Source organism: Amblyraja radiata, chromosome 17, assembly GCF_010909765.2.
Source record: "Amblyraja radiata isolate CabotCenter1 chromosome 17, sAmbRad1.1.pri, whole genome shotgun sequence".
Classification (NCBI taxonomy): Eukaryota; Metazoa; Chordata; class Chondrichthyes; order Rajiformes; family Rajidae; genus Amblyraja; species Amblyraja radiata.
In genome coordinates, this window is record NC_045972.1 from 46910916 (window position 1) to 46983004 (window position 72089).

The 72089-nt window shown below is 43.7% G+C and overlaps 3 protein-coding genes across 8 annotated transcripts in view; 2 read left to right on the forward strand and 1 right to left on the reverse strand.

Annotated features, from left to right (window-relative positions):
- The window catches only part of siah1 (siah E3 ubiquitin protein ligase 1), a 23010-nt gene extending 18302 nt beyond the window's left edge, over positions 1-4708 (forward strand). For 4 of the 5 annotated variants that reach the window (XM_033036394.1, XM_033036393.1, XM_033036392.1 and 1 more), the window contains one exon: positions 979-4708. In XM_033036394.1, coding sequence (XP_032892285.1) covers positions 981-1829 — 849 coding nt within the window. In that variant the 5' untranslated portion in view covers positions 979-980 and the 3' untranslated portion in view covers positions 1830-4708. The remainder of the gene's footprint in view (positions 1-978) is intronic. The other variant, XM_033036396.1, reaches the window with a different exon arrangement.
- A 3689-nt stretch (positions 4709-8397) lies between these two features.
- lonp2 (lon peptidase 2, peroxisomal) lies at positions 8398-42500 on the reverse strand. Of its 2 annotated transcripts, XM_033036391.1 has the most exons (16): positions 42284-42499; positions 42131-42150; positions 38153-38378; positions 36630-36761; positions 35652-35774; positions 34060-34238; positions 32446-32540; positions 24230-24488; positions 22797-22938; positions 20810-20960; positions 19874-20000; positions 19040-19170; positions 13035-13174; positions 10770-10977; positions 9275-9465; positions 8398-9098 (listed from the first exon to the last, which is right to left on the reverse strand). In XM_033036391.1, exons 1-16 carry the CDS (start codon positions 42479-42481, stop codon positions 8877-8879), a joined length of 2544 nt encoding a protein of 847 aa, XP_032892282.1. In that variant the 5' UTR covers positions 42482-42499; the 3' UTR covers positions 8398-8876. The 2 variants fall into 2 exon arrangements, with proteins under 2 accessions (XP_032892282.1, XP_032892281.1); XM_033036390.1 differs by lacking the exon at positions 42131-42150 and having other exon boundaries at positions 42243-42500.
- Positions 42501-67231: 24731 nt separating this feature from the next.
- The window catches only part of LOC116982924 (multidrug resistance-associated protein 9-like), a 119608-nt gene continuing 114750 nt past the window's right edge, over positions 67232-72089 (forward strand). The window contains exon 1 of the mRNA XM_033036480.1: positions 67232-67346. The gene's annotated coding sequence lies outside the window, so the exon portion shown is untranslated. The remainder of the gene's footprint in view (positions 67347-72089) is intronic.

Here is a 72089-nt window from a genome sequence, read left to right on the forward strand (position 1 = left end):
GGGAAAGAAACTGCTCCTGAGTCTGGTGCGTACTTTCAAGCTTCTATAACTTCTGCCAGGCAGGAGGAGTGATCAGGCTCAGATAAGTCTTTGATTATGTTGTCTGCTTTTTGAGGCAGCATGAAGTGTGAAAGGGGTAGAGTGGGGAGGTCTGGTCTGTGTGATGGACTGGACTACAACTACAACTCTGCAATTTCTTGCAGTCTTGGGTAGAGCTGTTCCCAAACCAAGCTCTATTGCAACCTGACGGTATGCTCTATGGTGCTTCTGTAGAAGTTTGTAAGAGTCAGTAAAATGTTCTGAGTCTCCTTGATCTCAGGAAGTAGAGATATTGCTGGACCCCCTTGGCTGTTCCATTAATGTGGTTGGTGATATTAATGCCAAGGAATTTAAAGCTCAACCATTTACATTTTAGCACCATTTGGGGCATTTGATCCACCTTGCTTGTTGAGTTGAAAACTAGATCCTTTGTCTTGCTGACACTGAGTTAGGTTATTGTCTTCACACCTACTAAGTTCTCTCTCCTTGCTCTACTCCGCTTTGTCATTGTTCGTGATCCTGCCCACCACAGTGATGTCATCTGCAAACTTGTAGACTGGGTTAGAGCCATATTTGGCCGTACAGTCATGAGTGTGTAGGGAGTATATTGGGAGACTGAGTGTATCTGTATAGACATGTGTGGTTGCATGAGGGCCTGTGTGATGGAGATGGATTTGACATTAACTATCCCACTAGTCCCATTGTCCCACTAGTGCAGAAAAATGTGTATTATGAGAAAACATCTTTGAATGGGAGAATATCAAAATGACCACTTGTAATTTTCTGTTGTTAGCTCAGTAATGTTTCTAACTGTCAGGATGCAGAAAATTTGCCCAATATTTTGACATAGAAAATGAAGAGGTCAATTACTGGCAGAAAGTTGACATTCGTTATGGTTAAATGACGCTATCTAACTTTTTTTTTCTTTACCTTTTCCAGAAATGAGTCGTCAGACTGCCACAGCACTCCCTACAGGTACATCAAAGTGCACTCCTGCCCAGAGAGTCCCTGCATTGACGGGAACCACAGCTTCCAATAGTGATTTGGCAAGTCTATTTGAGTGTCCGGTTTGCTTTGACTATGTGCTGCCACCAATTCTTCAGTGCCAGAGCGGCCACCTTGTCTGCAGCAACTGTCGTCCGAAGCTTACATGCTGCCCCACTTGCAGGGGCCCATTGGGCTCCATTCGTAACCTGGCGATGGAAAAAGTGGCTAACTCTGTACTGTTCCCCTGTAAGTATGCCTCTTCAGGTTGTGAGATAACACTACCGCACACAGAGAAAGCAGACCACGAGGAACTCTGTGAGTTCAGGCCATACTCGTGTCCTTGCCCTGGAGCCTCGTGTAAATGGCAAGGCTCTCTGGATGCTGTAATGCCACACCTGATGCATCAACACAAGTCGATCACAACCTTGCAGGGTGAGGACATAGTTTTCCTGGCCACAGACATAAACCTTCCAGGGGCAGTAGATTGGGTCATGATGCAGTCCTGTTTTGGCTTTCATTTTATGTTGGTCTTGGAAAAACAAGAAAAATACGATGGCCACCAGCAGTTTTTTGCCATAGTACAGCTAATTGGAACACGCAAACAAGCTGAAAACTTTGCATATAGACTTGAACTGAATGGCCACAGACGGCGATTGACTTGGGAAGCAACTCCTCGATCAATTCATGAAGGCATTGCCACAGCCATTATGAATAGTGACTGTCTGGTTTTTGACACTAGCATTGCACAGCTTTTTGCAGAAAATGGTAACTTGGGAATCAATGTAACGATCTCAATGTGTTGAAACCATGACATTTCATAAATTCTCTTTCCAGGGGCCGGAAATGGGGCAGTAAATGCTGTACATTGAGCTAAATATTGGAGGAACTGTGCAACATTTTGCTGCTGAGCATTTATCAGACTGGCTTCATGGATTCTGTTTGGAGTCACAATTCTAACGTAGAACTGGCTTGCAGCAAAGTTAACACTAATTATAAATGCAGTAAACCACTGAAGAGACATTTTTTTGTAGAAAATAGTGCTAGGAGCCTTAAGAAAATGGGCATAAACACTTGCAAGTGCTACAATCCTGTTTGTTTTGACTGTACTCAGCTAAAAGTGTTGAAATTGTTCTGATTGTCTTTACCGACAAGCCATGTTGTGCAGTTTAAGTTGCTGCTTTTCTCATTTGTTTCTACATAGAATTGCTGCTGTTTTGTGTAAATTTTGTGTATGGATATTTTTTATGAACTTACTAGTTTTTCATCAATAAATTTCCCTTCCTTTTTTGTACTAAGCCCTTTGGAGCTATTTAAGTTCATCTAATATCTATTCAGTTTACAAGGTAGAATCCCATAATCTGTCCCAACCGTGAGTCTTGACTATCAGGCTCTTGACTTTCAACATAGTTTGTGGCAAGTATTTTTAAATCCCTTAAGCTTTTGAGTTGTGATATCTATTGTCATTGTACAATGGTTAACAGAACTGACATTAATACATTTTGGTTATTTAGAATCGAGGTGCATTTGTATCTGAAATTGGAAGTGTTTTAAACTTCCCAATGTTTATCCAAACCTACAAGACACTTGGCCTCTTGCTCTTTTTTTCTGCCTGTTGCTTATCTTTTACTCCATTTTCCTCAGTGGTGCTACTTTGCTATTCCTCTTCGTTTTTGTGTGTGTGTGTGTGTGTGTGTGTGTGTGTGTGTGTGTGTGGGGTGGGGGTGGGGGAGGGTGGGAAATAACTAATCGTGGTAAAATGGAATAAAAGGTTCAGACATCCTTTTTGCTGTGGTGAAAGTATGCTGGTGTTATTGCATGAATGTAAACTTCAGTACCTTTTCCCTCTTTGGAAGAGAAGACTATTAGTTTAGACAAACCTGCTTTAAAACATTTTATTTGTAGTTACATGTGAATAGCTGATTTCAAAATTGCCAAGCCCGTCTACTCTACCTAAGTTTTCTGTAGTTTAGTGTTTTGCTGAAATGCAAAAAGTTGCACACTTTTTAATTTTATACTGTGTAAATTAATACTTTCATTTAGTCCTGTTTGATTTAATTTTGTGATCATGTTTTAATGACATGCAGCTGCTTCCCTGAATGTTTCAACAAACACTGTAATTTTACTGTAAGTCAAGGTTCAGTTGTGGTCATAATTATGTGCAGAGCTTTTCCGATTCTCTGTTGTCCGAATTAGTGTTCTTTCAAATGGCTTCCAATCAGAACTATTCAGGTACATACTGTACAAGATCTGTGTGTGCCCTCTTTTTTGACTCTTTAAATTTCTCTCTCCTCACCCCATTGAAAAAGCAGAGTTTAAGTACTTGGGCAACTTGAAAAAGAAATCAAATGTCTGCATTTTTGTAACGTAACTTTTTTCTCCTCCCCTCCCATGTCCAATGCATTTAGTGAAATTATACATAAATACTCATATTCTCATTTTTGTTTAAATATGCTTGTCATAGATATTATCCAGAAGTCTGACCATAACTAAACATGATCCAGTCATTAACGCAGATGATGTTTTGCCTCTCTGACAGTATTACACCACAAGGTAATATAGTATGAGTTGCTATAATACCCAATTAGTATACATTTAACTGCTTTTATGCAATTAAGAGCTGATTGTTTAGATCATTAAACCAGTTTGTGTAAGTATAAAGACAGGAATTTGTTTCTTTTCCCCCGAACATTTTGTTTTAAGGAAGGCCACCTTCGCCCAATTTCAATTATTTAGACAGAGTTACATTGCCAAAACTGCATGATGCACATTGTTAACAGTATTTAATGTTTAAAACTAAATTAATAAAGATGGAACTCTGCAGTTGAAGTCTGCAGCGTCTGGTCTATGTGGAGTAACTGGATTACTTTAAATACACTGCACCTGGCTAAATTCTGTAACCATTGAAATTTTAAATTTGTTCTATTTTCAAAGATGCAACAAACAATGTCCTCTGAATTTTAAATATCAAACTATAGTGGGAATGGATTTATACACTTGTGTAGCAAGCTTTACTTAGATACAATTGGCATCTATTATTGCATTAATTTCATGTGAACCTTTTTGAATCATTTGTGAAAACACTAAATATTGATCCAGAACCTCTTAATAATACAATGCAAGAAGAATAAATATTACTATCAGATCCTAAATGGCAGCTTATCTTTGATTAAACTGTTGTAACTTTGTAATTAAACTTGCTCAATTAATTTCTTCAGATTAGAATATAATGAACTAGTTGAGTTTGGCTGCAATACTACTTAAATAGTAGAATTTTTACTAATATTTCCACTTAGGGAAGAAACCTTCCCCCCAAATGAGTGAAGTATGTTAGCGCTATCTCAATAGTAATTCAGTCATACAAATCCTTAATTTTGTTCTAAGGTTTATGGAATTGAGCCACCTATTGTGCAATGTACTGCCTCTTGAAGTTACTGGTGAACTTGCTCTCTCCTGCAAACATTATTTGCAAGCAACATTTTATCTAAAACCACTTGTCTTACACACACTAAGTTTATCTTTAATACTAGGTGGCCCATTTACTTTAACCATGCTATTGTACAGTAAATGCTGTGTAAGAGTTTCGGTTAAATCTTTTTAATACTGTTCTGCCTGAAACTTGATTTATTGTGTGTTTATGCTTATTTGCATTTTAAGCTCCAATAAAAGTTGATTCTCACCTGTTTTTAAATGGTCAGCTTCTTCTGGCAATTAGGAGAATGGTGCCTAACTTTTAAAAATGCCAGGAATTTGTTTGAGTTCTCAGGTTATTTGGGTCTTGAGCTTTTGCGCAAAGAGTAAAGAGAAAAATTGAACGCTCAACTGTTCAAAAGCAAACTTGTTGCAGAATAGCATCACTCTGTTGTCTATGGATTTGATGTCATTCCCCACTTATTAAAAAAAAATACAGCTGCCAGCAGTCTAACATTGAATTTTGTGTGGGTTTTTGTAGCAGGGTTTTGCACTTCGAAATGCAAAGGTACCTTGGACAGTTTATTTTCAGAATGAGAGTGGGATTTTTTTGGTGAATATTTTAAAGAAAATGTTCAATTTCACCTTAATTGTGAAAGATGAAACACACTCCTGTGCAAATAAGGTGGCACTCTACTCTAAAAAAGTTTTGACATTGGTCAATAACAAATGAGGTACATCTTTTCTAACCAGAAAGAAGTGGGACCACATTCAATTCAGCACACCTACTGCCTCTTTGCTGTTCAACAAATCACAATGATGTCAGCTTTTAAAGATGCACTCTCCATGGCACGCAGATCACAACAGTATTATGAAAGTTGCATGGAGAAGAGATGGAGTGTCCCAAGGTATGTAGAAATGTTCATGATTTAGACGCATGCCAGGAGCTTGAGGCTCGTTAGGAGCAAGAATCAACATTGGAATAAATTCCAGGAGATTGCTAGACATGTCAAATATACACCTTTTCATACTAACTTGGCCAAAGATGTGCACATTCTTGCCCTGTGTCTACAATCTACCCAACACAGGTCACACAATGACTTGCCTACATTAGTTACCTAATTTGAGAAATAGAGACCATTGACGAAACTCGAAATGATCCCCTTTCCAAAGTGCCATCTACCTCAACATGCCAGTTGTGTTCTTCAACATTTTCATTGTAGATTAGCCCTTTTGCAATTCATTAAAAATAGATCTATTTTCTCTCCTCCTCTCCCCCCCCCCCCCCCCCCCCCCCCCCCACCCCACAGTGGTGAATCTAAGAGTTTCTGCAGGGTCACTTGGGATATGTGCTGATTTGAAGCAAAATGAAGTAGTCTTCCAGCAGCAGTCAGAATGCAACCACAAATTTAGTACTAAACCATCGCTCCCGAATAATGATTGATCAAAATGGAGCCGTATTAGTGTGATTAAGGTGAAAAACAAACATAATGGGTTAAGGTCAACACATTCTTTGACTTCACTTTATACTGTAATTTTTAACACACAAATAACTTTTGTTTTCATTTAGGACAATTTTTTCAAATTGCAGTGCTGACGCAGCTGCTTGGCCATTCTGCATAGCCAGTGACGCTTCACTTTCACACTTAGAAAGAGAATGGTATGCATTTTGGGTCTATGGTGCAGTTCTTAGCTTCTGAGGGATGTTCTTTAAACAAAAGGGATTGCTTTACGATGGTGCGGCATGAATGCAAAATAAGTACAACTGAAGCTATTCCTAGTGTTTAATATGGGGGAAGAATGACAATGATCTCTGATATTAACTTGGAATTCTCCACCTTGTTTGTGCTCTTAAAGGTTTCCATGACATTGTGTGAAGTTGGGGGGGGTAGGGGGAGGTGGGAAAGAACCTTCTATGAGAATCGTACCAAGACAACAGTGTAATGAAACATCCTCTTAGCAGAGATGAAAGCTGCACAAGCACATCAAATGCTGTTTGGCTACGATTCCTTCATCAGAATAGCAGTATGAATATGGTCATTCAGTTAAGGTTTCATCTGCGGTTTACCATTGTGTATCGTGATTATTTGTTTCAGTGGCTTATTGTGAAGCTCGAGTTCAATGAGGGTGTTTTCATTGCTGAAGGTGGGTGGACTTAATTGGCTTGAAGTTACCCCTTCAGTGCATCTCAATAACTCTTGCATGTTGATCTCATGAGTACATTGTGACAACCATTACTCTAAGCCATGGAGTAAATATTTACCATTGATGTTGAGCAGCCAGCAAAAAGTCTTTTAACCATTAATACGAGTGAAGGATCTCCAAGGAAAGTGTTTTTTGTGCAGTTTAGTGTTTTAAGTAAGATGTTATTCATCAGTATATACAGAAATATTGAAGTAATTTAAATGGAGCAAAGATTACTTACTGGATGTGCCATCTGCAGTGTAAGGAATTTGCAAAACAACATTTGAGGGAATTGATTCCGCATCTGTGAGCTCTCAACTGTTTAATAGTGTACTGCAGCGGTAGACAGGGTTGCTTGTTTTTATGCAGAGATGCATGTTCTGTAAGCATGTTCATGCGAGGTGAATCTCTAATCTCACTACATGGGAATTGCATGCTGTTTGTCGGCTGAACTCCTGGTGATGTTATGATGGACATCTCTCTCTTGATGCAGGGTTTACAGAAACAGTATGTGTTTAGTCCAATTTAAAAGCTATCCCAAGATTCTTTATATGTATCTTAAAAACAGAGTAACCAGGGAGAAGGTAGGACAATAGAGAATAAGCAGGGAATTTATGCTTTGAGTCAGAGGATGTCGTTGATGTACTAAACAAGTACTTTGTATCTGTATTCACCAAGGAGGACAGTGAGATCAATGTGGGGAAGACTAATGTGCTATGGTAGTTTGCGATCAAGAGGTGCATTGAGGTGGATATATGCCTGGTGGCATCCATTCCAGGTTATTGAAAGAAACCTGGAGATTGTAGGTGCCTTTACAAAGATGTTTGCATCCACCCGAACCACAGGCGATGTCCAGGAGGACTGGAGAGTAACTAATGTTTTTTGTTTAAAATGGAATGTAGAGTTAATCCAGGAAATTATAGACTGGTGAGCCTCGTATCAGTGGTGGGGAAGCTATTGGATTCTTAGGAATAGGATTTACTTGCATTTAGAAGGATAAGGGCATCAGTCTGAAGAAGGGTCTTGGCCCAAAACGTCTCCTATTCCTTCGCTCCATAGATGCTGCCTCACCCGCTGAGTTTCTGTCTACCTTTGCTACTTAGGGGCAGTCGGTGTGGCTGTCCACAGGAGGTCATGTCTTGCGTATTCGAGTTATTTGAGGAGGTGATCGATGAGAGTAGGCCTGTGGATGTTAAGGCATTTAATTACGTATCTCATGGGAGGCTGTGCCATAAGATTATGTATGGCATCCACGGTAACTTAATTGTTTGGATTCAGACCCAGCTTATTCATAGACGGTAGTGGTGGAAGGGTGTTATTCTGGTTAGAGCTCTGTGACCAGTGGAATTCTGCTAGGATCTGTGTTGAGACCTCCGTCTATATTACGAGGGTATTAACATAGAAAATAGGTGCAGGAGTAGGTCATTCGGCCCTTCGAGCCTGCACCGCCATTCAATATGATCATGGCTGATCATCCAACTCAGTATCCTGTGCCTGTAAGATGTTGGCACAAACTTGGATTGTTTTCTCTGGAATGTTGGAGTTTAAGGGGAGACCTGTCAGATGTGTAGTTTTTATGGAGGGTAACATATTTCCACACATTTAGCTTTGTAATCATGCAATTATGATATGGTTAATCTTGTCAGTCACTGCAAATGTAATCTCTCGATTCCTTAAAAGTGAAGATGAGTTTGCTGAGCAGGAATTTAAATTAATCTGTAGTGAAATAGATTAAAATGATGGTTAAAGGTGCAAAGAAATGTTACGAGAGAAACAACGCAAGGATATGATTTTATATAAATGTTATAGCAATCAACAGTGCATAAATTGGCTTAGTACTTATCTGTTGATTCAATACTACATTTTCTGGAAACATCAGTGTAACTGAACACAACTCAATATCTTAATTGTACCATTTCCATTGCATCAGACATGTCGCAATATAACAGGAATACTGTTTAAACCCTAATTTCCCCAAAATTATAATGTACAATTTAACTTCATCCATTTTATATTCTTTATCTCTAGACCACAAGTCCTAGGTAACCACCAGAATAATGTGCATGTGCTTGAAACCAACCTTTTTTCTTCCCCTGCTCAAGGTAAGTGTTTGGCCTTTACACAGCATCTTCCTTTGACTGGGATCTATGAGGGAGGAAAACTACCAGTAGGATAGTATTAATCAAGCACAATTTCTTGAATTATCAGTTGGATTAATGTTAAACCATCAACAGATGCTATTTTAAGTGGCAGTGATCTTAGAGTTTACTGTCTAAAATACCATGCCGTGACTCAGCTGGGAATCCTCCTTCAAATGCAGCATTAAGCACTTCATCTAAACAAAAAGCAGTCACAAAATCCAGATCTTCTCTCATGTTGGCAGGAATCTCCTCTAGGTCCTTCTCATTTCTCTTTGGTAGTATGACTCTCTTCAGACCAGCTCGATGTGCAGCTAAAACTTTATCCTTTATTCCACCCACCTATTATAAACCAGAAATTAAAATTATTCAGTGGGATTATTTACAAGATAATCTAGTTCTTCGAAAGATTAAACTGACGAAATAAACTTTCAATCTTAACTGAAGAATAATTTTCCTCCTTAAAGAACGCCAACATACTTTTATGTTTTAACTACTCCGGAACCCCTCGTACTTACTGGGAGAACAAGGCCTCGGAGCGTTATTTCGCCTGTCATAGCAACATCAGAACGTACTAAATGGCCACTGAACAGAGAGGCAAGGCAGGTTACTATAGTAACTCCAGCAGATGGTCCATCTTTTGTGACGGCTCCAGCTGGAAAGTGCAGATGTATATCTGTGTTGTCGAGGAGGTCAAAGCTTCCAGCAGCTAAATGTCGATACAAGAGAAGGTTGTTACTGTCTAGATTAGAGACAATGTTCCCATAAAATCAAATACACTTGTGTACAGTAAGGAATCATAGTTGTTATACAGCTATTTAGTTGCGATAGCAATGCTACTGCCCCAAAAGATACTCTTGCTCACAAATTTTACTTCAACAGCTGAACAGATCTAGGACAAAGGACATTTATTGTCACATACACCAATTGGTGCAGTGAAATTTGAGTTGCCAGGCAGCACACAAATAATATAAACACAACATTATAGAATTTAACATTAAACATAAACATCCCCCCACAGCGGAATCAACGTTTCCCACTGAGGGAAGGCAACAAAGTTCAGTCCACTTTCTCTGTTCACCCGTGTTCAGGGCCTATTAAGGCCTCCGCAGTCGCCGCTACGGCAGCCCGATTTTTCTTGCCCTCTCACCAGATGATGGTGCTCCGGCGTCAGACGAACACTCTCAGCAGCTTGGAGTTCCGAAACGACCGCTTCCTACCGGAGACCGCGGTTCCCGAAGTCCACAGGCCACGCTGGGCGGAGCTCCAACGCTGGCGCCCTCGGCGAAAGATCCCAGGCTCCGCGGTGTTAAAGTCAGCGGCGCCTGACATTACAGCACAAAACCTTCTGGTCTGGATGCACTCTCAGCCATTTCAGTAGCAGTGTGGTGCTTTTTTGGGGGAGCTTGGAGGCTTTGGTGGAGAACTAACGTTGATTTAGTTGGCAGGAAGGGTTGGGTTCAGAGGTTATCTAGGGATTGGGGTGGTGAAGTACAGAGGAGGTGGATTGTAAGGTGGTAGGATTGACAGAAACACGCTGGATGTAAACGAGTTGGAATAGAGGAGCAAACCAAGAGAATGAAGACAAGTGGTCAGATGGGGTATAGGGAACGGGGAAGAGATATTGCTGATGAGATAATTAATTGGGAGGATCAGACAGGACTAAACACGCTTGCTATGGGATCAAAGTGCAAATAGCTGTGGAAGTGAAGGCAAAGGAATGAATAAAAATCTGCATCTCTTCTGGCACAATAAAAAAAAAAAAAAACCCCCGACTTTGAAAATATGTATGACCATTCTTCCAGGCTAATGGGGATTTGTTACCAGAAACATTAAATTTTGATTTTTCCCAGTCTGCTGCTAGATTTTGAATGGCAAATGTTACTACTCAACTTGAAGCTCAAAAGCTAATTGTATTTTATTGACTCACAGTGCATCTTATAAAACTGAAGATCAATACAGTTGCTGAAATCATATATACAGCTGTTCTCAGTAGAAAATTTATTAACATACCGTTTGTCAAATGGTATTTTTTAGCATTGCTGCGTAACCAACTTATTGCGAGATGAGCCGATTCCTTCATAACATCTCCTAACTGCCCTGTTAAAGTAAGCTGTCCCTCTCCTTCCATTCGACTCGCTTCCACAAACATAATCTCACCACCCAATGGTGTCCAAGCCAAGCCTATTGCTACCCCGGGCTGGCTCAGCCGCTGAGATACCTGTGTAGCAAAAGAAACATATTTATCAGGAAACTAATGCTTTTATAGTGTGTTAGATACCCTGTATTTGTAGTTATGCGAGTTCAAAGTCTTGGGCCTATTATCCTAACTGTCCTATTCAAGTTATGGTAAGGATACTACATTTGGGTAGGAATTGAGAAAACAGCTGGCAATTCTGCTGTAAAACTCATTCAATATGCCCACAACATCTGTCCTGACTAAGTCAAGATCAAAACACTAACTTTCTCTTCCCACTGATGCTGCCTGACCAGCCAAGTTTTTCACTGTTTCATTCAATGACTTTTCAACAGAATTGGGGGGGGGGGGGGGGGACCTGAAGATGCGAGTATGAAGAAAAATGAAGGAAATAATCAAAGGGAAAGTTCTTTGTGCCCGGATGAAAGGCAGAAGATACTAAATAATAAAACGATGATGAACACTAGGACAAAGGAACACTTCTGGGTTTCATGAAAACTGAACTGGAAGTGACTCCAGCCTTGGTCTCTTTGAATCTACACGTGGTTTCTTGCTCTCTGATCAAATTAAAATTCACTCCCCACACATTAGGAGGAGCAACTTAGAGGACAATTAATCTTGACAGACACATCCTTGGAATGTGAGGACCCGGAGGAAACTCGGAGCACCCGGAGGAAACTCGGAGCACCCGGAGGAAACTCGGAGCACCCGGAGGAAACTCACGCAGACATGGATAATTAAAAGTAGAGAAAATGATCAAATGTTTGGATGGATGGTATAGTTTACCTAATCTGGAACATATTGCCACAGGTGGTGGATGCAGATATGATAGTGATGTTTAAGCAGCTTTTAAATAGGCAAATGGATTTGCAGGCAGATGAGGTCCGTTCAGCTACACACTATGTTCAGCACAAATATTGTGGGCCCAAGTGCCTGTTCCCGTGCTGTATTGTTCTACAGATTACTAAAATTGTGCAAAAATTACTTGCCATCAGCTATTCAAGAATAACTCCAAATTAGTAGCTGTTCCCTCTGCTTTAATGCATCATTTCTAATAGTTTTAGCTGGTGGTTAAACTAATCATAAAATACTAGAAAGCTTATTGCATAATGTGGAGGGGGGGAGGGATTGATAGTTAACAGCACAGCTAGAGGACATGCTAGAGGCAGGAAACATGTTCCCGAGGTTGGAGTCCAGAACCAGGGGCCACAATTTAAGAATAAGGGGTAGGCCATTTAGAACGGAGATGAGGAAAAACATTTTTACCCAGAGGGTTGTGAATCTGTGGAATTCTCTGCCTCAGAAGGCAGTGGAGGCCAATTCTCTGGATGCTTTCAAGACAGTTAGATAAAGCTCTTAAAGATAGTGGAGTCAGGGGAATATGGTGAGAAGGCAGGAACGTGGTACTGATTGTGGCTGATCAGCCATGATCATATTGAATGGCAGTGCTGGCTCGAAGGGCCTACTCCTGCAAAATGGTCAACCAGTCAAGCTGAAGTCATGACACGGCTATTCACTACTCCCCAATTAACATTCATGGGTTTTTCTCGGACACCCATACATAAATATCACAGCTGCCTAGGAGATATTTCAATCAACTGGCTCTATAACAATTCTCAAATGGTAAAGTAAAAAATGTAAGTCTATTGAAAAATTCATTCCTCATCAATTTATAATTTCACAAAGTTCTGACGACTTTGGTAATCTAATCACGTTACCAAGATTTATCGGAGTGCATTAAACAAGATTTAAAACCAGAATGGTATCACTGGAAATGCAGATCTATATTTATTCCCCGTCAAACATGGCAATTTCTCAGAGCTATTTTGACTAGCATTGTGCTTGCATGCACCATAATGCTTCAGGAAAAAAGTTTATTTAAAATTTAAATATGTTTAAGCTTTTGTAACCAATATGTGCATTTAGTTGATATCAAAACGGATAAATACTGCAAAACAAACATAAGTATCATGCACCCACCAGTTCACTGGTTATCACAAATATTCTGTTGACATTTTCAGGTAATTGCAATAAAGAGATTGTCCTCGCATGCCAAAATAAAATTACAAATACCATCCTACCTCCATTTCATAAATGGGTGGTCCCAGAATGTCTTTCAATGCATGTCTATCAATCACAATTGGCATCTCAGGTGGCAAGGCAAGATCAGTTACATCATCAATGGATTCTTCTTTGGTTTCCTCAGGGACACTTTCTTTAACTTTAAAATAAGGGGAAAAAAAACATTAGTTGAACCATAAAGGTGTTTCTTAGTACACAGAAGTGGATATATATCAAATAGGGGAAAAAAATTCGGAGGATTGAAAGGGTACGAATTAAGTTTGGAACATCTGAACATTTAAGTGAAAGTTTAGTAAATAAGGCATTGCTGAAGATTGATACACTTACCAGGGGTGATTTTTTTTTTAAAGGCAGTCGCATTCATGTTCCTTATTAGGAAACTGTCTGATTTTAAACCAATTTAAATGTTAAATGGAGAGCAAATACGCTGCTATATTGATTCCGAGCTGCACGGCCAGAAATGCTATGCTGGAAATTTAAGTTCAGGTTCAAGTGAGTTTATTGTCATGTGTCCCTGATAGGACAATGAAATTCTTGATTTGCTTCAACACAACAGAACATAGTAGGCAAATTCTCAGAGCTATTTTGACTGTAGCATTGGACCTGCAGGCACCATAATTTAAATTTTGAGTCTACAATTTCAGCTGGCTACTCACGACTCCTACAGTATTATTTCTAGCCTGTGTAGTTTTCCCTGGATCTTTGTCAACATTTTGCTTTCAATCAAATATAAACAATAAAAGTTGTCAACACAAGTGATCTTTTATTTCATTGTTCTTTATGCACTTTTTAAATTGGGTTTGCCAATATGACAACACATAATTGCATTTTGACAGATTTGATAAAATCCAAAAGAAATGCCAACAAATTCCAACTAAATCTGACTTTCTTTTCTTGTGTGGTTTACTATGGTAATTAACTGAGACTGAGAGATTTCTTTCAGTCCATGATACATTCCCCTGAACTGCGCGGTTTGATGGGGGCATTGCAGAAGCCCTCTGCTATGGGTGTGGAGTTCCATCCTGGGATGCCAGGTAACGACTGCAAATTTTCCTTCCCAAAGGACATGAGTAAATAAGATGGGATTTAAAATAATAAATCATCGTTTCATATTCAACATTGCCAATTAACTTACTGTTAGATTTATTTAATTAGCCAACCTTGAACTCGCCATCTGCCATGATGGGATTCAGAACCATGTCTGTATCATTAGCCCAGGTGTCTGGATTACATAAACATTATTTGACAGTATCTCATATCATCCTTCCTAGGAAAGGAACATTAACCTCAAACCCTTTGAATTTAGGAATGATACACTTTCAGAATTATGACCTAGTTTAGGACACCCACACAAATGGAAGCATATTCCGTCCTTCTCCGATTGAACCTTTTACTCTGTAGAGCCCTGGGATCTGTTTTTCTCCCCCAAGACTATTATCAGGTCACCTCAGTTTTTGCATTACTGTATTTATTTTTTTTAACTTCTTTTGGTAATTTGGACTCTTAAACTTTGTGTAGTGCTTCCATGTTTGTTTAAACTATTGATTTTTAGTTCATATTCCTTTAGTGGATGGTAACTATAAACGTCACTTACAGCTACATACAAATTAAAAATAAACTAATTGTTTTTCTCAGGAGATCTTTGATTCGTTCTATCTAACATATGATTAGATTAAGCTAATCCTTAAGACTCAAAACATTTCTCAAATAGGTTAAGACTCAGCAAATTTTGATGTTTAATGATTTTGCTAAGTTGCAGCTGAGTGATACAATTAGATTTGTAGTTCTTGTTACCAGCTGGATGGTGGGTTGCCAATCAGTTCTGTTTCATGGTCCTCATTACTTTGCACCACCCTTGTTATATATTGCTGAAACACGCTGGTCGGCCCAGCCATACTAATCCCATTTACCAGCACGGTGTATATAACAAGAAGCTGACTTGAACACTTATACCAACCCTGGGTCTCTAAGTCAGTGTCTGTCTGTGTTATTCCTGTGCATGGAGTGGAGGGCAGTTGATGTGGTTGAACATAGGTCAGGTAATAGAATAGTACTCGAAGCACAATCAGGCCACTTAGTGCGGGTGAAAGGACTATCAGTGTGAATTTAGAAGAATCAATAACTACTTTCAGAGCATAAGAAATAAAAGCAAGAGTGGCCTATTCAGCTCCGAGTGCATGTTTGTGCCTCCAGTGGCCGACCTTTCGCTGTGGGAACACTACTGTACCAAACCCATCTTCCTCAATTCTCCATAGTGTTTAAAAGGCTATTGATCTTGGACAAATACATTCAAGAACTGAATCACCACAGCCTTCTTGGGTAAATAATTCCAATCATTCACTACCCTCTGGGTGAAGAAACTTCCCATCTCACTTCTGAATGACTGGCCCTTATTTTGAGATTAAGAATGCTTTTTTTATTTTTACGACCAAAGTGGATGATCTGCAATTTCTTTATGCTGCAGTGTCAGACATGTGTTAATGCGTGCTAATTAATATCCAGTTGTTTCCAAATGTTGCATGCCGATGTTTCTAATTTGCCTGCATTTTGCCCATACCCTCCTAAACTTCTGCTATCCATGTACTTGTTTAAATGTCTTTTCAATGCTGTAATTGTATCTCCCTCAATCACTTCCATACACTTGCCACCTTGTGTGAAAAAAATTGCTCTCGTCCCCTTTAAATGTTTTCCCTCATCTTAAATCTATGCCCTTTGGTTTTAGATTTCCCTACCCTGAAAAAAATGAAACTTACAAATTCAGTTCTGATGAAGAATCTTCAGTGTAAAACATTGGACAGATTCTGAACTGCAGAATGTTTCCAGTTTGTTTGTTTTCTTCTAACCTGAAGGACATTTTTAATTGCTTGAATTGAGTTTAGTTATTGATTACCTTATTTTTTTTTATAGCCTTTTAGGACGTTATAACCAGTAAGTGTGAATGAAGGTCGGTTACATATGTTAGGCACAACTTTATTTATTAATTGATGTACCACCCAAGAGATCAAGGTGGCAGCTGCAAACTTGCTTTATAAAATTATTCCTAAATACTAAACCCTTCAGAGATTTGTCAAAAATGAATGTTAAATTGAAACAAAATAGTTATTATTTTAACTTTCTTTGAAAACAGCTGTTGTCCTCCCTTTTCAAAAACCCATTTAAAATGCTAACAAGATTTGAAATGTCTTCCCTGAAGTCTGTAACTAAAGCCTTGGGCTGAAGATCTGCTCTTACGGAAACAGGATCATCTGCCATTATATCGTACATAAAACTAGCACTGAAGTGGAGTGACCAGAAATCCAGCAATAATCTCACAAAGCAGGAAGTTCCCTGGGGAAATGCTGGCAGTTACAAATAGAACTAAAATCCAGGCCAATACAGTAAAACTCCAATAATCAGCACTTTCACAAACAGTCTGGAGGTTTATCTAACTATTGGATATTATTCCCTTCAATGCCATAACATAGTTTTAATTCACTTTTATTTTGAAAAAAGGTATTGCACAGCAGTATAATTTTTTTTTTAGTGAACTGGTCAAGTTTAAAGGAATACACGGAACATTACTCATTGAGACAAATGCCAAACCATTAGGATTTCTGAGCAATCAAATGGCAGATTACTAGATTGATGGTATTGGAAAACCAGTGTAAACATTCATCTCCAATACAAGAGCCTAATTGAAAGCTAATACTAATTCTGTACTTGACATTTGGTTAAAATCTTGAGCAGCGGTATAACAGGAGTGTTCATTTTTCAAGTGCATGCACAGACATGTTGAAAGCTGGGCACAGTTGGCCAAGTGAACAATTACTGAACCAATGTGGGCCAGTGGAGTCAATCTTTTCAGAGAACCTCCGTTGTGGGAAGAATTTTTTTATTACAAAGTGTCAGAAAACAAGTTGTATTACGGAAAGTAAAAATTTCAAATCATAATGTGCATCCACTGTTCATATATTGGTGACAATCGCTAAAGGCTACCACACATTCAAATATTGTTAACTATTGCCTGATCTCCCAGCCTATTTCATTACGGTCCTTGCACTTTAAATACGCTGTAATAGTGCAGCACTACATTCTGCACTCTGGTTATTTATTTAGTTTAGTTTTAGAGATATAGTGTGGAAACAGCTGAGTCCACGCCGACCAGTGATCCCCTTACACTTGTTCTATCACACGCACTAGGGACAATACAAAAAACACTTAACCTACAAACCTGAAGGTAGACAAAAATGCTGTGGCACCCGGTTCTGGATAAGGCAGCATCTATGGAGCGAAGGAAATAGACAACGTTTCGGGTAGATTGGCTATATTTAAGAGGGAGTTAGATGTGGCCCTTGTGGCTAAAGGGATCAGGGGGTATGGAGAGAAGGCAGTTACAGGATACTGAGTTGGATGATCAGCCATGATCATATTGAATGGCGGTGCAGGCTTGAAGGGCCGAATGGCCTACTCCTGCACCTATTTTCTATGTTTCTATGAACCCCTTCTTCAGACTTTTCCTTCGCTCCATAGATGCTGCCTCACTCGCTGAGTTTCTCCAGCATTTTTGTCTACCTTTGATTTTCCAGCATCTGCAATTCCTTCTTAAACTTACAAACCTGCACGTCTTTGGAGTGTGGGAGGAAACCAAATCTGTAGTCGGGATCAAACGCGGGTCTCTGTCCACTGTGCCGCTACAATAGCGATACGATATAATGGCAGATGATCCAGTGCCACTGTATCAGGTTATTATCTGGTCATTTCAACATTCTGTTTCGAGACATTGCAATAACACTCGACTCTTCACACTACCTATTGTGCTCATACATGGCTTGCTTGGACTCATGTATGTTATGATTTGACTGGATAGCTCACCAAAGATTCCCACTATATGTTGCTACTAATAATAAAACAAGCCAAAACGCAGACTATTCTAATATTTAGCTAATTGATTACTTCAAAGATCCAACAATTGTTGATACCTGGATGTTTTTTTTCCCTCACATTAATTTCATTAAGTAATTGGCCAAATGTGATTATTGACACCCAGAAACACAATGTCATCAAGCAGACAGTTCACGTTGAAACCAGGCCACAAATTAAAACACCAATTTTATAAGATTGGGGCCAGGAGCCACAGTTTAAGAGTAAGCCATTTAGAACGGAATCGAGGAAACACTTTTTCTCACAGAGAGTGGCGAGTCTGTGCAATTCTCTGCCTCAGAGGGCGGTGGAGGCAGGTTCTCTGGATACTTTCAAGAGAGAGCTTGATAGGGCTTAAAAATAGCGGAGTCAGGGGATATGGGGAGAAGGCAGGAACGGGGTACTGATTGGGGATGATCAGCCATGATCACATTGAATGGCGGTGCTGGCTCGAAGGGCCAAATGGCCTACTCCTGCACCTATTGTCTAAAACATTTATGGGAACAAAATGTAGACTGAGCAAACATGAAATTTAAAAATTGCAATAGCATAAATGTTTTAAAAAAAGCACATCTTCACACAAAATTAGATTTTCAGGCTATGGTGCCTACTAGAAATAACATTGATATTCTGTTAAAATCTCAATTGTACTCAAATCAGTAAGACAACCCTATTTTTGTACAGTAAGAGCAGTTCAAAACATGTTGAAGTTGTCATCAATTAAATGACATGAGAAAGATTTCCATCTGTCAGAAATTTAAAAAACACTTGCTGTGAAGACGAATATCACTCGAATACCACATTTAATTGTACCAATCTGGATATTAAAAGTTGCTATTTCAAAACATTGATGACGTTGATAACTTCCACAAAATATAGAACCACATCTTGAGATCTCAAACCTTCTGTTTGAAAGAACTGTGCTCAAACATTTGCTTCATTCTTCCCTTAAGAAGACTTCCATCAAAAACTAACCATCTGGCCTACAACCTTCCCTTGCATTTCCCCACCACTGGGTTCTTCTCATAACATGAGCAAAACTAATCACAGCATTCCCAGGCCTCATGAAAATGTCACATTCTTAAACAGATCCTTGTTTCCTCACCTTTCTCACTTACTGGTCCGCAGTTAGACTCAGTAACCTTGTGTTGACACTCTGCCACCTTTACAGCCACAGCCCGACAAATGGCACATATTTTCCGCTCAAGAGACCGCACTCCTGCCTCCCTGGTATATCTGAAAAGAATTAAATGATTTGTTTTACATGTTTAACTTGTTTTAAAACAAGGTGCTCAAAAACCATTATAAATTATAAACGTCGCTCCATAGATGCTGCCTCACCCGATGAGTTTTTCCAGCTTTTTTGTCTACCTCCTATTATAAATGATCAAATCACCTACAGTTAATAAGATCAGTATTAAGTTACAGTATTCATTATTAACTGGTGGGCCTGTTTTTGAATGTTGTACTCTGTTTGAACAGATGTAACTACTTCAGTTTATAAGAAATTTATCAGCATCTCAATAGAAATCAGAATGAAAAGCACTGCATCCAAGTTGCCCATTGGCAAATGCATAACCTTGGGAGTCATAGAGTCATACAGCACAGAAACAGGTCCCTTGCCCAACGCACCCATGCCACCAAGACGCACCCATTCATACTAGTTCTATGTTAACCCACTTTCTCATCCACTCCCTACACACTAGGGGCAATTTTCAGAGACCAATTAACCTACAGATCCACATGTCTGGGACGTGCAAGGAAACCGGACCACCTGGAGGAAACCCATGCGGTCACAGGGAGAACGTGCAAACTCCACATGGACAGCACCCGAGGTCAGGATCGAAACAGTCTCTGGCGCTGTGAGACAGTGTGAATGGGTGATCGATGGTGGGTGTGGACTGGGTGGATCAGTCTCCATGCTCCAAAAATGACTGACCTGCTGATTATACCTTCCGTTGCTTCATGTTGAATCTGAATCTCTTGGGACGTTAGCCCATGCAGCTCCAGTTGTTTAGGAATCAAATGCCTATGGGCAATTTCCATCTTCTCCTCCTGAATATAACCTAATATTTGAAGAATTAATTAATATTAAAACTTGTGATAAGCATGCAATTATAACAACATATGCAAATGCATATCCTCTTCTTGCATCTCATTACATCAAGGAATTCCCCAGAATTTCGCAATTCTCCACTCAACTTGCACACGTTCCTTTAAATAATGCATTGTGTCATGTTAATTTGTGGGTTACCTTATACAAACGGATTAGAAATTGATCCGACAATGCAGTTAGCCATTTAATACATGCTGTTGCTGTTAACTGCTGCATTGGACTGAATTATGTAATAACAAAATAAATTAAACACACAAATTGTGGAAAATTACGAATAAGATGAATGCATTCTGAGAAAAAACACTAAGTGCCGGAGGAACCCAAAGGGTCAGGAAGGCTGCTTCCACAGGTGCTGCCTGACCTACTGTGTTCCTCCAGTATAGTGTGTTTTGCACCGGTGTTCAAAGCAGTTCAGGCCAACAAGCAGGCAAGACCAATGATAACTTAACTTTGGATATGTAGGAGATACGTTCTCTGACAACAAAGCACAGAAATCCCGGCGTTTGGGCTTTCTTCCCTGATAATGCATGTATTCAGATTTGATTAAAACAATAGACAATAGGTGCAGGAGTAGGTCATTCGGCCCTTCGAGCCAGCACCGCCATTCAATGTGATCATGGCTGATCCACAATCAGTACCCCGTAACTGCTTTCTCTCCATATCCCTTAACAAATATCAAAAACAGTTGATATTTGAGCGATAATTTCCTTTTGAGTTTACAGAGTTGGCTTTTAAAACTGCAACACTTTGGGATTTTACCTGGCACTTGGATGAGTTCCATTCTGTCAAGTAAAGCAGGAGGGATGGTAGCAGTAGTGTTGGCAGTAGCTATGAAAAGCACTTGCGACAGATCAAAGGGGACATTTAAATAGTGGTCCGTAAAACTATGATTCTGCTCGGGATCTAGCACCTGAAAATAAATGGGCACCATAAATTATTCTATTAAAACACAACCCATCAGTGCAGAGAACAGGACAAATAAAACATTGATAACACGCTGTAAAGACACACACTGCAAAAAGATAAAAAATAATTCAATAAAGTTTTCATTGTTTTGTGTTCCTAACATCCCACATTCAGGGTTATCACTGAAGGTTTATGATAGCTGTAGGTGATCTATTAAATCATTTTTAGTGAGCCTAATAGATCCCACCAATCGTAAAACAACAATTACGACTATTAAACCATGAAATGGACTCGGTGCCAACTCTTCCGCAAACTACTCAGCTTCCCAGAACAATGACAGCCCGAGCAGGAAATATTTACTTTCAATGAAGTCTTTGCTCTCATGCAATTGGAGCACTAACTAGATGGAGAAGTGATGGAGATCTAACTGGGAATAATGGTCTAAAGAAGGTAGTGCAGTTGGCTGTTAAATAAAAAGTGAGGCATCCATACCCTTTAAAGTGTAAAACGTGTTTCTGAATTTTCTCATCCCCAATTTTAAAAAAGAATGGTAAAATAAAACGTTCTGAGATATTAAAATCTGTTAAGATGCCTGGTACTAAAAGTAACTTAAAGTAAGCATGCAGGTACAGCAGGCAGCGAAGAAAGCAAATGGCCTGTTGGCCTTCATAACAAGAGGAGTTGAGTACAGGAGCAAATAGGTCCTTCTGCAGATGTAAAGGAACCTAGTGAGACCACACCTGGAGCACTGTGTGCAGTTTTGGTCTCCCAATTTGAGGAAGGACATTCTTGCTATTGAGGGAGTGCAGCGTAGGTTCACCAGGTTAATTCCCGGGATGGCGGGACTGTCATATGTTGATAGAATGGAGCGTCTAGGCTTATATACTCTGGAATTTGGAAGGATGAGAGGGAATCTTATTGAAACATGTAAGATTATTAAGAGTTTGGACATGCTAGAGGCAGGAAACATGTTCCCGATGTTGGGGGAGTCCAGAACCTGGTGCCACAGTTTAAGAATAAGGGATAAGCCATTTAGAACGGAGATGAGGAAAACCTTTTTCACACAGAGAGTTGCGAGTCTGTGGAATTCTCTGCCTCAGAAGGCAGTGGAGGCCAATTCTCTGGATGCTTTCAAGAGAGTTAGATAGAGCTCTTAAAGATAGCGGAGTCAGGGGATATGGTGAGAAGGCAGGAACGGGGTACTGATTGTGGATGATCAGCCATGATCACATTGAATGGCGGTGCTGGCACGAGGGGCCGAATGGCCTACTCCTGCACCTATCATCTATTGTCTAATCACCCTCATGATTTCTTCAGTTCTGCTTAAAACAGGTCAAATAAAAAATGTATTCATGCAAATGTTCAAGACTAGAGAGCCCGCAAAGGTAACATTTCTATGTTGGACTAAGGAGGGTCTGTAAGTAAAGTGGAACAGTTCAAAGTGAAAAGGTTCCTAATCATTTCTACTTGGTGATGATGTACTGTGCTCCCACTTTTTTCTAAAGTAAAATGCAATCTGAAGGGTCCCGACCCGAAACGTCGCCTATCCATGTTCTTCAGTGATGCTACCTGACCTGCTGAGTTACTCCAGCACTTTGTGTCCTAAAATGCATTTCAAACCATATTCATCTAATTGCTGGCAGAAATACATTTTGAGATACGAAGAAACAAGCTCTAATGCATCATAATTTAAGCGTTCAGTGCTTCCTTTTAAGCCAAGGAAAATATCATTTATTTAAGCTTGTTTACTTAAATTATTTGTTGAGGAGCATTGGGGTAAATGCAGGAGATGCCTAATTCAATGAGTGCACAATTTAATAGTGGAATGCATCTTTTGTACCTCCAACAGTGCTGCTGCAGGGTCTCCTTGCAGACTTTTTCCTAATTTATCTATTTCATCCAGCAGGAAGACAGGATTGCTCACGCCAACAGTCTTTAAGCCGTTCACGATTCTGCCAGGCATGCTACCTACATATGTCCTCCTGAAAGACAAAGCACTTCAGAAGATAGGAAGCACAGGGTGTTGTTTACATACGTGGGTGTACTTGAGAGCAATATGGAGGACACTGATCGACTGGAAGCATCTACCAGAGGTAACAAATCTCACCCACATCTCTTTTCCAGCTTTCTCCCACCCCCGCTCCCCCAACGGCAATCAGTCTGAAGAAGGGTCCCGACCCAAAGTGTCGCCTGCCCATTCACTCCACGGATGCTGCCTGACTCCTGAGTTACTCCACCCCTCAGTCTCCTTTACTGCAAGGAGTAAAATAGTCCCTACCTATCCAGTCTGTTCCTATAATGCAAACCCTCGAGTTCTGGTAACGTCCTGGTGAATCTTTTCTGCACCTTTTCCAGCTCAGTGACATCCCTGTGCTAGAGGCGTTAGCAAATGCACCAGTTTGGAGGAGAGCTGTAAAAGGCCTTATGCCTCAGGACTACCCATAAAAACAAAGTAAAATGTTTATGAGGAGCAGCCAAGCTTAATTAAATACCAGTGACATTAAAAGCTCCTTTTCCCTTTTGGATCTTTTGCAAGATCTTAGAACAAGAGTTAATTTTTTTTTTAAACCTGTACAACATAACACTTTGAGGAAAGACACAAAATGCTGGAGTAACTCAGCAGGTCAGGCAGCATCTCTGGAAATGAATCTGAAGAAGGTTCTCGACCCGAAACATCACCCATTCCTCTCCAGAGATGCTGCCTGTCCCGCTGAGTTAGTCCAGCTTTTTGTGTCTATACTCAGGGATGCTGCCTGATCCGCTGCGTTATTCCAGTACCTTGTGACTTTTTTCATAAACCAGCATCTGCAGATCCTTGTTTCTAAATAGCGCTATGAAGTATACTTAACTCTGAACCATTAGTGAGTAAAAATGTCCCAATGTAAACAGCATAAGTATAATTACACTCAAGGGTTGTATTGGGCTTTGTTACAGTGCTTTCAGCTGAGGGCCATACACGATAATGAATAAATGCATAATAGTCACTTAGACACAACTAAACCATATTTATGGATAACGATATCAGGGTTTGTGGGAGACACATACCATGTTATTATAATGGGATCCCTTGTTAAAGAATTGTTTACCTCCCTTCCAGATATCAATTTTAGAAGCAATTATTTAAGGCAAAATAAAACAAAAGAGATCAAAACACAATATGTAAGAGATAGGGCGTGAATGACTAATTGGTGTTAAAATCAAATTTACACAAACGCAGTCTCAAAATATTACTTTTATCTAAAAATGCAATTTATATTAGTAATTGTTCAATACCTGTGACCACGGATGTCAGACTGATCACAGACACCACCCAATGCTATCCTGTAAAACTCTCTGCCGAGGGTCTTTGCTATTGATCTGCCAACACTTGTCTTGCCCACACCAGGAGGTCCCACAAAGCAGAGGATGGGTCCTTTCAAATTGTTCTTCAGTTGTCTGACAGCGAGATACTCCAACACCCTCCGTTTTAGCTTCTGCATTGCATAGTGGTCACTGTCGAGTAATACTCTTGCAGCATGAAGGTCTAATTGATCTGGAAACCAATGACATTAAACATAGTCGTTCAAGAAAGAAATGCAGATGCTGGAAAAAAGCATGTCTTTCTTTCACCCTAATGATGTGGGGTGCCCAAAGGAAATCAGAAGTTCAGTTTGGGGGCTCATGTTTTTTTTTTAAATCAAAAAATGTATTCAATTATTAAAAATAATATTTACACTACAATAAAACAAGCCAGAACCCACCACAATACAATACAAACATATATCCATAATAAACTATAATACAACTATGATACAATGCTAATTTGAAGGGTCTCGACCCAAAACGTCGCCTATTCCTTCGCTCCATAGATGCTCCATAGATGCTGCCTCACCCGCTGAGTTTCTCCAGCATTTTTGTCTACATTAAACATACTAAGGACGCTATGACTCTTTGGGTGACTAGGAGACTACTCACGACCATACAGGCGACACCCTGGCGACATGTCGCGGGGTGAAGCCTGTATGGTCGTGAGTAGTCGCCCAAAGAGTCGTACCTTGTTCTGGTCGCCGTTGGATTTTCAATGTAACGACCTATGACGGCTGCCGGCAGTCGCAAAAAAAAATTGCGTAAGTGGGACAGCCCCTTAAGGATGACCAGGAAATCTTGAACGTGGCCTTTCTGTTCTGCTTTTATGGAAGTCCTTTTATTTATTGCAGCAAATAGAAAATGTGTGATAAAGCTAACGTTTTGTACAAATTCTGAACCATGGAATGATGGAATGAATTCTTTCCAGACGTCCTCTGATGGCTATACCTTTGGTATAATCTGGTTTCAGCATTTAACGCTTCTTATACTTTCTATATGATTTAGTTTTTAGTTTTAGAGATACAGCGTGGAAACAGCCCCTTCTGCCCCTCATACCTGCACCAACCAGCGATCACCCGTACACTAGTTCTATTCTACACATCAGGGACAATTTACAGAAGCAATCAACCTACAAACCTGCACGTCTTTAGAGCGTGGGATGAAACCGGAGCACCCGGAGAAAACCCACACAGTCACAGTGTAGATTGGTTATTTCCTACTAACCAATTGCAGTGCTTGTCAGTAGTTGCTCTGCCTAATATGCGATTTATATTACCAAGATCTTGCTTACGTCATTCAGTCTGAGTAGCTGCTAGTTACTGTAATGTCCTGCAGACCAATGCTGTAAGTGGACTTTAATAAATATGTGTTGTATCTTGACGTGTGTACGACTCGACTCATTACACACAGGGAGAGCGATCAAACTCCGTACAGACAGCACACATAGTCAGGATTGAACCAGAGTCTCTGGTGCTGCAAGGCAGCAATTCTACCGCTGCGCCACAGTGCCACCCACATTTGTAAATACGGTTATTAGCTTTTTATGATCACGGAACCTCTTGATTTACATCATAGTGTTTATCATTTTTGAACAGAATGTATTGAAGAGGTCCAACTACAAAGTAAATTTGATCAGAAGATTATCTCAACAGGGAGTAACATCTTGTCGAGGAGGATTAGCAAAAAAACGACAGCTTCCAGATTACTGAACAACGGGAATTAACGGCACTGAACAAAGATGACCATTCATAAAGCAACTTCACTAGACACAAATCTTTCTGCAAAGATATGTGTTTACAAATACATTGAAATGTAAAAATGTAGACATTTAAATTAGCCATTTATAGGATATTTGGACAAGTACGTGGAAAGGAAAGGTTTAGAAGAACATGGGTCAAATGCAGACAGGTGGGACTGGTGTAGTTGGGACATGTTGGTCAGCATGGGCAAGTTGGGCCGAAGGGTCTGCTTCCATGTTGCACAACTCTATGACTTTAATGGGGATTACTGCAGGTTTGATCCTCCAAAGCTACTAAATGAACAGGGAATGGTTGCTGCTGTTCAGCCCATTACACAAGCACAGACTTCTAGCATGCACAATTTAACATCATCTTCCTGTTACCCATCAACAATCAAGTGAATGCAGCCACTTAATAAATTACAACTCAGCAAAAGCATACAACCACATCAAGCTACTGTGCGAATTGCACAATCCGCAGGAACATATGAAGAGTGTTCCACAAGACCAACTATTACATTCAGCACTTTTGTCTGTATTTATAGCAAATCCCCAAGGTTTAAAAGGCAGCACTAGTGCAGGCAATTTTTACGCAAGGCATTACAAAAGTTTAACCTCTTCAAATCGGAGTGATTTGTAATGTATTTAATGAGATACAAGTAGGAGTTGTAGCTGTGAAACATCGTATGAGATTAAATGCAACAAAAACATACCAATACAAGGGAAAAAAGTGCACAGAAAATAGGCAGAATTTGAAAGACTGGTGGATGGGAGGATCAAAAAGGCAGGCAATTGGCCCATCAAAAAAAATGCCAACAAAGATCAGTCTGTAGAATGGTCTCAACCCTAAATGTCACCTATCCACGTTCTCCAGAGATGCCGTCTGATTCACTGTGTTACTCCAGCACTTTGTGTCTTTTTGTGTATTAACCGGCATCTGCAGTTCCATGTTTCTTCCAAAAAAAAAAACAACCAATTTCTAGTTTTAGTGGGAATGTCAAGGAACATTTCTTTACAGTGGTTTATTTAATCAAGGCATTTCCTCTGTGATTTACCTGATCGCATATCCATGGGTAGACAAAAATGCTGGAGAAACTCAGCGGGTAAGGCAGCATCTATGGAGCGAAGGAAAAAAGCGGTGTTTCAGGTCGAGACCCAAACCTTCACCTTTTTCCTTCGCTCCATAGATGCTGCTGCATCCGCTGAGTTTCTCCAACATTTTTGTCTACCTTCGATTTTCCAGCATCTGCAGTTCCTTCTTAAGCATACCCATGGGGATCAGTCAACTTCCCAGCCAACCTGCTCCACTGAGCATCACTACATCCCGTGAGCAGGTGAGCAGACTGCCCGATCACTGTGACTACTACAACACACCAGCCTGCGGGCTTTTCATCCTATTAGGATTCCAGTGCCTGGGGACCCTGCTTTAAGGTGCCCTACAGTGAAGCTGATGAATATTCAGGAAAAAAAAAAACAGCCTTCCATGACTCCTGACCTCACTCCACTCAACCTCACACTCTAAAATGTTCACAAGTTGCAAGGGTGTTTAACATTGTTATACAGTGCCCTCCATAATGTTTGGGACAAAGACCCATCATTTATTTATTTGCTTCTGTACACAATTTGAGATTTGTAATTAAAAAAAAAAATCACAAGTGGTTAAAGTGCACATTGTCAGATTTTAATAAAGGCAATTTTTATACATTTTGGTTTCACCATGTAGAAATTACAGCAGTGTTTATACATAATCCCCCCATTTCAGGGCACCATAATGTTTGGGACACAGCAATGTCATGTAAATGAAAGTAGTCATGTTTAGTATTTTGTTGCATATCCTTTACATGCAATGACAGCTTGAAGTCTGCAATTCATGGACATCACCATTTGCTGGGTGTCTTCTCTGGTGATGCTCTGCCAGGCCTGTATTGCAGCCATCTTCAGCTTATGCTTGTTTTGGGGGCTAGTCCCCTTCAGTTTTCTCTTCAGCATATACAAGGCATGCTCAATTGGGTTCAGATCGGGTGATTGACTTGGCAACTCAAGAATTGACCATTTTTTAGCTTTGTAAAACTCCTTTGTTGCTTTAGCAGTATGTTTGGGATCATTGTCTTGCTGTAGAATGAACCGCCAGCCAATGAGTTTTGAGGCATTTGTTTGAACTTGAGCAGAGAGGATGTGTCTATACACTTAAGAATTCATTATGCTACTACCATCAGCAGTTGTATCATCAATGAAGATAAGTGAGCCAGTACCTTCAGCAGCCATACATGCCCAGGCCATAACACCCCCACCACCGTGTTTCACAGATGAGGTGGTGCTTTGGATATTGGGCAGTTCCTTATCTCCTCCATACTTTGCTCTTGCCATCACTCTGATATAAGTTAATCTTCGTCTCATCTGTCCACAAGACCTTTTTCCAGAACTGTGGTTGCTCTTTTAAGTACTTCTTGGCAAACTGTAACCTGGCCATCCTATTTTTGCGGCTAACCAGTGGTTTGCATCTTGCAGTGTAGCCTCTGTATTTTTGTTCATGAAGTCTTCTGCGGACAGTGGTCATTGACAACTCCACACCCGACTCCTGAAGAGTGTTTCTGATCTGTCGGACAGGTGTTTGGGGATTTTTCTTTATTATAGAGATAAATCTTCTGGGATAAGTCATCAGCTATGGAGGTCTTCCTTGGCCTGCCAGTCCCTTTGCGATTAGTAAGCTCACCAGTGCTCTCTTTCTTCTTAATGATGTTCCAAACCGTTGATTTTGGTAAGCCTAAGGTTTGGCTGATTACTCGAACAATTTTATTCTTGTTTCTCAGTCTCATAATGGCTTCTTTGACTTTCATTGGCACAACTTTGGTCCTCATGTTGATAAACAGCAATAAAAGTTTCCAAAGATGATGGAAAGACTGGAGGAAAGACTAGGTGCTGAGAGCTCTCTTATACCTGCATTAAGGAGGCATTTAAACACACCTGAGCAATTACAAACACCAGTGAAACCATGTGTCCCAAACATTATGGTGTCCTGAAATGGGGGGACTATGTATAAACACAGCTGTAATTTCTACATGGTGAAACCAAAATGTATAAAAATGGCCTTTATTAAAATCTGACAATGTGCACTTTAACCACATGTGATTTTTTTTCTATTACAAATCTCAAATTGTGGAGTACAGAGGCAAATAAATAAATGATGGGTCTTTGTCCCAAACATTATGGACGGCACTGTGTATACTGAAAACAGAACAATAAAATTCTTACTTGCAGCAGCATAACAGGTCTGTAAACACAGTAAGCATAGCTGTGTGCTGAGCCCCCTCCTCTACTCCCTCTTCACCTATGACTGCACACCTGTACATGGTACTAACACCATCATCAAGTATGCAGATGATACAACGGTGATTGGTCTCATCAGCAACAACGATGAGTCGGCCTATAGGGAGGAGGTCCAGCTCCTAGCAGCATGGTGCGCTGACAACAACCTGGCCCTTAACTCCAAGAAGACCAAGGAGCTCATTGTAGACTTCAGAAAGTCTAGGGGCGGCACGCACACCCCCATCCACATTAACGGGACGGAGGTGGAACGTGTTTCCAGCTTCAGGTTCCTGGGGGTCAACATCTCCGATGACATCTCTTGGACCCACAATACCTCAACTCTGGTCAAGAAGGCTCACCAGCGTCTCTTCTTCTTGAGGAGACTAAAGAAGGTCCATCTGTCTCCTCAGATTCTGGTGAACTTCTACCGCTGCACCATCGAGAGCATCCTTACCAACTGTATCACAGTATGGTATGGCAACTGCTCTGTCTCCGACCGGAAAGCACTGCAGAGGGTGGTGAAAATTGCCCAACGCATCACCAGTTCCTCGCTCCCCTCCATTGAGTCTGTCCAAAGCAAGCGTCGTCTGCGAAGGGCGCTCAGCATCGCCAAGGACTGCTCTCACCCCAACCATGGACTGTTTACCCTCCTACCATCCGGGAGGCGCTACAGGTCTCTCCGTTGCCGGACCAGCAGGTCCAGGAACAGTTTGTTCCCTGTGGCTGTTACACTACTCAACACTGTACCTCGGTGATTGCCAATCACACCCCCCCCCCCCCCCCCCCGGACACTCCTCCCACCAGGAAAAAATAAATTGCACTACTATGACTGTATGCACGTAAATATATTTATTGCTCATATTCTATGTCGCTCTTCTAGGGAGATGCTAACTGCATTTTGTTGTCTCTGTACTGTACATTGCACAATGACAATAAAGTTTGAATCTGAATCATAGATAACACAATAAACAAAAGAAAGTTCAATAAATTACAAATAAAGTTTGCCAACTTAATTTCAGTTCCATAACTCAGCACGATAAGCCAAAGGGAATCTGCTTACCTACAGAGTATACAATACTAAGTGTGCCTACCATTTATACATTTCTCCTCTTTAATGTTTTCAATAGTTCCCTGTGGGACCACAAGCCCCTGTATATCTACAGGTTTCAGCCACAAATGCTCCATCACCAGTAACCCCTTGCAAGGGGAAATAAATAAACCGCAATATAAATGCATGCCTGGTTTACCAACCCATTGTATTTTAACTGTTCCCACTTGGTTTTTACCGCATTATATGAAAACTAGAACGTGTTCACGTGTCTTAAAATGGCAAGAAAGTTTGTGAGGGAAAAGTGGTGTATATTGTATTTTGTATATCGTGCTATTCCCAATATATAAAAGTGATAGTAATAGTGCTCTTGTGCACAGTTATAGAATGCTGGACTGTTTCAGTTTTTAAGCCTTGCATTATACTTCAACAAAAAATATAATCACAAAATGTTCTGGTAGTTTCACTTACCAAAACCTATGCAAATTCTTGTCCTAAAAAAAATAATTCTAAACTTCCTCCGACAAGGAACAGCAAACGAGAATACAGTGCACCCCCATCAAACAGCAGTTTGGGTAATGGAAAGTCACCCTTACTGAGTTCACCAGTCGCTGCCCGAAAATTGAGATACAAGTAATTCACCCTGCCAGAATTTTATATATAAAAAATAATAAGATGAACACAATATATTTCTCACGTTATTGCCGCATGCTTCATGCTGGGGATTTGCTAGGAACGCAACCCTTCCGTAACGCAATGATTTATATTACAACTTTTAATCTCTTTGTCACAAGCATCATTATTCACTTCCCTCAGCCCAGAGGCATCCACATACAAGAGCATCCACAGCCTCACAGCGCCATATCGATCCTAATCTTGGGTGTGGTCTGTGTGGAGTTTGCACGTTCTCCCTGTGAGTTTCGTCCCAGTGCTCCAGTTTCCTCCCACACCCCAAAGACATGTAGGTTTGTAGGTTAATTGGCCTCTGTAAAGTGCCCCCAGAGTGTGGGGAACGGTCGAGAAAGTGGGATAACATAGAACTAGTGTGAACGGGTGAACGATGATTGGCGTGGACTTAGTATGTTAAATAAAACAATAAGTGCAATAGATACAAGCGCAAATGATGCTAGCAAGAGGATAGAAATAATGGGAGACAGAAGAAAACAAAAATAGTGCTGCCATGAGCGAGATGAAAGATCTCCACAATAACCCTGTTCTAATGATTCCTGCATTTCACAGGGCGCTTGCAGAATTTGAATAGACTTATATGCATGAGGAATGATAAAAATATTTTACATTTGTGCGTTTTCCTTTTCCGGTGCTGCTGCTGCTACAGGAATGTTTAAGACAAATTTGTGCAACATGAAGTATAACTCCCTAACCCTGGAGGCAGGGTCCAGACCACATTGCGAACAGCTGAGGCACAGTAGTAAAAGAAGGAATGTACATCAATGTCAAACCTAATGCACGGTTTCTCCAAAAGTTAACTGGAACCACGACAGGAATTTGAACAAATGTCAAAATTATTGGGGAACTAAAATGTTAAAATATCCCACTTCATTTTCTGCCCCGCTCAACATTTACTCTAGGGCCTGTCCAACTGTAGGAGGTAATTCAAGAGTTCTCCCGAGTTTTCCCCGATTCGAACTCGGAGAATGTCCGTAGCGGGTCCGTAGGAGTTCGTGGATGTCTCGTCGCGGCTCGTACGAGTAAAAAGTAACAATATTTTTCATCATGAGTATTTTTTTTACTCGTGGACATTTTTCAGTGTTGAAAAAACGTCACGAGTTTACCGGATTTCCCGAGTACCTACCGTTAGAATAACGAGCCGCTACGGGACATCCACGAACTCCTACAGACCCGCTACGGACATTCTCCGAGTTCGAATCAGGGGAAAACTCGGGAGAACTCCTGAATTACCTCGTACAACGGGACAGGCCCTTCAGTGTATACAACTCACTGGCTTACAATAGAACTGCCTCAAAAAAAGCTCAGAGTACTGTTTAAATTTACTTTTTAGTTTCAAGATTGCAGGGAGTAGTAGTCTCTTACCCGTTGTACTTTTATTCCAAGGTAATTCTGCCATTAATTCCAGGTAATTCCGGGTTAAAGCAAACTCTGGCATTGATTGAGGCATCTTTTTTAACCTGTAAATGGCAAAATCCATGGAAAAATATAAGCAACATGGTTTGTGGAGAGTTCTTACATTTATACGTTTCAGAAAGAACTGCAGATGCTGGAAAAATCGAAGGTAGACAAAAATGCTGGAGAAACTCAGCGGGTGAGGCAGCATCTATAGATGCTATTCGATATAGATGCTGCCTCACCCGCTGAGTTTCTCCAGCATATTTGTCTACCTTCTTACATTGATACACTCACTTCAGTTCAGTTAATGATTGCCACGTGTACCAAGGTACATTGAAAAGCTTGTTTGTCGCGTGCTATCCAGTGAGCGGAAAGACTACAATCAAGCTGACCGCAGTGCACAGATACAGAATAAAGGGAATAACATTTAGTGCAAAAGAAATAAAACTCTGTACAGACAGCAACCACGGTCAGGATCGAACGCGTGTCACTGCTCTGTGGAAGACAGCAACGCTACCAATGCGCCACTTAATTTATTCAATTAAGCTTGGCGGTTATATTTGTTTATTGTCAAGTTTATTGTGTAATGCACAATTACAGCGAGGTACAGGTACAATGAAAGTCTTAATTGTGGCAAAATCACGGACTCACAAAAACAAATTATCCATAAATTGTCCACAAAATTACACATAAAATTCTGCCAGACGGCAAAGAGACGACTGTGCATAAAAACAGGACATTAATGCAAAACACAATCAGAAAAAAAAACAAGTCCACAGTCGTGCACTAGGTGGTCTGTGGTGTTCCATTGTCGCGGTAGAATCGGGGGTTGCCTGGGTCAGCTCAAGAACCTGTTGGATGTCGGAACTTGTACAGAAAATGCTAGAATCTATCAGTGGGCATGTGGTAACAGGGGAATTGGAACATAATGGGACACATATTTCAATGCTCCTAATTTTTCAGCTACCTGCCCTTGGATCGCATTGTTTCTTCCAGCAAGGAGCAGAAATACGCCATTCAGCCCATCAAGTCTACTCCGCCATTCAACATAGCTCGTTCACCTGCCTTCGCTCCATAAGCCCTGACCCCCTTACTAATCAAGAATCTGTCAATCTTTGCCTTAAAAATATCCTTTGACTTGACCTCCACAGCCTTCTGTGGCAATGAATTCCAGATTCACCACTCTCTGACCAGAGATTCTTCCTCATCTTTCTAAAGGAACGTCCTTTTATTCTAAGGCTATGACCTCTGGTGCTAGACTCTCCTGCTAGTGGAAACATGCTCTCCACACTCACTATACCCAGACCAGATCAGTGTGAATCCCAGCTGAAGCGGTCAACTGTGTTGACATCATTCCTCTGGCTGGTTACGCCCTGCTCCAGTTATGATACCTGCCTCAAAAAGGCAGTCAATATCAAAGACCCATCCACACTGGCCACGCTCTCACTTCACTCCTACCATCAGGAAGCAAGTATACTTTAAAATAATATTGCTACTTATAAAAAAATTGTGCCTAGTTCATGAAGTTTCAATGCTGCCACAAAAGTAGTTACTATTGCTACTCAAATGTTAATTACGCACCTTTTGAGTTCCTTCATGCAAACTTTCATTGCTTGCTCTGGCATATTTGTACTTTTAATCTTCTTTTCCAGCATGACGATATCATCACCATCATCATCATCTTCCTGCTCCAGACCATTAAAGTGTAGCTGTCCTCCTGGAATCTGGTTGTTTTTTCGAATAGATCGGATGGTCACGATCTAATGGTTGCAAATAATTCTCTGGTAAATACAACAGGATCTCTAACATCAGTTATCACAACTTAATTGGGATAGCTGTTTCCACAGCAATAAAACTTTGCAGAACATTTACCAAGAAGTGCATACAGGCAGTTCTGTTACAACGAACGTTTCCGAAACATGAATTGGAGATAATGCAATTGATGATTCAGGAAACAATTATTTGCATTACGTGCGCCAAATTGTATACAAATGCGATTTTGAACAGAAGCCTGAGAACCACATTAAGGTTACATTGAAAATCGACAGATAGATAAAAAGCTGTCGTGGATTTAAACTGTATAGGTGGAAAAAAACTTTTATCCATGTAACCTCCCCGCAGTAATCAACACCATTATCTTAGAGACTACATTAACCGTGGGATGCCATTGAAATTCTCAAGCGATCACTTCTGCTGACACTTATCCAAATATGTTCTGTTAAAAAATGTAAAAATACAGCCTTTGGTAAAATAGAATTGGAATGAAATAGTGCACACTTTACTACATCAATGAACTCAGTTAAACTTAACGCACGTTTTAAATCAACAGGCAAACTCCTAAATCGACAGTATGTAGAAACAAAGAACTGCAGATGCTGGTTTATACCAAAGATAGACGCAAAGTAATTGAGTAACTCAGCTGGTCAGGCAGCATCTCTGGAGAAAACGGATGGGCGATGATTCGGGTCGGGACCCTTCTTCAGACTTCAAATGTGAGTTTGAAGAAGGATCCCAACCCAAAGCTTTTTCTCCAAAGATGCTGCCTGAGTTACCGCATACTTTGTGACTATCTTGCTAAATTGACAGGAACCCAAAAGCTCACTGACATGCCAAATCATTTTACCTCCAATATAGCAAAGAATATAATATTTAAATAAGCTAAAATATTTTAGCTCAATAAAGCACAGAATATGATATTTAAAGCAGTGAAAATATTTCCCAGACCGTCCATTTTGCAATGGTTTTAGAAAAAGGTAGGTTTTGCAGGGTACAGGGCCTAAAGTTTTTTTGATGTTCAACCATTCAATAACTTTTAAACTGCAGGTAGACAAAAATGCTGGAGAAACTCAGCGGGTACAGCAGCTTCTATGGAGCGAAGGAAATAGGCAACGTTTCGGGCCGAAACGTTGCCTATTTCCTTCGCTCCATAGATGCTGCTGCACCCGCTGAGTTTCTCCAGCATTTTTGTTTACCTTCGATTTTCCAGCATCTGCAGTTCCTTCTTAAAAACTTTTAAACTGCCTTTGGCCAACAATTAATGCAGGTTTTACATTGTCCATTATTATGCTGTACCCTTATTCAAATAAAAAAATATAATTTGTGCTTTTGCAGTCTCCAGCACTGATGGACTAAATAATTTGATATGTAATTTCTGCAGAATAACTGATACCTACCCTCTTTTCATCGCTTGGCGTGGATTTGCGAGTTTTTTGAAGTAATTTAAGTCCCTCAATTTGCCGAACAAGCAATGGAATGGTCTTTTTAAATCTCTCCTCTAAACCAACAGCATCCAGTATCTGTGCACCAAAGCAAAGATCAAGTCAGTAATAGGTATTTCTGAACTGTCCCAAAAGTGTTACATCTACAGATCACAGACTAGAATTGCAGGCTGCAAATGTTCTATGCAATTATGCAAATTAAAAGGCATATCATTTGTTGCACAATTATAACACTATCAAATGTTACAATAAAATGCCAACCTTTCAATGTTTAAAACTTCAGAATTGGAAATGCTGTTCTTCACTCATATTCAAGTAAAACAAAATGCATGTTGCCATGTATTTCAGGGGAGCCCCTTTAAGTAATATATATTTCCCACTCCCCAATATATAGACTCCACCACTCCTCGTTACTATCTACTTTAAGGTCCCTGTCCTTCAGAGGCCATTTGCAACAACTACTACCTTTCATCCAATGTAGACAAAAATGCTGGAGAAACTCAGCGGGTGAGGCAGCATCTGTGGAGTGAAGGAATAGGTGTCTACCTTCGATTTTTCCAGCATCTGCAGTTCCTTCTTAAACAATATAAACTGGCTACAGCGCCTGGAGGCCGTTACATGACCTCTGCTGCCTCAAACGCAAGAAGAAGATGGACACCCAATGCAATCTAAGGCTTCACAAGCTTTGGAATTTCCCAAGGGGGATCCATGGCAAACAAACAGCTTAACCCAACTCCACACGTGACTATTAGTTTCAAGCCCAATTTGTTTTCTGCAGCAGAGCTGTAAATTGCATTTCTTGTGAGCAAAAAAAAAAGGACGTTCATGAAACCATTTTAATTTTCAAGTCCATGGTTATTCAACCTCCTTCATGAATTCTTACCATTTAGGCTCCACGTCGAGCTTGAAGTGGACATTTCAAATCGAACATACCTGGAGTTTTTCGTTAGCACTGGTGCGGATAATTGATGCCACGATGTCGGGCAAGGTATCTTTAGGAAGGCTGTCCAACAACTGTCTCAGCTTGGCCACCACAGGTACTGACATATCCAGCATCTCCACCAGCTGCAAAGGTTCAATTCCACCATTACTGCACAATTTCCAGCATGTGTCCTGGGTTTGTCAACAGTACCATCGCCCGGTGGCGTAACAACATATCGCCTCAGCGCAGAGGGAGAATAAGGAGGGAAGTGACAGTGACTTTAAGACTTTGCCTCCATCACAGTGAGGAGGTGCCTGGTGAACTCACTGTGGTGGATGTTAATTTGTGTTTATTGAGTGTTTTGTTATTTATTATTATATGTATGACTGCAGGCAATGAAATTTCGTTCAGACCGAAAGGTCTGAATGACAAATAAAGGAATCTAATCTAAAGAATCTAATCTAATCTAGGTTTAAATTGAGTTTATTGTCACGTGTACCGAGGTACAGTGAAAAGCTTTTGTTGCGAGCTAACCAGTCAGCGGAAATATAATACAATACTTGAGCTATCCACAGTGTACAGATATATGATAAAGGGAATAGCGTGAATGTTTTACAAGATTAAAGAATTCACCATTAAATCAAACCATCCCTTTATGAAGTTTTACAGGGCTACTAACTAATTCACCCCAAATACCAAGTTGGAGTCAGTTGGAAAATGTTCTATGAACTACCTTTGGTTGCACTAAGAACTTTGGGTTTTCTTTGCACTAGGTTTGGGGTTATTAATTAATCAAATTTGTATATTATCTGTGTGTATCGTGACCACCGATCAGCCTTTCACACTAGTTCTATGTGATCCCACTTTCTCATCCACTCCCTACACATTGGGGCCAATTACACAGAGGCCAATCAACCTACAAACCCGCACGTCTGGGACATGGGAGGAAACCGGAGCACCCGGAGGAAACCCACATGGTCACAGGGCCTGTTTCCATGCTGTATATTTCAATTGTACATTAATTTCTCCTTGCACAGCAAAAACTTACCATGATGGGAAATAAATGCAAGGTAGACAAAAGTGCTGGAGAAACTCAGCGGGTGCAGCAGCATCTATGGAACGAAGGAAATAGGCAACGTTTCGGGCCGAAACCCTTCTTCAGACTGATGTAGGGTAGGGGGGGGAAGAGAAGAAAGGAAAAAGGAAGAGGAGCCCGAGGGCTGAGGAGCTGAGAAGAGGAGGAGATAGCAAGGGCTACTGGAAATTGGAGAATTCAATGTTTATGCCACTAGGGTGCAGACTGCCCAAGTGGAATATGAGGTGTTGCTCCTCCTAGACAAAAGGCAAAAGGTAGGCACTTTTGTCTACCTTCGATTTTCCAGCATCTGCAGTTCCTTCTTAAACACGGGTAATAAATACAATTTGCTAAATAGAAACGTAACTCATTACACAGCTCTTGCATCAGACTAACATTGATCCATGACAATTATGGAAGTTCCATGACAAGTGTGAATGCAGAACACTTTATACAGACCTGTACCGCATATTTGTAGAACTCCTGAGAAAGGTCAGTGAGCTCCCCAGTACCATCTGCGTATTCCTCTAGGTGGTCAAGTTGTTCCACTTTAGCGACTGGGAACGGCTTCTCTTTCACCACCTCGAGTATGTTGAATCGACATAGGCCCGTGATTAACAGTGTATAGTGCGGCTTTGGCCAGTTACTCCCAACTATCTGCACTGCAATACCCGCTGTTCCGATCCTAATCACCAACATGAGAGAAACAACCAAATCAGCAAATTCAAAATGCACAGTGTGAATTGACTGTTTTTAAGAAATGCTGTGATATAAAACCCGGCATGCACAGTCAAATAGAACAAGTTGTCCTACAAGGTAGACAAAAGTGCTGGAGAAACTCAGCGGGTGCAGCAGCATCTATGGAGCGAAGGAAATAGGAAAAGTTGCCTATTTCCTTCGCTCCATAGATGCTGCTGCACCCGCTGAGTTTCTCCAGCACTTTTGTCTACCTTCGATTTTCCAGCATCCGCAGTTCCTTCTTAAACAAGTTGTCCTATAACTTTAGGCTGTGCATGCCATACGCAAGAAGAAGATATGTTCCAGATAGAACAATTAAATTCTTACTTGCTGCAGCACAACAGAATATGTAAACATAGTACACTGTAAATAATATGATAAACGAGAGAGAGGAAACAAATCTTTGCCAATGGCCTGTCAATAAATTGTTAAAAAATAAACAAAGGCATGTAAATTGGCTAGATAATTTCTACTGTGACGCTATCTCGCAGCGCCAGGTTCGATCCTGACTACCCTTGCTGTCTGTATGGAGTCTGTACGTTCTCCCTGTGACCGCGTGGGTTTTCTCCGGGTGCTTGGGTTCCTCCCACACTCCAAAGACGTGGCTTCTGAAAATTGTCCCTAGTCCGCAGGATACAACGAGTGCTGGTCGGCATGGACTCGGTGGGCCAAAGGGCCTGTTTCCACACTGTATCTCTAAACTAAACTAGCGAAATACTGGGAGAATTTTTGAAATGAACAGATATTGCAACCCTACTCGGACTGGAAGGCATAAATGAATTTGCAACAAGAATGAGGACAGGATATAAATCTTCAGTCATGTCCTGTACACATGTCCTGCACAAATGATTTTCCTGCCTCTTAATTACCTATTTTTCAATTATATAGGCAATTTATTCTGTGAAATTTAAATTTCTTATTAAATGCATTCTTTATAAAGTTGGTCACGTTATATAGATTAGGCTAAACAAACAAACAAGCTCGCTCCAAAGTTTTCAAACGAGGCTGAAGTCCAGAGATTATCCTGATGTAACTGGATTGAAATCAGCTTTCCTTCATTTTAACACGTGCTGTTGTTGAGCAGATCTCCAAATAGCTCTACAAATGGCTCATAATTTTGCTTCTCTCGTTAACATCTTAGTTTGTGCCTGCTCCACAAACTGCTTTATGTTTGGTTATTTCACATTATATACGTAGCTCTTTTTTTTTTTTAAGTATTCCCTGTCTGCAGGCTTATCTCAGGAACAGAAAACAGAGTTCAGGCTCCAGGGCACAGTTCTACATAGTTATAAATCATGCAAAATGAGAGCAAACCATTGCGAACTGGAAAACTACAAACAAGAACAAAAACTTCGAGGAATATATGCAGTCTGTGAGATACACAAGGGTTCCTTTCCACAGAACGACCTAATAACGACCTAATTGACAATTTTAATGAGGGTCAATTAACGTAAACAGTTCTTTGTCATCTTCCCCAGGGTAGTCATAATGGTACAGAATCAAAATGTCTCACATCCAAAGGCTGGAAAGGTATCAACTGATGTAACATCGGTGGTTTAGTATCAACTGATGTAACATCGGTGGTTTAGTATCTTACAAGTGTCAATAGAGGAGATTTGCCTCATCAGTTTCCAAAGCTAATCTCTGCAGAGGGGTCTCGACTCGAAACATCACCTATCCCTTCTCTCCAAAGATGCTGCCTGACCCGCTGAGTTACTCCAGCATTGTGTGTATCTCTCAAGTGATAAGCAGCTTCAATCTTAAAGACAACTAGACCAAGTGGGACCCGTTGGGTCCTGTCCCCCAACGCAGGTCCCCGAACGCAATATTCCACCACACCAATGAGTCCCAATACACATCACTCCCTCGAGAAGGAGGGGGGATAGAGAGGGAGGGGTGGTAGAGAGGGAGGGGAGGTAGAGAGAGAGGGGGGTTAGAGAGGCTCGCCTGCCATGTGAATGCATTGTGACGTGCGCTGGAGTGCCACCCCCCCCCCCCCCGGAGTGTCCCGTCCTGCCTAGCAAGTGGATTGTGATGTAACTTGGATTTTTTCCCCGAAATGGGTTTTCAGGCTGTTTTTTAAACTTTAAATGATTAAAAAGTTCGGAAATATAGGTGGGAATGTGACGGGAAGATGTTTATCGCCTCGACGGGAAAAATGTGTGCGAATGGGTGAAAATGTGAAAGCTGTAGCCTAGCGTTTGGAGGAAATAGGAAAATTAACCAGATTGACACACACACACACACAGCCACAAACAAGACAAAGAGTTTTAGTATTATAGAGATGTGTTGTTAATGAAAATGTATCTACATGATACTGCGGGGAGATTACATGCAAATAGTTGCTCTTGGTCTAAAGATTGGTTGTCTTTAGAATTAATTAGCTGCTACCACCATTGCATAACTACTGAAGATGATGAGGCTGACCCTGGGCCTAGGGCTACCTGTCACTTGTCCTAGGCCTACCTGAGCAGTTCAATAGCACTTTATTGTCACATGTAACTAGATAAAATGAAATGCTTTGTTTTGCATATAATCCTGCAAAATTATACGAGACATAAGCACAATCATACATAAATACAAGAGTGCAAAGATTGTAGTGTTGTTGATTTGGAGAATTGTAGCACCTGCTGTCTGACTGGTCCAGGGCCCGGGTTTACCTGTGTAGGTGAGCAGGCCCCGGCTCCCTGTTACTGGTGTTGACCCCGGGCCTGTGACTATCTGTGTAAGGGAGCAGGGCACGGGCCCACCCATCGCTGGAGCTACCCCAAACCTGCCTGTGTTGGGGAGTGGGTCTCGGGCCTACCTGTGCAGGCGGGGCAGTGCCCGGGCCTGGTTCCCGGCCTACCTATGCAGGGTTCCGGGCCCAGGGCTTGCCTGTTGCCAGTGGTGACCCCGGGCGTGGGTTTTAGGGCCTTCTTGTAGCGGGGTCCCGGGACTCGGGCCTACCTGTCGCTGGTCCCACCTGTCACCAGTGCTGACTCCGGGCCTGGGTTTTAGGGCCTACCTGTTACCGGGCCTGGGTTTTAAGGCCTACTTGTAACGGGGCCCTGGGGCTTGGACCTACCTATTGCCAGTGCTGACCCCAGGCCGGGGCTCGGGCCTACCTGTCGCTGGTCCCGGGGCTCGGGCCTACCTGTGTAGCCGGGGGTCGGGCCTACCTGTGGAGCCGGGGCTCGGGCCTACCTGTGGAGCCGGGGGGTCGGGCCTACTTGTCGCTGGTCCCGGGGCTCGGGCCTACTTGTGGAGCCGGGGCTCGGGCCTACCTGTGGAGCCGGGGGTCGGGCCTACTTGTCGCTGGTCCCGGGGCTCGGGCCTACCTGTGGAGCCGGGGCTTGGGCCTACCTGTGGAGCCGGGGCTTGGGCCTACCTGTGGAGCCGGGGGTCGGGCCTACTTGTCGCTGGTCCCGGGGCTCGGGCCTACTTGTCGCTGGTCCCGGGGCTCGGGCCTACCTGTCGCTGGTCCCGGGGCTCGGGCCTACCTGTAGCGGGGTCCCGGGGCTCGGGCCTACCTGTGGAGCCGGGGCTCGGGCCTACCTGTGGAGCCGGGGCTTGGGCCTACCTGTCGCTGGTCCCGGGGCTCGGGCCTACTTGTCGCTGGTCCCGGGGCTCGGGCCTACCTGTCGCTGGTCCCAGGGCTCGGGCCTACCTGTGGAGCCGGGGCTTGGGCCTACCTGTGGAGCCGGGGCTTGGGCCTACCTGTGGAGCCGGGGGTCGGGCCTACCTGTCGCTGGTCCCGGGGCTCGGGCCTACTTGTCGCTGGTCCCGGGGCTCGGGCCTACCTGTCGCTGGTCCCAGGGCTCGGGCCTACCTGTGGAGCCGGGGCAGCTGCTGGTCCGGGTCGCCGCCGCCGCTGGGGCCGGGGCCGGGTACCACGCCGATGATGGTGCTGCGGACCGAGTTTCCCCGGAGCAGGCGGCCCTGCACCAGCTGCAGGTTCCGCGCCGAGTCCACGCCGACGCGCAGCGAGGATCCGGGCAGCAGCACCTCCTCCCCGGCCAACAGCAGCAGCGGCAGCCGCTCGGGCAGCCTCATCGTGCCCCGCTCCATCTCCCCGGCCCCCTCCTGTCGCCTCCGCCTCCGCTCCAAGCGCCGCCGCTTCGGCCCCGCCGCTTCCTCCTAGCTCTCCGCTTCGGCCTCGCCCCCTCTCCTCCCTCCTCGCCACCCCCGCGGTCTGTGCACACTGACGCCGCCCAGAGGGTCAAAAACCATTCACCCTCCAAAAACTCACAACCAAAGATACTGCTTACAACCTTGCAATAAAAGCATATATAGACTCATCTGACTGTGTGCATTGTATTTAAATCTATGCCCACAAAATTACTCTTGTCAGCAGACTAAAGCCATGTTCAGGAATCACTGCCCAGAGGTTCAAAGCCATTCACCCTCTAAAAACTTACAACCTTGCAATAAAAGCAAATAAAGTATCATCTGACTGTGTGCATTGTATTACATCTATCCCCCCAAATTACTCTTTAGCAGACTAAAATCATGTTCAAGAATCACTGCCCGGAAACCATTCACTTTGCAATCTTGCATTAAAACAGGAAAAGGCTCATCTGTGTGGATAACATTTTAACAAATGCCCCAAATCACTCTTTTCCAGGTTAAGACCATGTTCAAGAATTGAGAAACACCATCCAAAAGGTCAAAAGCAGTCACCCTGCAACAGGCATTAAAGCAGGGAAAGGCTTCTCTGTGCAGATTATATTTAATTATGATCCCCAATTTACTCCTTTAAAGGCTAAAATCATGATCAAAATTTAAGAATTACCCCTTTATAGGCTAAAACCATATTCAAGAATCATTGAAAACCCTACATTATGCATCACAGCAGATAAAGGCTCATTTGTGTGGATTATATTGAGATATAAGCCCCAAATTAGTCATTTCCAGGCTAAAACAGTGTTCAAGAAGCTGCAGTAACTCAGCGGGCCAGGCAGCATCTCTGGAGAGAAGGAATGGGTGACGTTCCTGCTTTTTCCCTATATCCCTTGATTCCGTTAGCCCTAAGAGCTAAATCTAACTCTCTTGAAAACATCCAGTGAAATGGCCTCCACTGCCTTCTGTGGCAGAGAATTCCATAGATTCACAACTCTCTGGGTGAAAATGCTTTTCCTCATCTCAGTCCTAAATGGCCTGCCCCTTATTCTTAACCCCCTACCCCCCTCAGATTCAAGAAACAAGACTATGTTCAAGAAATACTGTGTGTAGGAAGGAACTGCAGATGCTGGTTTACACTTCAGATAAGCACCAAGTGCTGGAGTAACTCAGCGGATCAGGCAGCATCTGCGTAGAAAAGGAATAGGTGACCTTTCGCATCGAGAACCTTCTTCAGACAGATAAAGGCTTCTCTCTTGTGGATCATAGTTAAACATATGCCCCAAATCTTTTCCAGGCTAGGACCATACTCAAGAGTCCAGAATCTCTGCCCAGAGGTTCAAAACCATTCACCATGCAACTTTGCAGTAAGCATTGCAGCAGATAAAGGCTTCCTGTGTGGATTGTGTTTAAACATATGCCCCAAATTATTCCTTAAAAGGCTAAGACCAGGTTCATGAACAGACAATAGACAATAGGTGCAGGAGTAGGCCATTCGGCCCTTCGAGCCAGCACCGCCATTCAATGTTATCATGGCTGATTCGATATGATCAAGGCTGAATCACGACCATGTTCAAGAAGTCTGAAGGAGGGTTTCGGCCCGAAACGTTGCCTATTTCCTTCGCTCCATAGATGCTGCCTCACCCACTGAATTACTCCAGCATTTTTGTCTACCTTCGATTTTCCAGCATCTGCAGTTCCTCCTTAAACACAATGATCAAGAATCACTGCCCTAAGGTTCAAAACTATTGTATTGTATTCAAACATATGCCCCAAGTCATTCTTTTCCAAGCTAAGACCATGTTCAACAATGGAATATCACCGTCCAGAGATTCATAACCATTCACACTGCAAAACGTGCATTAAAGCAGATAAAAGCTTCTCTGTATGGATGATAGAACATTGAATTCAGAGAACATGAATATTGAATGTTCCAATTTTAGGTTTACTAACCAACAACCAATTCAGTGTCCCCCCCCCCCCCCCCCTCTCTTCCCTTCTCTCCTCTCCCCCTCTCCTATTCTCCCTCTTTTCCTCTCTCCTTCCCTCCGGCCCTCCCTCGTATCCTTCTCTCCCTATTTTCCTCTCCTTCTATCCCCCTCTCATCCTCTCTTTCTCTCTTTCTTGCTTCCTATCCCCCTCTCTCCTCCTTTTCCCTTCTCCCCCTCTCACCCTCCCCGCTCACTCCCCACTCCCAACCACTCAGTCACGCTTTTTCTCTCTCTTCTCAAAGCAAGTCAGACCTCTGACCTATCCTGTTTGCTTCAAGTTGACAGAAGGGTCTCAACTTGAAATGTCACCCATTCCTTCCCACTAGACATGCTGCCTGTCCCGCTGAGTTACTCCAGCATTTTGTGTCTGTCTTCAGAATATAATGAGGACTTTATCACATTCTGAAAGTTCACACCAATTGCATCCATTGGCATTTCTCATGAAAAAATTAATTTCATGTTGTCAGAAGCAGCCTAACCTTTACAACGCCATGCTGGCCCTCCGATCAGTTGAACGTTTCCGAGATTTTCTCTCACAGCTTCCTTAATTACAAATTCTGGTCATTCCCTAACAACAGATGGTAATTATCTTGACAGCAGATGTTAAATGACATGGTTTATAATTATCCTGTTTCTCTCTCTCACCTTCTTGAAACAACTGAGTAACAAGTGCAAGTCTCCCGCGTGGTTCTTGATCGAAGGGATCAGTGGAAGACTATTTACTGCATCTAAAACGTTCTCGATTATCGCCACTAAAACCCTGCATGGAAACCATCTGGTCATGGGGGCTGATGATCTTAACTCCCATTATTATCTCAATTACTGTTATTTTGTTTGTGCTTTCACAGAGGGCCAATTAACCTACAAATCCGTACGAGCTTTGGGATGTGGGAGGAAACCCAGGAGATCACAGCGAGAACGTGCAAACTCCACATAGACAGCACCCGAGGTCAGGATCGAACACGGGCCACAGGCACTGTGAGGCAGCTTCATCTACACTTTCCTTTTTGGCATTTTCGAGAGGCATTCTGTATTCATGCCTTCTATATTCTGTTGCGCTGAAGCAAAGCAGGAATTTCATTGTCCTGTCTGGGACACATGGCAATAAACTCTCTTGAATCTTGAATCTTGAATCTTAGAAACATAGAAACATAGACAATAGGTGCAGGAGTAGGCCATTCGGCCCTTCGAGCCTGCACCGCCATTCAATATGATCATGGCTGACCATCCAACTCAGTATCCTGTACCTGCCTTCTCTCCATACCCCCTGATCCCTTTAGCCACAAGGGCCACATCTAACTCCCTCTTAAATATAGCCAATGAACTGGCCTCAACTACCTTCTGTGGCAGAGAGTTCCAGAGATTTACCACTCTCTGTGTGAAAAATGTTTTTCTCATCTCGGTCCTAAAGGATTTCCCCCTTATCCTTAAACTGTGATCCTTTGTCCTGGACTTCCCCAACATTGGAAACAATCTTCCTGCATCTAGCCTGTCCAACCCCTTAAGAATTTTGTAAGTTTCTATAAGATCCTTTCTGAAGAAGGGTCCCGAACCGAAACGTCACCTACCCATATTCTCCAGAGATGTTGCTTGACCTGCTGAGTTACTCCAGCACTGTTTGTTCTATATTGTACTGAATGTGATATTTTTACGATAATGAATAGATAAATGTTCACACACCATTAGGTTGTTCAATAAATCTGGCTCATTACAAAATGTAATATGGTCTGTCCATTGCAGGCTCGGTGGCATTTTGTTCCACATTAAATCCTTTTCTATTTCTTAATTCTATTCGTAAGACTTGGCTGCCTAGATACCTCCTGTTCTATCCTCTCTTTTATCACTGACGTCTTTTCATCTTTCATCACCAAGGCAATTCCACCTGCTCACACTTCATCCTAGCCTTTATGTACTGGTACACTTCGTTCCAAGTCCTGTTCATCTCTTAGCTATTTCTCGACAATGTTGCTTACATTTAGGTTTACTAGTGTCACATGTTCTGAGCTACAGTGGAAAGCTAGTTCAGTTTAGTCTATTGCCACGCGTACCGAGGAACAGTGAAAATATTTTTGTTGCGTGCTATCCAGTCAGAGGAGAGACGACACACGTTTACCACCGAGCTGTCCACAGTGTACAGATGCAGATAAAAGAAATGGCGTTTAGTGCAAGATATATTCCAGTAAAATCCGATTAAAGATAATCTGAGGGTCTCCAATGAGGGAGATAGTAGCTCAAGGCTGCTGCTCAGCTGGTGGTAGGATGGTTCAGTTGCCTGATAACAGCGGCGAAGAAACTGTCCCTGAATCTGGAGGTGTGCGTATTCACACTTCTGTACCTCTTGCCTGATGGGAGAGGGGAGAAGAGGGAGTGACCAGGGGTGAGGCTGGTCCTTGTTTATGCTGCTGGTCTTGCCGAGGCAGCGTGAGGTGTAGATGGAGTCAATGGAAGGGAGGTTGGTTTGTGTGATGGTCTGGGCTGCATCCACAATTCTCTGCGTTTTCTTACAGTCTTGGATGCTGTTCCCAAACCGTGGTGTGATGCATCCTTTGGTTCTGTATGATGTCCAATCAAATCAGATAACACTATACATGTTGAACATGCGTATACATCCTACACATTCAACACACCCTCTCACCTGTATCCACCTGTCACAAGCAGGACTTGGTCCCATCCCCACCTCTTTTCCAGCTTTCTCTCCCCTACTCTACTGAAGAAGGGTCCCAATCCGAAACATCACCTATACATGTTCTCCAGAGACTCTGCCTGACCCGTTGAGTTAATCCAGCACTTTATGGTGTTCTGAAGATTCCAGTGTCTTCAGTTCCTTGTGTCTACACAAGTACAATCAAGTGAAACTCAAGTGCAATCGGTAGAGCAAAGGGGTAGATACAGAGTGCAGGATATAGTTCTCAGCATTGTAGCGTAATAGTTCCAGAGAAATGGTCCAATGTCCACAATCAGGTATGTTGCTGGATCAGACAGGGTTGCGTTAGATAAATCACTGGATTCAGACAACAGCGTGGGATTAACAAGGTATTTTATTACACCACCAAATAGGGCACATAGACTCACGTACCCGGTACAAGCGCGCAAAGCTCGATACACAGCAGAGCATGGCCCAGGATGTTCCTGTTGTTGATCACCTGGTACATTCACAACACAGACCAAGGCTGGGGTTCTCTCCGACACCATCCTTTATGGCATTTCTCATCTGAGCAGGCCGTGCCATAAATGATGGTGTCGGGCATGTGAGATATGAAAGGATAAGGTGTGAAAAGGACAGATCAAAGGGTACATTGATCAAGGAAAATGTAGAATGGTTCATTGTTGTCTGAGGGGAAGGTGACAACGAGGCAGACAATCGGCAATGGCCCCTGTCCCACTTAGGAAACCTGAACGGAATCCTCTGGAGACTTTGCGCCCCTCCCAAGGTTTCTGTGCGGTTCCCGGAGGTTGCAAGAGGTTGCCGGAGGTTGCAGGTAGTGGAAGCAGGTAGGGAGACTGACAAAAACCTCTGGGAACCGCACGGAAACCTTGGGTGGGGCACAAAGTCTCCAGAGGTTTCCGTTCAGGTTTCCTAAGTGGGACAGGGGCATAACATTTAATCAGGAGGCGAGTGAAACTAGTCGGAGAACTAGGGTGGGGGAGGGATGGAGGGAAAGAGAAAGCAAGGGTTATTTGAAGTTAGAGCCCCCCCCCCCCCCCCCCCCCACCCCCTCGTCTGCAGTGTTTCTGCACTACTTGCGGAACACAGGGGTTCATGGTCCGTCCAACCTCTTATTACTCAGCACAGAACAAGATGTTCCCAACCAGTGCAAAAACAGATCCCACTTGTCTTGGGAAAATCTTGCTTCCGAAGGTTTGGGTTGCTGTGCTGCTAATTTGGCCAATAACTCAATTTTAACTGAAATAGGACAATAGACATTAGGTGCAGGAGTAGGCCATTTGGCCCTTCGAGCTAGCACCGCCATTCAATGTGATCGTGGCTGATCATCCCCAATCAGTACCCCGTTCCGGCCTTCTCCCCATATCCCCTGACTCCGCTATTTTTAAGAGCCCTATCCAGCTCTCTCTTGAAAGTATCCAGAGAACCTGCCTCCATATAACCATATAACAATTACAGCACGGAAACAGGCCATCTCGGCCCTACAAGTCCGTGCCGAACAATTATTTTCCCCTAGTCCCACTAGGGGATGGCTGATCATCCCCAATCAGTACCCCGTTCCTGCCTTCTCCCCATATCCCCTGACTCCGCTAACTTTAAGAGCCCTATCTAACTCTCTCTACATTTTCTTTGATCAAAGTCCCTTTTGATCTGTCCTTTTCACACCTTACCCTTTCGTCCCTCTTTCCCCCCGAGTCTGAAGAAGGGTCACCCATTTCTTCTCTCCAGAGATGCTGCCTGTCCCGCTGAGTTACTCCAGCATTTTGTGTCTATTGTCTTGACTTGCCCTCCCTTCCCTGGTCGCTGCTAACATGGACCTCAAAGGATGTCTGATTGTTGGACAATGCAGAGTGCAGATCACAAGAGGGCAGACTTGTTTAACGAATACTAAAATGTGAATGCTGGAAATCCAAAATCTAAACTTCGAGCCTTCTTTAGCTTTGTTCACAGGCACCTTCAGTGCTATTAAGCAATTTAGATATTTTCTGTTTTAAATTACTGGCTATTCAATACACAAGTTCAAGTTCAAGTTCAAGTGAGTTTATTGTCATGTGTCCCTGTATAGGACAATGAAATTCTTGCTTTGCTTAAGCACACAGAAAATAGTAGGCATTTACTACAAAACAGATAAATGTGTCCATATACCATGATATAAATATATACACACATGAATAAATAAACTGGTAGTGCAAATAACAGAAAGTGGTTGCTAATAATCAGAGTTTTGTCCGAGCCAGGTTTAATAGCCTGACGGCTGAGGGGAAGTAGCTATTCCTGAACCTGGTTGTTGCAGTCTTCAGGCTCCTGTACCTTCTACCTGAAGGTAGCAGGGAGATGAGTGTGTGGCCAGGATGGTGAGGGTCTTTGATGATACTGCCAGCCTTTTTGAGGCAGCGACTGCGATAAATCCCCTCGATGGAAGGAAGGTCAGAGCCGATGATGGACTGGGCAGTGTTTACGACTTTTTGTAGTCTTTTCCTCTCCAGGGCGCTCAAATTTCCGAACCAAGCCACGATGCAACCGGTCAGCATGCTCTCGACTGTGCACCTGTAGAAGTTAGAGAGAGTCTTCCTGGACAATCCGACTCTCCGTAATCTTCTCAGGAAGTAGAGGCGCTGATGAGCTTTTTTGATAATTGCGTTAGTGTTCTCGGACCAGGAAAGATCTTCAGAGATGTGCACCCCCAGGAATTTGAAGTTCTTGACCCTTTCAACCATCGACCCGTTGATATAAATGGGGCTGTGGGTCCTCCTCCTACTCCTTCCAAAGTCCACAATCAGTTCCTTGGTTTTGCTGGTGTTGAGGGCCAGGTTATTGCGCTGGCACCATATGGACAGTTGCTCGATCTCTCTTCTGTACTCTGACTCATCCCCATCAGTGATACGCCCCACAATAGTGGTGTCGTCAGCGAACTTGATGATGGAGTTCGCACTGTGGTTCGCTACGCAGTCATGGGTATAGAGTGAGTACAGCAGGGGGCTGAGCACGCAGCCTTGAGGTGCACCCGTGCTGATTGTTATTGAGGCTGACACATTTCCACCAATACGAACAGACTGTGGTCTGTGGACGAGGAAGTCGAGGATCCAGTTGCAGAGGGATGCGCAGAGACCCAGTTCTGCGAGTTTGGTAACCAGTTTGGAGGGGATGATTGTGTTAAATGCCGAGCTGTAATCAATGAATAACAGCCTGACATATGAGTTTTTGTTGTCCAAGTGGTCCAGTGCGGAGTGGAGGGCCAGCGAGATCGCATCCACCGTTGATCTGTTGTGGCGGTATGCGAACTGCAGTGGGTCCAGGTTTTTGTCGATGTAGGAGTTGATTTGCTCCATGATCAACCTCTCAAAGCACTTCATCACCACCGGCGTTAGTGCTACTGGTCGATAGTCATTGAGGCACGTCACCTTACTCTTCTTGGGCACCGGTATAATTGATGCCCTTTTAAAGCAGGTGGGGACCTCAGACCTCAGAAGTGAGAGGTTGAAAATGTCCGTAAAAACTCCCGCCAGTTCGTCCGCACAGGTTTTTAGAACACGGCCAGGTATACCATCAGGTCCAGGTGCTTTTCGGGGGTTCACCCCTCTGAAGGATTTCCTGACATCGGCCTCTGTGACTGAGACTGAAATGCCATCACAGCGAATGGGGGATCGGGAAGGCACATCAGTATTCTCCCTGTCAAAGCGTGCGTAAAACGCATTGAGCTCGTCAGGGAGTGATGTTACACCGGCATTCGAGCTGCCTCCTGGTTTTGCCTTGTAGGAGGTGATTGCATTCAGACCCTGCCACAGCTGCCGAACATCTGTCTCGTCCTCCAGTTTGGAGCAGAAGTCCCTTTTGGCCTTTTTGATGGCCTTACCAAGGTCGTATCTGGTCTTCATGTAGGCCACTGTATCGTTGGAAGTGAATGCCCTGTGTCTGGACTTCAGGAGAGTGCGGATCTCAAAGTTCATCCAAGGTTTCTGATTGGGAAACACTCGGAAGGTTTTTGTAGGGATGCAGTCCTCCACACATTTCTTTATGAAGTCTGTAACGACTGTGGCATATTCGTTCAAGTCCGTTGCCGAGTCCTTGAACATTGCCCAGTCTACAGACTCCAAACAGTCCTGGAGTTGTTCTTCTGCCCCCCCCCGACCAGCTCTGTGCTGTCCTCACTTCTGGGGGTGCGCTCTTTAATTGCTGCTTGTAGGCAGGAAGAAGCAGCACCGCGGTATGGTCGGACTTACCGAAGTGAGGGCGAGGGATAGAACGATAGGCATTCTTGATGGTGGTGTAGCAGTGGTCGAGGGTGTTAGGTCCTCTGGTGCAGCAGGAGACATGTTGGTGGAAGTTGGGGAGTGATTTCTTGAGGTTCGCCTTATTGAAGTCCCCAGCAATGGTGGTAAATGCCTCGGGGTAAGACGTCTGGTGTTTGTTGACCACGGCCTGCAGCTCCTCCAGTGCCAGACGGACGTTTGCCTGGGGTGGGATGTAGACCGCGGTCAGGATAACGGAGGTGAATAGACAATAGGTGCAGGAGTAGGCCATTCGGCCCTTCGAGCCAGCACCTCCATTCATCCCCAATCAGTACCCCGTTCCTGCCTTCTCCCCATATACCCTGACCGCTATTTTTAAGAGCCCTATCTAGCTCTCTCTTGAAAGCATCCAGAGAACCTGCCTCCACCGCCCTCTGAGGCAGAGAATTCCACAGACTCACCACTCTCTGTGAGAAAAAGTGTTTCCTCGTCTCCGTTCTAAATGGCCTACCCCTTATTCTTAAACTGTGGCCCCTGGTTCTGGACTCCCCCAACATTGGGAACATGTTTCCTGCCTCTAGCGTGTCCAAGCCCTTAACAATCTTATATGTTTCAATGAGATATCCTCTCATCCTTCTAATCTCCAGAGTGTACAAGCCCAGCCGCTCCATTCTCTCAGCATATGACAGTCCCGCCATCCCGGGAATTAACCTTGTAAACCTACGCTGCACTCCCTCAATAGCAAGAATGTCCTTCCTCAAATATCATGACTTGAGTTTGATTAGTCAAATACAACAGGTGGAGCAAAGGGGAAGATGCAGGGTGCAGAATTCTCAGCATTGTAGCACACCAGTTCCACAGACAAAATCCAATGTCTATAATGGGGTTGAGGTGAATCGGACAGCATCCTAGATTATGGAAGGACTGTACAAAGTTCAGATGCAATACATTGTTCAGGAAATATTGCAGTATACATTCAATTGTAAGATCTAAGCAAATAAAAATGGGAAATAAAGGAATTGAAACTAAAATCTAGTTTAGTTAAGAGGCATATCAGGAAACAGGCCCTTTGGCCCATTGTGTAGGAAGGAACTACAGATGCTAGTTTAAATCGAAGATATACCTGAATGTAGAGACATGAAAAGTCATACAGTTGGGTTGAAAGCTGCCCAAGCGAAATATGAGATGCTGTGCAGTTGTACAGGCCCCTGGTGAGACAACACCTGGAGTGTTGTGTACAGTTTTGGTCTCCTAACTTGAGGAAGGACATTATTGCTGTCGAGGAAGTGCAGCGGAGGTTCGCCAGGTTAATTCCCGGGATGTGAGACCACATCTGAAGTATTGTGTACAGTTTTGAGGAAAGCCATCCTTATGATTGAGGCAGTGCAGCGTAGGTTCACAAGATTGATTACTGGGATGGCGGGACTGTCATATGAGGAAAGATTGAAAAGACTAGGCTTGTATTCACTGGAGCTTAGAAGGATGAGGGGGTATCTTATAGAAACATATAAAATTATAAAACGACTGGACAAGCTAGATGCAGCAAAAATGTTCCCAATGTTGGGCGAGTCCAGAACCAGGGGCCACAGTCTTAGAATAAAAGGGGAGGTCATTTAAGACTGAGGTGAGAAGAAACTTTTTCACACAGAGAGTTGTGAATTTATGGAATTCCCTGCCACAGAGGTAGTGGAATAGGTGACGTTTCGGGTCGAGACCCTTCTCCTCGAAGGATTAGGCGACGTTTCAGGTCGAGACCCTTTCGGGTCTCGACCCGAAACGTCACCTATTCCTTCGCTCCATAGATGCTTTATATCTTAGAATAAAGGGGAGGTCATTTAAGACTGAGGTGAGAAGAAACGTTTCCATCCCAGAGAGTTGTGAATTTGTGGAATTCCCTGCCAAGTGGAGGCCAAGCCACTGGATGGATTTAAGAGAGAGTTAGATAGAGCTCTAGGGGCTAGTGGAGTCAAGGGATATGGGGAGAGGGCAGGCACGGGTTATTGATAGGGGACGATCAGCCATGATCACAATAAATGGTGGTGCTGGCTCGAAGGGCCGAATGGCCTCCTCCTGCACCTATTTTCTATGTTTCTCTGGGATGGCTGGCACTAATTTATGATGAAAGAATGGGTCAACTGGGCTTGTATTCACTGGAATTTAGAAGGTTGAGAGGAAATCTTATAGAAACATATAAAATTGTTAAAGGATTGGACAGGCTAGATGCAGGAAACAAAAATCCCGATGTTGGGGGTGTTTAGAATCAGGGGTCACAGTTAAAGAATATTTTAAGTCCATTTAGGACTGAGATGAGGATAAACCTTTTCAACCAGAGAGTGTGGAATTCTCTGCCATAGAAGGTAGTGGAGGCCAATTCACTGGATGTTTTCAAGAGGGTTAGATTTAGCTCTGATGGCTAACATAATCAAAGGATATGAGGGAAAAAGCAGAAACGGGGTACTGATTTTAGATGACTAGCCATGATCATATTGAATGGCGGTGCTGGCTCAAACGGCCGAATGGCCTACTCCTGCATCTATTTTTCTATGTTTCAATCTTTCATCATTATTCATTCATTCTGTACCTTGATCACTTTGTTGGGTTCAATGATTCAGACAGTCTCATGACACCCAGTTCTGTGAAGTTGTCTCATTGCCAATTGAGTACGATGTCTTGCCTTGCAGTGTTAACCCTTCATTGTAGCGTCTTAACCTCTGCAAGGCATTCTGCAGGAGTTATTGCAATATTCAATGCATTCCCAATGCTCAATGTTATATGTTTGCACTGGATGCTGCCCCCTTTATCCTCAATCTTTATCTGTGCACTGCAGATATTGAATGGCGGCGCTGGCTCGAAGGGCCGAATGGTGTTATTACACCTCGGTGAGCAAATCTGTTCCATTGTTAACAAGAGCTTGGAATAACTAAATGATTAAGAAAGAACTGCGGATGCTGGAAAAATCGAAGGTAGACAAAAATGCTGGAGAAACTCAGCAGGAGAAGCAGCATCAATGGAGCGAAGGAATAGGTGACATTTCGGGTCGAGACCCTTCTTCAGACTGATGTGGGGGAGGGGGCGGGAAAAAGAAAAGCGGAGGCAGTGGGCTGTGAAAGAGCTGGGAATGGGAGGGGAAGGAAGGAGAAAGCAAGGTCTACCTGAAATTGGAGAAGTCAATGTTCATACCGCTGGGGTGTTAACTACCCAAGTGAAATATGAGGTGCAGCTCCTCCAATTTGCGGTGGGACTCACTCTGGCCATGGAGGAGACCCAGGGCAGAAAGGTCGGATTTGGAATGGGAGGGGAATTTGAAGTGCTGAGCCACCGGGAGATCAGGTTGGTTATTGCGAACTGAACGGAGGTGTTGGGCGGAGCAGCTGACACCTAGAGCAGCGGATGCAATAGATGAGGTTGGATGAGGTGCAGGTGAACCTCTGCCTCACCTGGAAAGACTGGTTGGGTCCTTGGATGGAGTCGAGGGGGGAGGTAAAGCAACAAGCGATTGATTTTACCAGCATCTGCAGTTCTTTCTCACTACAGTTGGATCATAGAGCCTGTTTCTGTGATGTATGCCTCCATGAATCTAATATTCAACTATCTTTGAGTTTCTTCGCATCAGAAGGGTTCTAGTCCATAATCAAGACACTGTACACATGTAGATCAAAGCCACTGTATCTGTACAACTCTTACCTGGAAAAGTATAAATATTTCAACCGAGCTTAGTCTTTGATGAACGATAGAAGGTTGAAGGGGAAAACCTAGGGAGTCTGTAGAGGAGATGTTGGCAATGCATATGTGTTTGATCCAGTTTCTGTCTCCAGTGCACACCTCTGTATTGGTGTTGGTTTATATTGTCATGTCTACCAAGCTACTGTGAAAAGCTGCTGCTTGCATGATAATAGACAATAGACAATAGGTGCAGGAGTAGGCCATTCGGCCCTTCGAGCCAGCACCGCCATTCAATGTGATCATGGCTGCTCATCCACAATCAGTACCCCGTTCCTGCCTTCTCCCCATATCCCCTGACTCCACTATCTTTAAGAGCCCTATCTAGCTCTCTCTTGAAAGCATCCAGAAAACCTGCCTCCACTGCCCTCTGAGGCAGAGAATTCCACAGACTCACCACTCTCTGTGAGAAAAAGTGTTTCCTCGTCTCTGTTCTAAATGGCTTACTCCTTATTCTTAAACTGTGGCCCCTGGTTCTGGACTCCCCCAACTTCGGGAACATGTTTCCTGCCTCTAGCGTGTCCAAGCTCTTAACAATTTTATATGTTCATGCTATCCAATTAAATCAGATCGTGCTGTACATGCAGACAATCAAGCCTTACACCAGTACAAAGAGGGCAGAAGATAGTCTCACCGCAGTTTAGTATTAAAGTTGTAGAGAAAATGTCCAATGTCCACAATGAGGTAGGCTGGAAGATCGGGACTGTACCCTCGCTTAAGGAAGGGCTGTCCGGTAGTTTAGTTTCAGTTTAGAGATACAGTGCGGAAACAGGACCTTCGGCCCACCGGGTCCATGCCAACCAGCGATCCCCGCTCAACTATACTATCCTGTGCACACTAGGGACAATTTACAATTATACAAAGCTAATTAACCTACAAACCTGTACGTCTTTGGAGTGTGGGAGGAAACCGGAGCGCCCGGAGAAAACCCACGCAAGTCATGGGGAGAACGTACAAACTCCGTACAGACAGCACCCGTAATCAGGATCGAACGCAGTTCTCTGGCGCTGTAAGGCAACAACTCTACCGCTGCGCCACCGTGCCGCATGCCATACCGATCATAGGTGGTAGTAGTAGTCTGATAACAATGGGGAAGAAGTTATTTCTGAGTCTGGTGGTGCTCACTGTCTGCCCGATGGGAGAGCAGAGAAGAGGGAATAACTGCGGAGAGAAAGGTCCTTGATTATGTTGGCTGCTTCCCGATGGCAGCACGGAGTGTAGATGGAGGCGATGGTCTCTGACAGGGACTGAGCCACCTCCACAACTCTCCGCAGTTTCAACCCACTCCCTGAGGAAAAAAAGCCACCATTACTGTCCCTGGGAAAATCTTCCAAACTCACGTTGAGGAGATGTGAGCCGCCATCAATGTGCTCCTTCATGTCCTCCAGAAATGCTACCTGATCCGCTCAGTTACTCCAGAAATAAGTGTCTTTTTTCTTGAAAGGAATAAGTGACGTTTCTTGTTTCCTTGTTTCTTCTCTTGATCTAATTTCTCAGTCAGAATCAGAATCACACTTTATTAGCCAAGTATGTTTTGCAGGAAAAATGTTCCCAATATGCAGGAAAAAATTTTCCCAATGTTGGGCGAGTCCAGAACCAGGGGCCACGGTCTTAGAATAAAGGGGAGGTCATTTAAGACTGAGGTGAGAAAAAACTTTTTCACCCAGAGAGTTGTGAATTTGTGGAATTCCCTGCCACAGAGGGCAGTGGAGGCCAAGTCACTGGATGGATTTAAGAGAGAGTTAGATAGAGCTCTAGGGTCTAGTGGAATCAAGGGATATGGGGAGAAGGCAGGCACGGGTTATTGATTGGGGACGATCAGCCATGATCACAACGAATGGCGGTGCAGGCTCGAAGGGCCGAATGGCCTCCTCCTGCACCTATTTTCTATGTTTCTATGTCTCTATGAATTTGATTTGCCCTACAGTCATACTAATAAAAAGCAACAGCACACAAAATACATTTTAACATAAACATCCACCACAGTGACTCCTCCACATTCCTCACTGTGATGGAAGGTGAAAAAAACTTCAATCTCTCCCCTTCTTTCTCCTCCAGCGGTTGGGGGCTTCTAACCTTCCGTAGACGGGACGATCTTACTCCCGTAGCCGGTGGCGGACCTCCTTGTCGGGGTGATCAAGCTCCTGCAACGGGGTGGGGGGGGGGGAATCTCAGCTCCCCCGCGCCGGGCGATCGGACCCCGGGTCGGGGCTAGTCGAACACCACAATTAACCACACATTGAAGATAATGGACCTACTATGTGCCATTGCCATCAGGAAGAGGGTACAGGAGCCGGAAAACTGTAACGTCCAGGTTCAGGGTCAGCATCTTCCCCACAACTGTCAGGCTATTAAACACTACAATCTCCAAATAGGCTCAGACCTATAGAGACTTGGGGACATCATTTTTTGCCTTTGCACGACTACCGTCTATTTATTTATTTGCCTGTTTGTTATTTTTCTTATATATACTGAACTTTTTTTTTGCTTATTATGGGTTTTACCGAATACTAAATGTATTTATCTGTTGTGCTGCTGTAAGTAAGAATGTCATCTATCTGTTTCCTGACATATGACATTAAAGCACTCTTGACTCCGCAGAGACCGCCCCCTCCATAACTCCCTGGTCAATTTGTCCCTTCCCACCCACACCACCCCCTCTCCTGGCACTTTCCCTTGCAACCGCAGGAAATGCTACACTTGTCACTTTACCTCCCCCTTGACTCAATCCAAGGACCCAAGCAGTCCTTCCAGGTGTGTCAGAGGTTCACCTGCACCTCCTCCAACCTCATCTATTGCATCCGCTGCTTAGGTGTCAGCTGCTCTACATCAGTGAGACCAAGCGTAGGCTTGGCGATCGCTTCGCCCAACACCTCCGCTCGGTTCGCATTAACCTACCTGATCTCCCGGTGACTCAGCACTTCAACTCCCCCTCGCATTCCGAATCCGACCTTTCTGTCCTGGGCCTCCTCCATGGCCAGAGTGAGTCCCACCGTAAATTGGAGGAACTGCACCTCATATTTCGCTTGGGTAGTTTACACCCCAGCATTATGAACATTGACTTCTCCAATTTCAGGTAGTCCCTGCTTTCTCCCTCCTTCCCCTCCCCCTTCCCAGCTCTCCCACAGCCCACTGTCTCCGCCTCTTCCTTTCTTCTTCCCGCCCCCCCTTCCCACCACATCAGTTTGAAGAAGGGTCTCGACCCAAAACTTCGCTTATTTCCATCGCTCCATAGATGCTGCCTCACCCGCTGAGTTTCTCCAACATCTATGGAGCGAAGGAATAGGTAACGTTTCGGGTCGAGACCCTTCCGGGTCTCGACCCAAAACGTCACCTATAACAATAACCATATAACCATATAACAATTACAGCACGGAAACAGGCCATCTCGGCCCTACAAGTCCGTGCCGAACAACTTTTTTCCCTTAGTCCCACCTGCCTGCACTCATACCATAACCCTCCATTCCCTTCTCATCCATATGCCTATCCAATTTATTTTTAAATGATACCAACGAACCTGCCGCCACCACTTCCACTGGAAGCTCATTCTACACCGCTACCACTCTCTGAGTAAAGAAGTTCCCCCTCATGTTACCCCAAAACTTCTGTCCCTTAATTCTGAAGTCATGCCCTCTTGTTTGAATCTTCCTTATTCTCAAAGGGAAAAGCTGATCCACGTCAACTCTGTCTATCCCTCTCATCATTTTAAAGACCTCAATCAAGTCCCCCCTTAACCTTCTGCGCTCCAGAGAATAAAGACCTAACTTATTCAACCTATCTCTGTAACTTAGTTGTTGAAACACAGGCAACATTCTAGTAAATCTCCTCTGTACTCTCTATTTTGTTGACATCCTTCCTATAATTGGGCGACCAAAATTGTACACCATACTCCAGATATGGTCTCACCAATGCCTTGTACAATTTTAACATTACATCCCAGCTTCTATACTCAATGCTCTGATTTATAAAGGCTAGCATACCAAAAGCTTTCTTTACCACCCTACCTATATGAGATTCCACCTTCAAGGAACTATGCACGGTTATTCCCAGATCCCTCTGTTCAACTGTATTCTTCAATTCCCTACCATTTATCATGTACGTCCTATTTTGATTTGTCCTGCCAAGGTGTAACACCTCACATTTATCAGCATTAAACTCCATCTGCCATCTTTCAGCCCATTTTGCCAAATGGCCTAAATCACTCTGTAGACTTTGGAAATCCTCTTCATTATCCACAACACCCCCTATCTTGGTATCATCTGCATACTTACTAATCCAATTTACCACCCCTTACTAATCCAATTTACCACCCCTTCACCTATTCCTTCATCAGTCAGAAGAAGGGTCTCGACCCGAAACGTCACATATTCCTTCGCTCCATAGATGCTGCCTCACCCGCTGAGTTTCTCCAGCATTTTTGTCTTTTGAATTTCATCACCAATACCTGTCTTTACCAACAGGGGGCTCCCAAGATCTGGGTCTATGTGCAGGAAGGAACTGCAGATGCTGGTTTAAACCGAAGATAGACACAAAATGCTGGAGTAACTCAGCGGGACAGGCAGCATCTCTGGGGAGAAGGGGTGGGTGACATTTCGGGTCAGAAGATGGGTGTACTCCAGCTTTATGTGTCTATCTGGGTTTATGGTCTTATTAGAAACTTTATGATGATATCCTTGGACCTCGAGCTCCGGGGGGGGGGTGTGTCCAAACACAAACTGTGTCTATGCAAAGCATTGTCAAGAACGTGGGTGTTTTGGGGAATTTGCAGTCACATTATTCTTTGATGAGGAGAGGACGCGGGGGGAGTGAGGAAGAGAAGACTGACTGAAGGTAAGTGCTGTGCGTAGGAAGGAACTGCAGATGCTGGTTTACACCAAAGATAGACACAAAATGCTGGAGTAACTCAGCGGGACAGGCAGCATCTCTGGAGAAAAGGAATAGGTGGCGTTTCAGGGTCTCAACCCAAAACGTCACCAGTTCCTTCTCTCTAGAGATGCTGACTGACCCGCTGAGTTACTCCAGCATTTTGTGCCAATCTTCCAGCACCTGCAGTTCCTTCATACACAACAATCTGTCAGTCGTAAGTAGTGTTTATTGTGTTTTACTGCTTCTTCTCGAGTCCAGATCACAAGATTAGAAATTGTTCAGCCAGAGCTGAACACACTTCTTGGCATCTGCATACAGTTGCGACCTGCGCCTCTTGCGCTTCTTGTGCGTGGTGGTGGAAAGATTGGTGGAAACAGGGGGCCGCAACGTGAACGCTCTGCCCTTGACCCCTTGTGTTTCACTATAGAAGAAAGAAATGTTACGTGATTGAATTTTTAGGTGAGATATTTTTAGGTAAGATAAGAAATCCTATGCTAAGCGTCACGGTGGCGCAGCGGTAGAGTTGCTGCCTTACAGCGCCAGGCACCCAGGTTCGATCCTGACTATGTTTCCACTAGTGGGAGAGTCCAGGACCAGAGGCCATAGCCTCGGAATTGAAGGACGTTCCTTCAGGAAGGAGATGATAAATTTATAATGTGTTTAAGAAGGAACTGCGATGCTGGAAAATCGAAGGTACACAAAAATGCTGGAGAAACTCAGCAGGTGCAGCAGCATCTATGGAGCGAAGGAAATAGGCAACGTTTCGGGCCGAAACTTTTCTTCAGACTGATGGGGGGTTAGGGTTACTCCCCCATCAGTCTGAAGAAGGGTTTCGGCCCGAAACGTTGCCTATTTCCTTCGCTCCATAGATGCTGCTGCACCCGCTGAGTTTCTCCAGCATTTTTGAGAAATTTATATAGTCAGAGGGTGGTGAATCTGTGGATTTTTTTGCCACAGAAGGCTGTGGAGGCCAAGTCAGTGGATATTTTTAAGGCAGAGATAGATAGATTCTTGATTAGTACGGGTGTCAGGGGTTATGGGGAGAAGGCAGGAGAATGGGGTTAGGAGGGAGAGATAGACCAGCCATGATTGAAAGGCAGTGTACGCTTGATGGGCTGAATGGCCTAAGACTACTCCTATCACTTATGACCTTATGATATTCGATAAGATCATAGCTCCCTAACCACTCTCCTGTTTGATTGCAGTGTTCCTTGATGTATTTAATGAATAAGTCTCCAGGAGAGAAGAAAAATCTGAAAGGTGATGAGGTCAATTTTAACATCTGGCAGTAGTGCCATGTGAGTGGGTGTGTGAGTATAGGAGAATAGTGAGTGGCAATGAAGCATTGGTCCCAAACTAAGAGATTTAAATTCATGCCAGAAATGAAGGAACGTTTTTAGACCAATTGTCTCATCACACTACATGGTGAAAGCTTGCCACTAGAACAAGACATTTGTTCTGGGCAATTTAGGATTCAGAATAAATTTTGCAGTAGCTAGCGATACAGCCTACAGTCACTCCAAGACCCAGAGGACATAGGTTTATGGAAGGTAGACAAAGGTGCTGGAGAAACTCAGCGGGTGCAGCAGCATCTAAGGAGCGAAGGAAATAGGCAACGTTTCGGCCCGAACCGTTGCCTATTTCCTTCGCTCCATAGATGCTGCTGCACCCGCTGAGTTTCTCCAGCACCTTTGTCTACCTTCGACTTTCCAGCATCTGCAGTTCCTTCTTAAACACAAAGGACATAGGTTTATGGTGAGGGAGGGAGGGGAGGGGGGGGGGGAAGGGAGGGGTGTGGAGATTTAATAAGAACCTGAGAGGTGACTTTTTCAAACAGGTGCATGGAACAAGCTGCCGGAGAAGGTGGTTGAGGCAGGGACTATCACATTGTTTACAAAACATAGAAACATAGAAAATAGGTGCAGGAGGAGGCCATTCGGCCCTTCGAGCCAGCATCGCCATTCATTGTGATCATGGCTGATCGTCCCCTATCAATAACCCGTGCCTGCCTTCCCCCCATATCCCTTGACTCCACCAGCCCCTAGAGCTCTATCTAACTCTCTCTTAAATTCATCCAATGACTTGGCCTCCACTGCCCTCTGTGGCAGGGAATTCCACAAATTCACAACTCTCTGGGTGAAAAAGTTTTTTCTCACCTCAGTCTTAAATGACCTCCCCTTTATTCTAAGACTGTGGCCCCTGGTTCTGGACTCGCCCAACATTGGGAACATTTTTGCTGCATCTAGCTTGTCCAGTCCTTTTATAATTTTATATGTTTCTATAAGAACCCCCTCATCCTTCTAAACTCCAGTGAAAACATTTGGACAGCCGGAGGGATAGGATAGGTTTTAGAAGGATATGGGCCAAACACAGGCAGGTGGGATCAGTGTCGATGGGGAATGTTGGTCGGCGTGGGCAAGTTGAGCCGAAGGGCCTATTTCCACGTTGTATCACCCTATGACCCTAATGGGTCTGTCCCACTTAGGCGGATTTTTAGGCGACTGCAGGAGACTATTCCAGTCGCCACATGTTCGCGGGTGGTTGCCGGGGAGTCGCCCTCATGGCCGCGAGGAGTTCCCGCATTCTGGGAACTAGTCGCGGCCTCATTATGGTCGCCGTGAATTTTTCAACATGTCGAAAAATTAGCGGCGACCAGAATGAAGCCGCCATGGAGAGTAGCGAGAATTCTCGTGCCGCAGGTGCAGCGATAGTGGGTCGCCAAGAGGTCAAAGGTTGTCGTAGGATCTCGTAGGTTGTAGCCGGTGCTGACCGGTGAATTTCACTGGCTGATTGGGAAAAAAAAACGTAAGCGGTAGTTTTCAGAACCAAGGACTTACATGACCCTTCCCGTACACTGTGCTTTCACCGTCTTAATTACAGCGCCAACCTTCCTGTGTGTCTGTATCGGACAGTCGCCGGCAGTCGCCTGAAACATCACCTAAGTGGGACAGGCCCATGTGTTTGATCTCGCTGCAAAGTGTTGTGTAATATAAATGCGATCTAATACCACCAACTTTTGGATGGGAAAGGCTCGGAGAGATATGGGCCAAATGTGGGCAAATGGGACAATCATACTTTGGCCAGCATGGACGAGTTGGGCCGAAGAGCCTGTTTCTGTGCACTATGACCCTATGGCTGGCCTGCAGATGACCCATTAGGCTTCCTGCAATATCCAGATTGCAATCACAGAATGAGAATCTGCTGCCTCAGAGCACCAGAGCCCGGGTTCGATTCTGACCACAGGTGCTGCCTGTGTGGAGTTTGCACGCTCTCCCTGAGACCACGTGTATTTTCTCCGGGTGATACAGTTACTTACCATCTTCCAAAGACGTGCGGGTTTGTAGGTTAGTTGGGTAATCTGTAAATTGCCCCTAGTGTGTAGGGAGTGGATGAGAAAGTGGGAATACATCGAACTAGTGTGAATGGGTGATCGTTTTGTTCGGTGTGGCCTCAGTGGGCCAAAGGTTTAAGAAAGAACTGCAGATGCTGGTAAAATCGAAGGCAGACACAAAATGCTGGAGTAACTCAGCGGTTGAGGCAGCATCTATGGTGAGAAGGAATTGGCAATGGTCTCGATCCGAAAAAGTCTGAAGAAGGATCTTGACCCGAAACGTCGCCAATTCCTTCTCTCCATAGATGCTGCCTCACCCGCTGAGTTACTCCAGCATTTTGTGTCTGCCAGTGAGCCATAGGGCCTGTTTCCAGGCTGCATTTCTAAAGTAAAGCGACTCCGGACTGTCAAAGCTGCCACAGCCAGACATAAAAACAGTTTTTATCCACGAGTAGTTGCTCTACTCAACAGCCAAAAATCTGTAGCCTCCCTTTGATCTGGTATTTTGTTGGTTCACATGCTTGATCAATGGTGTTTTATCATTAATGTCTTATTATTATTAATGTTTAGTGTTTTCAGAGTCATTCGTAACTGTCATTGTATGTCATGTTGTTACTTGCGGGCGGAGCACCAAGGCAAATTCCTTGTATGTGAATACTTGGCCAATAAACCTACTTACTTACTTAAACTAAACTAAACTTCTCGCTATGGTTTCCACATGGCATGATAAAGCAGTTTTAATCTTTGGATGATATCAATGTCTAAAGTTCCAAGGTTGTGCATTGATGCAGCCAGGACAACGGATTTACAACTAATCTCCGCTAACTACATTTTCATCGCACATTTATAACAGATATTTGATCTGTTACCGATAAATCCATGGAAAGTATTTGTTGAGTCATATGTATCTGACATTGTGAACTGGAGGATCCATTCAGCAGGCCAATAACACTAGACGTATGTTTGTTACGAGAGGAAAGTTCATGGAACTTAGTCAACTTTGTGCACACTTTGTAGCTAATCATTGACCTGAGATGTGGATGGGCGATTTCCCAAGCACATTTGTAACAGCAAGGTTTATCTATCATCAGTGTACCCGTGATAACTGAAGGCAATTGGGGCAGGACAATAACAGCATTTAAATATTCAAGAAGGAACTGCAGATGCTGGAAAATCGAAGGTAGACAAAAAATGCTGGAGAAACTCAGCGGGTGAGGCAGCATCTATGGAGCGAAGGAAATAGGCGACGTTTCGGGCCGAAACCCTTCTTCAGACTGATGAAGGGATAGGTGACGTTTCGGGTCGAGACCCGGAAGGGTCTCGACCCGAAACGTTACCTATTCCTTCGCTCCATAGATGCTGGAGAAACTCAGCGGGTGAGGCAGCATCTATGGAGCGAAGGAATAGGTGACGTTTTGGGTTGAGACCCTTCTTCTGACTGACGTTTCGTCGTGAAACGTTGCCTATTTCCTTCGCTCCATAGATGCTGCCGCACCCGCTGAGTTTCTCCAGCATTTTTGTCTTAACGGCATTTAAATGATACCTGGATAGGTACACGGATAGGAAAGGTTTAAGAGGGATGTGGGCAAATGCTCTACGAGTCTAAATGACTGATCGGATGATTGATTGAAAGATACAGCAGAAAGATTGGCCCTTTGGCCCCACCACGTCATTGCCGACCAGCGATCACCGTTCACACCAGTTATCCCATTTTCTCACCCACTCCCTACACACGGGGGATAGTTTACAGAGGGCCAGTTCGCCTACAAACCCGCACAACTTTGGGATGTGGTGCACCTGGAGACAACCCACAGGGAGAACGTGCAAACTCCACACACGGACAGCACCCGAGGGCAGGATCGAACCCGGGTCTCGGTCTGCGTGGGACAGCAGCTCTGCCCGCTGCTCCAGCGCACGCCAGCCAGGGTTTATGGAACAGTTTATGTTGTAGAGCTAGTGGAGGCATCTCCCCAGATACCAGACTCGTCAGTGGTCATTGCAATAGTCTCTACTATTTATTTCATTCCCCTTACATGTTTTTCCTCTACCTGCTAAATTTTTGTAAGGTGTCCTTGAGACTCTTGAAAGGCGCCCATAAATAAAATGTATTATTATTATTATTATTATTATTATTATTGCAACCCACAGGGCTGAGAAACATAGAAACATATAAAATAGGTGCAGGAGTAGAGGCCACTCGGCCCTTCGAACCTGCACCGCCATTCAACATGATCATGGCTGATCATCCAACTCAGTATCCTGTACCTGCCTTCTCTCCATACCCCCTGATCCCTTTAGCCACAAGGGCCACATCTAACTCCCTCTTAAATATAGCCTATGAACTGGCCTCAACTACCTTCTGTGGCAGAGAGTTCCACAGATTCACCACTCTCTGTGAGAAACACTGGCATGTCCGTTCGTTCACCCCGCTGAGTTCTCCTTTGCTGCCATAAAACCTCGCACATTTCGAAATCTGAAAGACGGCACGATCAGTTCCTCTGGAGACGTTTGCTGAGGAGATACAGAAGCAAATGTGCAAATATAATCTCTCATCTGGGGCAAAGTCCCAATTATGGAAATGCTCCCAAACACACTCATCAATATGTGTAGAGGTGGCCGAAGAGCTTTGTGTCCGAGTAACCTGCCCTTCAAGGTGGGACCAGCGTTGCCATGGTGTTCGTTCACCCACGGGCCAGCCAATGGTTCTATGGACAGAGGTGTGGATAGAGGCAGGCATTGACCACCCCACTATCACTGTGCTGCACTGCATTCACACTGCTAGTCAGACCCGCTGGCTCATCATTTGTATACCATTTGCTGAACATTTGCATCATGTCTGTTGAAAACCAGACAAGATAACCAGAGAATATTAGTGGTCGGTGACTCTGGAACTCTTTGCCTCAGACGGCTGTGGAGAACAGGCCAGTGGCTATATTCAAAGCAGAGACAGATAGATTTTTGATTAGTACAGGGTGTCAGAGGTTATGGGGAGAAGGCACACGGAGAGTGGTGAGTCTGTGGAATTCTCTGCCTCAGAGGCCGGTTCTCTGGATACTTTCAAGAGAGAGCTAAATAGGGCTCTTAAAGGATGAGAGGGTATCTCATTGAAACATATAAGATTGTTAAGGGTTTGGACACGCCAGAGGCAGGAAACATGTTCCCGATGTTGGGGGAGTCCAGAACCCGGGGCCACAGTTTAAGAATAAGGAGTAAGCCATTTAGAACGGAGACGAGGAAACACTTTTTCTCACAGAGAGTGGTGAGTCTGTGGAATTCTCTGCCTCAGGGGGCGGTGGAGGCAGGTTCTCTGGATGCATTCAAGAGAGAGCTAGATTGGGCTCTTAAAAATAGCGGAGTCAGGGGATATGGGGAGAAGGCAGGAACGGGGTACTGATTGGGGATGATCAGCCATGATCACATTGAATGGCGGTGCTGGCTCGAAGGGCCGAATGGCCTACTCCTGCAACATTGTCCATTATCTATTGTCCATTGTCTAAGGCAGGAGAATGGGGTTAGGAGGGAGAGATAGATCAGCCATGATTGAATGGCGGAGTAGCCTTGATGGGCCGAATGGTCTAATTCTTCTCCTATCTCTTATGATCTTATGAAAAAACCGTCAAAGCTTACACTGGGCAAAATAAAAAGAAGGTCAAAGGCTGAATTTTCCCTGATAAGACTCCCCACTTTGACGGACAAAGCAGTGACACTAATCACCCTTGTAATCATTTTCACTGACTCCTTTAAATCGGCGGCCGTCAGTCCTTGTTTTTTAGCGAACTCCATACCTCTGTACAGAGTAGGTCATTGCTCAAAGTGAACTTTGAATTGAGGAGGTTTAAAACTAGGCCATTCTGGGTGGGATTGGTCCAGCCTACCGTCATTTTTATGGGCTGTTCCCAGGCGATGAGAGCTCTGATTATTTTGCTGGTGATTTCAACGCAAGAGGATCAGAAGGGTAAAAGAAATAACGGCACGAGCAGCAAATCAAACAGAAAACGTGAGTCTGATAAACGTGAGTTAAATTATTCTTGTTAATGTTAATGTAAAAGGGACGGATTGCATCTTAACAGGTGTGGGACCAGCATTCTGGCAGGCAGGTTTGCCACTGCTACACGGGTGGTTTTAAACTGAATAAGGGGGGTGGGGTGTCGAATGGGCTAGTGGAGGATGGAGTTAAAGGGAAAGGGTTTCTTAAATGTGTGAGCGTAGAGACAGAGGGGTGTAAAATGAGGGTAGAAGCAATAGGTAGCAAGGTGAAAAGTAAAAGTGGCAGGCTGGAAAATCCAGGGCAAAAATCAAAAAGGGCCACTTTTCAACAAAATTGTATAAGGGGTAAGAGTGTTGTAAAAACAAGCCTGAAGGCTTTGTGTCTCAATGCAAGGAGCATTCGTAATAACGTGGATGAGTTGAATGTGCAGATAGCTATTAATGACTATGATATAGTTGGGATCACGGAGACATGGCTCCAGGGTGACCAAGGCTGGGAGCTGAACATCCAGGGATATTCAATATTCAGGAGGGATAGAGAGAAAGGAAAAGGAGGTGGGGTAGCGTTGCTGATTAGAGAGGAGATTAACGCAATGGAAAGGAAGGACATTAGTTTGCAGGATGTGGAATCGGTATGGGTAAGGCTGCGAAACACTAAGGGGCAGAAAACGCTGGTGGGTGTTGTGTACAGGCCACCTAACAGTAGTAGTGAAGTTGGAGATGGTATCAAACAGGAAATTAGAAATGCGTGCGACAAAGGCAAAACCGTTATAATGGGTGACTTCAATCTACATATAGATTGGGTGAATCAAATTGGCAGGGGTGCTGAGGAAGAGGATTTTTTGGAATGTATGCGGGATAGTTATCTAAATCAACATGTAGAGGAACCAATGAGAGAGCAGGCTATTTTAGACTGGGTATTGAGTAATGAGGAAGGGTTAGTTAGCAGTCTTGTTGTACGTGCCCCCTTGGGCAAGAGTGACCATAATATGGTTGAGTTCTTCATTAGGATGGAGAGTGACATTGTTAATTCAGAAACAATGGTTCTGAACTTAAAGAAAGGTAACTTTGAGGGTATGAGACGTGAATTGGCCAAGATTGACTGGCAATTAATTCTAAAAGGGTTGACGGTGGATATGCAATGGAAGACATTTAAAGACTGCATGGATGAACTACAAAAATTGTTCATCCCAGTTTGGCAAAAGAATAAATCAGGGAAGGTAGTGCATCCGTGGATAACAAGGGAAATCAGGGATAGTATCAAAGCGAAGGATGATGCGTACAAATTAGCCAGAAAAAGCAGCATACCGGAGGACTGGGAGAAATTCAGAGACCAGCAGAGGAGGACAAAGGGCTTAATTAGGAAAGGAAAAATAGATTATGAAAGAAAACTGGCAGGGAACATAAAAACTGACTGCAAAAGTTTTTATAGATATGTGAAAAGAAAGAGATTAGTTAAAACAAATGTAGGTCCCTTGCAGTCAGAAACAGGTGAGTTGATCATGGGGAACAAGGATATGGCGGACCAATTGAATAACTACTTTGGTTCCGTCTTCACTAAGGAAGACATAAATAATCTGCCGGAAATAGCAGGGGACCGCGGGTCAAAGGAGTTGGAGGAATTGAGTGAAATCCAGGTTAGCCGGGAAGTGGTGTTGGGTAAATTAAATGGATTAAAGGCCGATAAATCCCCAGGACCAGATAGGCTGCATCCCAGAGTACTTAAGGAAGTAGCTCCAGAAATAGTGGATGCATTAGTAATAATCTTTCAAAACTCTTTAGATTCTGGAGTAGTTCCTGAGGATTGGCGGGTAGCAAACGTAACCCCACTTTTTAAGAAGGGAGGGAGAGAGAAAACGGGGAATTACAGACCAGTTAGTCTAACATCGGTAGTGGGGAAACTGCTAGAGTCAGTTATTAAAGATGGGATAGCAGCACATTTGGAAAGTGGTGAAATCATTGGACAAAGTCAGCATGGATTTACAAAAGGTAAATCATGTCTGACGAATCTTATAGAATTTTTCGAGGATGTAACTAGTAGCGTGGATAGGGGAGAACCAGTGGATGTGGTGTATCTGGACTTCCAGAAGGCTTTCAACAAGGTCCCACATAAGAGATTAGTTTACAAACTTAAAGCACACGGCATTGGGGGTTCAGTATTGATGTGGACAGAGAACTGTCTGGCAAACAGGAAGCAAAGAGTAGGAGTAAACGGGTCCTTTCCACAATGGCAGGCAGTGACTAGTGGGGTACCGCAAGGCTCAGTGCTGGGACCCCAGCTATTTACAATATATATTAATGATCTGGATGAGGGAATTGAAGGCAATGTCTCCAAGTTTGCGGATGACACTAAGCTGGGGGGCAGTGTTAGCTGTGAGGAGGATGCTAGGAGACTGCAAGGTGACTTGGATAGGCTGGGTGAGTGGGCAAATGTTTGGTAGATGCAGTATAATGTGGATAAATGTGAGGTTATCCATTTTGGTGGCAAAAACAGAAAAGCAGACTATTATCTAAATGGTGGCCGACTAGGAAAAGGGGAGATGCAGCGAGACCTGGGTGTCATGGTACACCAGTCATTGAAAGTGGGCATGCAGGTGCAGCAGGCAGTGAAGAAAGCGAATGGTATGTTAGCTTTCATAGCAAAAGGTTTTGAGTATAGGAGCAGGGAGGTTCTACTGCAGTTGTACAGGGTCTTGGTGAGACCACACCTGGAGTATTGCGTACAGTTTTGGTCTCCAAATCTGAGGAAGGACATTATTGCCATAGAGGGAGTGCAGAGAAGGTTCACCAGACTGATTTCTGGGATGTCAGGACTGTCTTATGAAGAAAGACTGGATAGACTTGGTTTATACTCTCTAGAATTTAGGAGATTGAGAGGGGATCTTATAGAAACTTACAAAATTCTTAAGGGGTTGGACAGGCTAGATGCAGGAAGACTGCTCCCGATGTTGGGGAAGTCCAGGACAAGGGGTCACAGCTTAAGGATAAGGGGGAAATCCTTTAAAACCGAGATGAGAAGAACTTTTTTCACACAGAGAGTGGTGAATCTCTGGTACTCCCTGCCACAGAGCGTAGTCGAGGCCAGTTCATTGGCTATATTTAAGAGGGAGTTAGATGTGGCCCTTGTGGCTAAGGGGATCAGAGGGTATGGAGAGAAGGCAGGTACGGGATACTGAGTTGGATGATCAGCCATGATCATATTGAATGGCGGTGCAGGCTCGAAGGGCCGAATGGCCTACTCCTACACCTAATTTCTATGTTTCTATGTTTCCTAAAAGAACGTCCTTTAATTCTGAGGCTGTGACCTCTAGTCCTAGACTCTCCCACTAGTGGAAACATCTTCTCCGTGTCCACTCTATCCAGGCCTTTCACTATTCTGTACGTTTCCTTGAGGTCCCCCCCTTATTCTTCTAGACTCCAGAGAGTTCAAGCCCAGAGCCGACAAACGCTCATCATAGGTTTGTTGCCACATTCCATCTATCCTAACCGTGGATGCAGTCAGCTCTTGACCCAACAGTGTGTGTACAACAAAGGTGACGACTGTGGCAAATGCTGGGACCGTCGGTGCCAGGGAATTATTTACACTCTGTACATATCCAGCTTTTCGAAATATATTTGTTTCCTTTTTCCTCACATCTGTATTGGAAAATGAAGAATGTAAATTATCCTGATCTAGAGTCCGTGAAGCCCAGCGATCCCCGCACACTAGCAACATCCCACACACACACACGCACGCACGCACACACACACACGCACACACACACACACACACACACACACACACACGCACACACACACACACACACACACACACACACACGCACACACACACACACACACACACACGCACACACACACACACACACACACACACGCACACACGCACACACACACACACACACGCACGCGCACACACACACGCACACACACACACACACACACACACACACGCACACACACGCACGCACACACACACACACACACGCACACACACACACACGCACGCACACACACACACGCACACACACACACACACACGCACACACACACATACGCACACACGCACGCACACACACACGCACGCACACGCACACACACGCGCACACACACACACACACACGCACGCACACACGCACGCACGCACACACACACGCACACACACGCACACACACACACACACACTCACGCACGCACACGCACACACACACACACGCACACACACACACACACACACACACGCAGGCACACGCACACACACACGCACACACACACACACACACACACACACACACACACACACACACACACACGCACGCACGCACGCACGCACGCACGCACACACACACACACACACACACTGAGTTGGATGATCAGCCATGATCATATTGAATGGCGGTGCAGGCTCGAAGGGCCGAATGGCCTACTCCTGCACCTAATTTCTATGTTTCTATGTTTCTATGTCTGCTGCATGATATCGATAGACAACAGACAATAGGTGCAGGAGTTGGCCATTCGGCCCTTCGAGCAAGCACCACCATTCAATGCGATCATGGCTGATGATCATCCCCAATCAGTACCCCGTTCCTGCCTTCTCCCCATATCCCCTGACTCCACTATCTTTAAGAGCCCTATCTAGCTCTCTCTTGAAAGTATCCTGAGTTAGGATACTGAGTTGGATGATCAGCCATGATCATATTGAATGGTGGTGCAGGCTCAAAGGGCCGAATGGCCTACTCCTGCACCTATTTTCTATGTATCTATGTATCCA

Excerpts from the sequence above, each read along its gene's own strand:
- lonp2 (XM_033036390.1), bottom strand. The coding sequence starts at position 42,481 with ATGGAGCGGGGCACGATGAGGCTGCCCGAGCGGCTGCCGCTGCTGCTG. Across the intron at positions 20,961-22,796 it reads CTGCAGCAGCACTGTTGGAG|GTGCTAGATCCCGAGCAGAA; the intron begins GTACAAAAGATG and ends ATTTATTTTCAG. Across the intron at positions 19,171-19,873 it reads ACGGAAGGTATAATCAGCAG|ATATACCAGGGAGGCAGGAG; the intron begins GTCAGTCATTTT and ends AATTCTTTTCAG.